The sequence below is a fragment of the Schistocerca nitens genome, chromosome 8, assembly GCF_023898315.1.
Source record: "Schistocerca nitens isolate TAMUIC-IGC-003100 chromosome 8, iqSchNite1.1, whole genome shotgun sequence".
Classification (NCBI taxonomy): domain Eukaryota; kingdom Metazoa; phylum Arthropoda; class Insecta; order Orthoptera; family Acrididae; genus Schistocerca; species Schistocerca nitens.
The window spans coordinates 217,646,617-217,718,705 of NC_064621.1; the positions used below are offsets into that span (position 1 = coordinate 217,646,617).

Below are 72,089 nucleotides of genomic sequence, written 5' to 3' on the forward strand. Positions count from 1 at the left end.
CATACTTAGCTGCCCATATTCTTCGCCTCATCAGCTACAGGGAATGTAAGATTCACTTCACCGTCATTTCTCATCAGTGCAAGTCTTAGAAAATAAATTTGCCATGAAAGGCAATAATCCACCACTGTAAAGAGACACATCTCCATAGAAATAATATTAGTGGCTACAGAATTGACTCATTGCAGTAGTTCCTTGTACTGAGCTGCCTTGTTCAGATTCCTCCTTTCCTCCTCTTCTCTTCCCATACCATTAGTCCCGTGAGTCAGCTGAGTCTTCACTGCTGAGACATGAGTGCAAGCCAGCTCGAACAAGCAGATCAGTGAACAGGCCTGGTATAGATGACCACATTCCTAAAGAAAATGGAATTCTGATTCTGGTACAACATGGTTTCCAAAAAGGAAAATGTATAGAAACCGCTATCTCAAGTGGACATGCAGCTTTACTGTATGATTAAATGATGATGGCGTCCTCTTGGGTAAAATATTCCGGAGGTAAAATAGTCCCCCCATTCGGATCTCCGGGCGGGGACTACTCAAGAGGACATGGTTATCAGGAGAAAGAAAAGTGGCATTCTACGGATCGGAGTGTGGGATGTCAGATCCCTTAATCGGGCAGGTAGGTTAGAAAATTTAAAAAGGGAAATGGATAGGTTAAAGTTAGATATAGTGGGAATTAGTGAAGTTCGGTGGCAGAAGGAACAAGACTTTTGGTCAGGTGATTACAGGGTTATAAATACAAAATCAAATAGGGGTAATGCAGGAGTAGGTTTAATAATGAGTAAAAAATAAGAGTGCGGGTTAGCTACTACAAACAGCATAGTGAACGCATTATTTTGGCCAAGATAGACACAAAGCCCATGCCTACTACAGTAGTACAAGTTTATATGCCAACTAGCTCTGCAGATGATGAAGAAATTGATGAAATGTATGACGAGATAAAAGAAATTATTCAGGTAGTGAAGGGAGACGAAAATTTAATAGTCATGGGTGACTGGAATTCGTCAGTAGGAAAAGGGAGAGAAGGGAACATAGTAGGTGAATATGGATTGGGGGGAAGAAATGAAAGAGGAAGCCGCCTTGTAGAATTTTGCACAGAGCATAACTTAATCATAGCTAACACTTGGTTCAAGAATCATAAAAGAAGGTTGTATACCTGGAAGAATCCTGGAGATACTAATAGGTATCAGATAGATTATATAATGGTAAGACAGAGATTTAGGAACCAGGTTTTAAATTGTAAGACATTTCCAGGGGCAGATGTGGATTCTGACCACAATCTATTGGTTATGAACTGCAGATTGAAACTGAAGAAACTGCAAAAAGGTGGGAATTTAAGGAGATGGGACCTGGATAAACTGAAAGAACCAGAGGTTGTAGAGAGTTTCAGGGAGAGCATAAGGGAACAATTGGCAGGAATGGGGGACAGAAATACAGTAGAAGAAGAATGGGTAGCTCTGAGGGGTGAAGTAGTGAAGGCAGCAGAGGATCAAGTAGGTAAAAAGACGAGGGCTAATAGAAATCGTTGGGTAACAGAAGAAATATTGAATTTAATTGATGAAAGGAGAAAATATAAAAATGCAGTAAATGAAGCAGGCAAAAGGGAATACAAACGTCTCAAAAATGAGATCCACAGAAAGTGCAAAATGGCTAAGCAGGGATGGCTAGAGGACAAATGTAAGGATGTAGAGTCTTGTCTCACTAGGGGTAAGATAGATACTGCCTACAGGAAAATGAAAGAGACCTTTGGAGAGAAGAGAACTACTCTTATGAATATCAAGAGCTCAGATGGCAACCCAGTTCTAAGCAAAGAAGGGAAGGCTGAAAGGTGGAAGGAGTATATAGACGGTTTATACAAGGGCGATGTACTTGAGGACAGTATTATGGAAATGGAAGAGGATGTAGATGAAGATGAAATGGGAGATAAGATACTGCGTGAAGAGTTTGACAGAGCACTGAAAGACCTGAGTCGAAACAAGGCCCCGGGAGTAGACAACATTCCATTAGAACTACTGATGGCCTTGGGAGAGCCAGTCATGACAAAACTCTACCATCTGGTGAGCAAGATGTATGAGACAGGCGAAATACCCACAGACTTCAAGAAGAATATAATAATTCCAATACCAAAGAAAGCAGGTGTTGACAGATGTGAAAATTACCGAACTATCAGTTTAATAAGTCACAGCTGCAAAATACTAACGCGAATTCTTTACAGACGAATGGAAAAACTGGTAGAAGCGGACCTCGGGGAAGATCAATTTGGATTCCATAGAAATGTTGGAACACGTGAGGCATTACTAACCTTACGACTTATCTTAGAAGAAAGATTAAGAAAAGGCAAACCTACGTTTCTAGCATTTGTAGACTTAGAGAAAGCTTTTGACAACGTTAACTGGAATACTCTCTTTCAAATTCTGAAGGTGGCAGGGGTAAAATACAGGGAGCGAAAGGCTATTTCCAATTTGTACAGAAACCAGATGGCAGTTATAAGAGTCGAGGGGCATGAAAGGGAAGCACTGGTTGGGAAAGGAGTGAGACAGGGTTGTAGCCTCTCCCCGATGTTATTCAATCTGTATATTGAGCAAGCAGTAAAGGAAACAAAAGAAAAATTCGGAGTAGGTATTAAAATTCATGGAGAAGAAGTAAAAACTTTGAGGTTCGCCGATGACATTGTAATTCTGTCAGAGACAGCAAAGGACGTGGAAGAGCAGTTGAACGGAATGGACAGTGTCTTGAAAGGAGGATATAAGATGAACATCAACAAAAGGAAAACTAGGATAATGGAATGTAGTCAAATTAAATCGGGTGATGCTGAGGGGATTAGATTAGGAAATGAGACACTTAAAGTAGTAAAGGAGTTTTGCTATTTAGGGAGTAAAATAACTGATGATGGTCGAAGTAGAGAGGATATAAAATGTAGACTGGCAACGGCAAGGAAATCGTTTCTGAAAAAGAGAAATTTGTTAACATCGAGTATAGATTTAAGTGTCAGGAAGTCGTTTCTGAAAGTATTTGTATGGAGTGTAGCCATGTATGGGAGTGAAACATGGACGATAACTAGTTTGGACAAGAAGAGAATAGAAGCTTTCGAAATGTGGTGCTCCAGAAGAATGCTGAAGATAAGGTGGGTAGATCACGTAACTAAAGACGAGGTATTGAATAGGATTGGGGAGAAGAGAATTTTGTGGCACAACTTGACTAGAAGAAGGGATCGGTTGGTAGGACATGTTTTGAGGCATCAAGGGATAACAAATTTAGCATTGGAGGGCAGCGTGGAGGGTAAAAATCGTAGAGGGAGACCAAGAGATCAATACACTAAGCATATTCAGAAGGATGTAGGTTGCAGTAGGTACTGGGAGATAAAGAAGCTTGCACAGGATAGAGTAGCATGGAGAGCTGCATCAAACCAGTCTCAGGACTGAAGACCACAACAACAACATCTCAAGTGTAACAGATTCTGTTCTAGATGCATTAGACAAAAGAAATTATGTATTTCTGGATTTGTCTAAGGCTTTTGATGCAATCACCTATGCTGCAATAATTAAATAACTCGAGAGATACTGCATACGTTGGGATGCAGCGTAGTGGGTAAAATCGTATGTCAGCAGTGTTCTTTTTTTTTTTTTTAAAAAAAGTTAGAAGCTACTACCATATTGGTATAGTGCAATGACAGTTACTGAAGTTTTTAATATAGCTGGTTATGTATTTAACTATAAAACTATTTTCTGATTAACATTATCTACCGTTATATCATCTTACAAAATGACATCAGTTCTGTAGTCTTCATGCCTTCTTACTTTACTCTTGGTATCAGTAGCAAGATGTCTCCCTTTCATAAACCGAAAGTGTTCATAACACGTAGGCTGAAACAACTGTGGTGGAGGACTAACGACTGTAGTGAACATCAGGCTGGTGATTGTAGAAAGATGGAATAAAACACTTGTGGGTGTGATAAGGAGATTCATTTGCAAAAGCCCACGTTGATATTCACTAGTAGATATGAGAACACAGTCCGCTGCATTGAAAATAAGAAGGAGGAATCCTGGAATTTTCCTCTCCATCAAATAATCCCGAAATTCTCAAAGTAAGGTTTTTATACTTGCCTCACCATATGTTATTCCAGGATTTTCAGACCAAGCCACTGAGTCCAACACTTCTATAATTCAGAGGTAACATATCCTCAGTCTGCAGAAGGTGTTACCCCATCTGCTGTTTTAGATAATCATAAAATATGCTGGGCTTAAAATGTCTGCTTTTTACTCTCCTTTCCAGTGTAATTCCTCTAAAGTTCAGCTCTTCTACTACTTCGAGAGCGTCACAGTATTGGGGACCATTGTTCAGTTTCCATTCTTCGAACACCAACAGCTGATTTCTGATCTTCAGTTGGGCAGAATATGGTGTGACATATCGTGACTATCGTTCAAGATTTAGTTCTAATAATTCTTGAAGGTTATCACACGTTACTGCTAAGTCAGGAATGAAATCAATTTTAATGATGCACTTCAATAAACTCTTGTACTTAAATACTCATATGTCAGTTGACTTGTTACTTTTATCGCCTTCCACAGCTGTGAAGTGAGCAACCAAAGCTTTAGAGTTTTTCCACAATGCTGACGAAACTATTAAGTTCGATGCTAAGTATCTCGTACCCAAGTTTCTTACTATTTTCAGAATTTAACTCTCGGGTGTTCTTCAGTGAATGGTGGTACATTGAATATACATTATCTAAGAAAGATCTATAGTAATTCACAGGTCATGGGAAGTCTCTTTTTATTACATCGCCAACTGACAATTAAGTGTGTAATTAGCACAATCAAGCCGAAACCTGTAGGAAATGCAGTTTCATTAATGTAACAATTTCTTTCGTCTTCCCACCAGCACTGCTGATTCATCTGTTGCAACTGAAATAAGATTTTCTTTCAGGGACTCATTAGAAAGTCTCATTGATTCCATACAATATTTAATAATGTGCTACAAATACCTTCTTCATCAGTAACATTATTTAGCTCAACTATACCAAGGAAAATATTTGTGGTCGCTCTCACGTCAGGGAGTTTGATTTGTAATGAAATTATTAAAGATGATAATTGGCTAATTGTTGTGCTCCTATCAATAGTTAATGATATTTTTATCTTATCTTGATAACTGTTTTAATCACTTGCGTTTTTCATTTCTTCTGCTATGTGATTAATAATGTTAGGTCACTCATTTCCAGCCTATATCGACTCCATTAAGTCTTGCAGGTCAAATTTGGTGTCAAAATCACTGACAGGTTCAGACTTTTCTCGTGACTATAAGAGCACTGCAAAATACACTCTCCAGTCACATTAATATGACCATGTGTCAAATGCCTCAGGCCATGTTTTGCGGCACGGACCATTCCGAGACATGCAGGATAAGAGGTTCTAGCGGGTACCAATAGGGACATGGAGCAATGCCGATTGCAGTGGTGTAGCCAGCTGTGCTAGGATTCTTGGTTGAGGATCCAGGGCCAGAACAGTCTGATCGAGGTGGTCTGAAAGACTGTCGATTGGATTTTAATTTGTGAAGTTTGGTGGTCTAGGGAGTATGGCAAACTCATCTTAGTGGTCTTCAAACCCTGCACAATCACCGTGAGCTGTGGGACACATTGCATCAACCTGCAGGTAGATGTCATCCTATCAAGGGAAAACAAACTACATTTAGGGGTAGACATGGTTCCCAAGGATAGATGCATACTTGTGTTGATCCCATGTGCCTTCCAGAATGATGAGAGCTCTGCATTAGAATAAATATTTTCCACAATTATACATAAAATTACTTTTGGAAATACTGTGCACCATAAAATAAAATGACAAAACATAGTGGCTGGGATTTAACTCTATCAAGCATAGGCCACTCTCAAGACACAAAGGACATACATTTCAAACCACATTATGAATGTGCACAATCTTGTGTCAGTAGGCATGCAACTCTTTTAGATAAGGTACAATCTTATCAGCAGTGGACTTAGCGAGTGGCAGCCTCAACTATGCAATTAGTTATTAAAGTAAATACCAAAATTACAATTAAGGAAAGATACAGGGAGGGAGGAGGCTAAAGTGCAAAAGACATCTAGGATGAAAATCATATTGTCAGGTGTGTTGCTTGAGGGTTTCCCGACGGACATGTTGTATATATGGTTCTCGGGCGAGACGTCGGATGTCATAGTGAAAACTCCACAATATTTCGTCAGCGCAACTGGCCGACATCTTCAGGTGCGATGAACACACTGCTAAGGCAGGACCAGGGCTCCCCATTTATGCCCGTTTTAGGCAGGAAGTGCGCATGCGTGGAGGCGCCAAATTCGATGGCCAATAGCGACGATATAAACTGGGGTTCAATGCTTATTTGAAATGTACAGGATATGATGTACAGGATTATAATATAAATACTATGAATACATTAAACTGAATAAAACAGTACACTATGGTAACTGCTATAAAACCTAATTCGTAAGCCACACTGAAGACTAGAAACATCATGATACTTGGAAAAAAACACCATCATCCCCCTATGCCCGCTCCCTCTTCCCCAACCTCTTTTTTTTTTTTTAAAAAAAAAAAAAAACTCCCCTCCTACGTCCTCTAAGCTGCTCGTTACCGTTGAAGTATTACTTTGTTTAACTACCTGCTGCTTGTTGAATCGGTTCTCGCTGAAAAGTCATCTGCTCTAAAAATAATTTGAGTTTAGAAGTAACTGAGATGATCTGAAACCTGTTACCATAGTGTGTTGTTTTATTCACAATGTATTCATTGTACATAGTTGTGCGTATCATTTGCTAAACTTCCTTTTGGTAAGATTATGTGCATGGACGCACAGCTATGGATAAATACCTGGACAACGCCGGGTTTCTCTGCTAGTAGCAGATAAATTGCTCGTGTGTCATTGGATTGTTGCTGCTATTGTTGCCAAGAACTTTCTTGTTGTTTACCTTTCACTTCCAGAGATTTACTTTGTATATAGTTTCCATAAGTGCAAAGTGGTGTTTCTTTGAAGACTGAACACACTGTTGGAATTTGAATCTGAGAAAGTGTGTGTTTTTTGTTTACAAAATTCGAAACTCGCTTGATGAGAAGGTTTTTATTTGTACTGTTGCGAATGACAGTATTTGCGATGGTAGAAATATGGAAGAATAGCTTTGTAGCATGCTACATAACATGACTATGGAACCAGGAATTATGTTTTTGTGTGGAGCTATCAATCACCCTTGAAAGTATATTTCGTACAAAATATTTACATTTGCCGCTTCAGCTGTCACTGAGTGGTTCGTACTATGTACATAATGAAAGCTTCACCTTGTAATTAAATGGATGAGAAAAATTACTTCGTTTATCTAGATATAACAGTCGGAGACGAAAAAGGTCTGTAATTTGTTTTAAAAATAATATTGCACACATGATAGTATCATATGTCAAGACCTTTTAGTAGCATTTTTATTTTTATTTTTTTTTTTTTTGTTCAATTATAGTGGGACGAGTAGTTCTAGAGCTCTTCAAGAAAACTGCTCCGAAGACTGCTGAAAATTTTAGGGCGTTATGTACGGGAGAGAGAGGAATTGGCAGCACAGGCAAACCCTTGTGCTACAAGAATACAGTATTCCACAAGGCCATTAGCTTATTCATGATACAGGGAGGTGACACCACAAATTTTGATGGCACTGGAGGAGAAAGCATATATGGCTACGTCTTTGAGGATGAAACATTTGAAAGGAAGGTAACTGTAATTGCACTCTTGTATCCTGAAGATAGTTATACCACTTTTTTAAGTTCACATATGCCATTGTCAAAATTAGTACATATTATCATACAGTCAACAACCTCATCAATGGATGTAGAACGATTTAAGATATATGTCTTAGTTGGTTTTTATAGCTATAATAAAATACATTACATGTTGCTATATATCCTAGATATAAGCTTTTACCCTCCCAAAAAAATATGAATATGTCCAGATGGAAGGTTTGTTTGAACAATGCAGTGCTATACTTGGCTTGGTGTGATTGGAGGAAATCGGCCTATTCCCTTGTTTTGCCCAACATTTGAAGTAATTTCCCCTGCTAGCCATAAAGGAACGGGAATCTACAATGTAATGTGGGTTCCGAACTATTGTGTATCTTGGCATTTTCCGTATAAGCTATACAAATCATTGTGAGGTGAAATAAGCCCAAAACAAAATCCAGCTTGAATTGAAACTCTAAAGTTTTTTATTTGAGTCACACATTACTGTTTAAATCCACCAGCGTTCTTATTCAAAAATTGCTTCCTTTCTGTGTCATGGCACATTAACAGCTCTTTGTGTGATTTGTTTATGATCTGGTTTCCTCTCTTCAGACAGATGATGGGGAACCTGACCCATTTCACAATTTCTTAACTGTTGTTTAAGAGTTCTAAAATTGTTATGTGATCTCAAATGCCAGATAGTACTGTGCTATTGAGACCCATTATCAAATCCACACTCTTTCAACTTCAACAAAAAGTTATTTTTAGGATACTGAAACTTTGTTGCTCAAAGATCAATCTTATTGCCAAAATCTTCATTCACAAGATAATATTGCATTGCAGTGTATTATTTATAAGTTTGTAACAGCCACAATCATTTGTTCTGTTCCCTCATCAACTACCAGTGACATTATCTTAAAGATGCTGCTTCATGGCATCTTGCACTAAAGCATTAGGATAGTAAATAGTTCACATTTTTTCATGAGCAACATTAACAATCAAGCCAAGCACTTGGGTTTCAGATCATCAAAATCAGCATTTTTACAGTATTACTGAAGGGAAATTCAATTGTGTGACCTCTTTGGTTTGCAAGACTATCAGGAAGACTGTTGCATTAAAACTTGTAATATAATTAAAAAAAAAAAGACTGCTAATAGCTACCACAAGTTCAAAACCCCAGGTTTCAATGGGTGGCATCAGTTTTGGAGTACCAGTGTTCGTACCAAATAGCTTACTTTATCTGACACTACATATTGAAGATGGCTTTGAAAACTGAATTCCACAGATGCTGTTTCCATCAACTGACGCTAGTATGTTGCTTTATCTTCTTATTTAATCTAAAATAAAAAAAATAATAAAATAAAAAACACACAAGTAATTCCCACCTGACTGATATAGTAAAGTGCCTCCTCAGTGTTCGATATTTTTTGTTCTTGAAAGATTGTGTAGTTGTCGGAGGAACCAGATTTTAATGGTATGTGTCAGTATATTGATTTGTTCTCAGTCCTTCTAAATACATGCACAAGTAACCATCTTTTTGTAGCTGGCAACAGAAACTTCATATTGCCTTCTTAAATGTCCTAGCACATTTCAGAATGTGGAGAGAAAAATTCAGCTGAAGCCCCAACTCCTTTAAAATTACAAATCAACACATTCCACCTAAAGATCAAGAAGATGACAAGGAAATTACAAGTGGCATGAAGGAGCCTTCTTTTGGATCACCATATAACACCAAAATGTTGAGTAGTAACTGTAGACAGAATTCTGACTTGTAAGAACCACCAAGTACAATGTGTTTGTAGGAAATTGTATTCACTGCAAGCCAACTGGCATGGGTTGTGGAACCTCAGAAAATCTGTTGTAGCCTATGATACACTGCAGCAGAATGTCCATATTCTTTTTTATATGAGGCGATGGATCATGCCATACTAAACAAGTCAACACTGAAAATGAATTCTTAGACGTTCAACATAGAGAGGGGATGTTGAGTTCCAAAGAGGCACAACAAAAAGACAGCTATACATTTGAGCTTTTGACCACAAGGACTTCTTCAAAAGCAGAAATCATTTACACAAGTGCAAGTCAAACACACGTGACTATTGTTTATGGCTGCTGATGTAGTGGTCATGTGTGTCCAAGTTGTGCTTGTGAATGTCTCTACTTTGGAAAAAGGCCTTGTGGCTGAAAATCAAATGTATAGCAGTCTTTTTGTTGTGCCTATCTGCAACTCAACGTCTCCTCTATATGATGAGTAGCAGTCTATCCTTTTCATAACATTGTTGTTATTCTGTCCAGAATTTTCCATTATTTGAGTAATTGTCTTTCCTTATGATGTAACCCTTGCATTCATTATATGTGATTTTAAAAATGTGCTGGGATTTGAAGCTGCACCTCTGCTTTTCAATGAGCAGTGTGCTATGAGTAGCAGTATCAGAGCATGCCTCTTGAGCAGATGGTTCAAAACATGAATTTGTCAAGGGCTTTCCAATTTTTCCTCAGCAATTACTGTAAGATAGAGGATAACACAAACTCTTTGTTGCATCCATTCTCTTGGAGATGCAAGTCACACAGCACCATGGGAGAGACTGCGGATTTGGAAGGGAGTGAGAAAGGGAAACCTATTGTAAGTTGAAGCTTCGACTCAGACTGTGAGGTGCGCTCGGATGTCACAGTTGCCAGTTGGCCTACACTGACCATTGTCGTATTACACCTCTCTTAGCTGCGATCTGAATTAATCCATTTAGCTTTACAATTTACAGGAGCTTTTGAATTTCTCATTATGTTGTAAATTGTAACTGATTACAAGTTTGCTCGTGCAATTATATTTCTGTCGATGCCTTGGTTTCATTTGTCATCAAATTGTGAAGAGGAAGATTCTGCTAAAGGAATGAGTTCATTATGGTTAGCATCCATATTGAGAACAAATCAGATGGCATTGTTTGCACTGAGAACAATTTGTTCAGAATTTGCAAGAAAATTGCAAAGAGATCAGTGAAGTCAAGTTAATGGAAAATTGTGGACTCACTGACATTATTTAGCACAACTATGTTATCAGCCTTCATAAGTTTCAGAAAAACAAAATCAGCTTACATCTGCCTCTTGGAAATGTAGAACAAACAAAACGGAGGAGCAGGAGCAAGCAGAAGAACAGAGGAAGCGTATATAAGCAGAAAGGAGAATTATGTGGTGGTGAGAGGCAGGAGACTGCTCCAGAGCTCTGTTATGCAGTCAGTTTTGTAGCGTAACATAGAGTTTCATAGACACAGCTTTAAGATCAGCAATTTGTGGCTGCGTAGTTCTTGTAAGCATTGCACGCACAGATGTTATGTGAGATGTGGCAGCTAGATTTGGGAGAGCTAAGGCAGAAATGTCAAGGGACACCCAGCTACATGGATATAAGCCTCCTCACTCAAGGCTCAAGTCCAGGAGAAGCACCCCATGTATGGCAGGGGTCTAGCAGAGCTTCTCCCACATGATTCGGGGTCCACATTGGGCGTTCATATCCGCTGCCATCTCAGAGATTAGCAAATTGGAATACCAGATGCTTATGTTTACAGTTCAGATTTGACCCTGGCTGTCTCCTGCCATACAATGAAAAAGCTTTGACAACATTAAAAACACTACATAGGCTTAGGCTTGGAGTTGAGAGATGTAAGTCAGACATCAAGAAACTTATTTTTCTTCTTAGCTTTACATTCTCTGATTGTGGAGATGTATCTTGTTGTGCAGTTGCAATTTTGGTTACCAAATTACCAATTTAATATAATTTATACATCTGTATGTGGTATTTTATCTGTTACCTTTATTTTTGTTTGTAAATTATGTATTATTGCAACAATATTTTTGTACATAAACAATGTTCCTGGTTTTAGATTTTCCCATCTTAGGAAGATTTTTTAATATTTCTAGCGTATCATCTGGGTGGCATCGTACAGGAGGTGCGATATTTATGCAAGCTGACTTCTTATCACCTTCAGGTCTTGCTATTGACAATTGTCTTTCGCTGGGTGCCACCACTATATCAACTCCCGCCCCTCCTACCCCCCACCCCACTCACCTGCGGCATCTAGCCAGTGTACCTGGTGCAGTGGTGGGGGAAGGGTGTCACCGATGTCTTCAGTCCTGCTACTGCCACTGCTAGATGTGGATCTCTGCTGGCACGGCGACAGTGCGGCCTTGTCCTCTTCAGTGGACGTGACGGGCAGATTTCCATGCAGATTGCTACTGTGATCTGACTATGGTCAACAATGAGTCTCAGGTCTTGTTTAATTGAAAACTAGTCATTATTTACTAGTTCCTTCTGTAGTTGGATTTATATAGCCTCTTTTAAAATACAATCCCTGAAGGTATTAGTGCTGTTGTAATTTATGATGTGTCTGTTAGAGATGCAGTGCAACTTTGTTGACTGTTTGTTGTTTGTGTGGCATTTATACTCTGTGCATCTCTCCTGTACAGTCTGGGTAGCCTACATACATTTTCTCATACAGTCAAGGGTTGCTGGAGGCTCCTGGTTTCTGGAGTCCTAGGTCATCTTTGATGATCCCAACAAGGCTTTCATCTTGGCTGGTGGGTGGGACATACACATGACATTATGTTTCCGGAATATTCTACCAATTTTTGTTGATATGTTCTCACATGTATGACAAAAAGACATGCTGCCTAGACTTTACAGACTAGCTAAAGTCCACAAGGAAGGAATGACATTGTGCCCAGTTGTTAGCAACATCAGCGCACAAATGTGAATTAGCAAAGCACCTGATACTGATGCTCAGACTCTTGGTGGGGAAATGGCAGCACAACAGAACTTCTGACTGGGCCAAGGCGACCTGATGGTGAGCTTTGGTGTTGTGTGTCTCTTTACAAGGGTACCTCGAAGAGGCTTCGTAAACTTCATAACACCAGCACATACTTTTTATTCAACAGAAATTGTAATGAAGAAACAGATGGAGTGGTGATGGGTTGCCCACCATCACAAGTGGTGGTCCACTATGAAGAACTAATGGAATGGTGATGGGCTGCCCACTATCACAAATGGTGGTAAGTATGTTTATGGAGGCATTTGAAGAATAAACACTGAAGTCAGCAGTCTGAGTCCATGTGCTTTTTTCGATATGTAATTGATACCTTCGTAACTTGGCCAAAAGCTCGTCATCACCTTTAACACTTCCTGCAACAATAATTTGCTGCACAAAAACATCAAATTCACATTGCGGGTAGAAGAAGATAATCGACTTCCATTTGTGGATGTGCTCATCAATTGTCCGACACATACAGATTTGTACCTGCGTGCCTCTAACTGCCATGTACCTTAACAACGAGGAGGTGCCCTAGGTACACTAGTTCACAGAGCAAGCATAATCTCAGACCAAGACAGTGTAGCATCTGAATTGTGGCACCTGTAGACCATGTTCCATATGAACAGTTACAGCAGCGCCAGATACATTGCGCAGTAATATCAAAGAAGCAGAGGCCACAGCCTGCTGAGGTTCAAGGGGAACTTCTTGCGATGGTGATTACACCATACATCGGTAACTCATCAGCAAAACTCAGAAGAATACTGTAGGTACATAACATCAGGTGCATGTTCCACCCACCAGCCAAGGCAGAAGCCTTGTTGGGATCAAACAAGGATGGCCTAGAACTCAATAAACTGAGAGTCTATCGCATCACTTGCCATTGTGAAAAAATGTATGTAGGCCTCACACTGTGGATGGTACAGGAGAGACACACAGAGCATATGAGGGTAAAAGCCACACAGACAATCAACAATGGACAAATGCTGCTGTGGCAGAGCACTGCATCTCTCTCAGACATTTTGTGAGTTATGGCAGCACCAAGTTTTTGCAACAGTCCATTTTCATTCAAGGAAGGCATGGGACCCAGCCTTGTGCATGGTCAAAGCATAACAGCAATCTGATGATATCAAATTATGAACTGACAACATACTTTCCCCACCAATGTACCAGGTCCATGCCTGTAAATAGCCGGTTCTAGAGTTGGAGGTGGAGGAAAGTAGTGGTTATAAAGCTAGCACCCAGTGAAAGGCAATCAGTCGTTCGGAACATCTGAAGATGCAAGAAGTTGGCTTGTTGAAATATTGCAGTTACTTGACAAAGCCACCCAGCTGAATAACTGAGAAATATTCAAAATATGTTGGTCCTGATAAGAGCAGGTAAGAAGCTCACAATCAACGTCAGTCATCCATACCCAAGAGTGTTACTGCCGATGAAAAATTGTTTCACTGTGTTGATGTAGAAAAGGGAAAGAATGAGTGAACCTTAACAGTGAAAAGTATATATACCCATCCACAAAATAACAGTGATAATAATAATAAGACTTAAGAGCATTGAAATTATGGGGCAATACCTATTGTTAGGGCACACCCTTGGCAGCAAATGCAAGTTTGAATGTGAACGCCTCAGCTGTCACTGTGCTAAGCGGTCTCTGCAGCAATGTTGTGTTCAGTCGCAACCAATGTCCGTCAATGAACAAACTTACATCTTCTTCTAAAGTGGTGGCCTAGCAGCATAACTGTGTATGAAACATCAACACATCTGGCATTGGTGGATGACATTTACAACCAACTTATTACTCAAGACATCTCTACAACTCCCTGAAGTTTGTCAGTGTCAATTTGTTACACTCTGTATGTATTACTTTCTGTGAATGCAACCACACCTGCTGGCGTATATTTCCAATAAGTAGAACAGCTTGAAGCCACAATTAAAGAAAACTCACCGAATAAGAATATCAAATCAAGTGCTGTTGGAACATGCATGTTTTCATAGCATCATTACAACAGAAGTTATCAGGAACTTAGTTGAGATGTGATTCCACATACTCTAGATATTATTGCACTACCGGACTTCCACCTTTTCTATTCTCTATCTAACATGTTTTGAAAGAACTGCTTCAGTTATGAAGATGCTTACTAAATTTTATTTGCCTACTACTACTTCATCATCATCCTCATCATCATGATTTTGACAAATGTCTTCAAACATGGACCTAAGAAACTATGCCAGCATTGCAAGAGAAACAGAGCTAATCGTGAAGAATATATTACTAATTATTTACTGAACATTATGAATTTGAAGTTAAATAATAATAAGAAATTTTGTGTCAACATACTAAATATACATAGTCCTCGAAGTTTCTTAACACCATTTAAAATTTGTCTTGCTTGGATCTCTATGGGTAATACTTTTCAAACAATGGAAAATCCAGGATGGAATGTAACACACACGCACACGGCTGCAGCCTCTGGCAGCTGAAACAACACTGCGAGCAACAGCAGCAGTGCATGATGGGAGGTGCAACTGGGTGGGGTAAAGTGGAGGCTGGGGCAGGGAGAAGGGGGATAGCAGGATAGGGGTAGGGGAGAGTGATATGGTGATTAGTGAAGAAGGAGAGAAGTAAAAAGATTGAGTATGTTGGTGGAATGAGGGCAAAAATGCAGGAACAGTATATGGAAATGGGTTCTGGCTGAGGATAAGGAAATTTTTCTGTACTGACACAGATGGAAGGAGGAAGAATCCATGATGATGGAAAAAATGTGAAAAATTACGCCCGAAAAAATACACCCAGAAACTTGGGAAAAATCACGAGATGGAAGAAATGGATGAAAACGGGGAAGGGGAAACAAGATGAAATCTGAGGGAGTCAGCGATAGTGAAAGGCAAATACTCACTAAAATTGATGTGAAGTCACAATGAGATCAAAGAAAATATATAAATAATAAAAAATGAAAACAGAACCCAGTCCACATACTGTTTCTGCATTGTTGCTTGGCTTATGGAATTCCCCCAAATCGCCCTGCCATCAATTTACCCATCTCCGGCTGCAATTTACCCATCTCTGGCTGCAATTTACCCAACTCCGGCTGCCACCCCTCCTTCCACAGTGACCTCAATCTGTTCATATTCCACCAATCCTTAGTTGTGACCAACGTAGTCCTGCAAAACCATATCAACTAAGCCCACCCTCCTTGCAATACCTCCTCTCCATCTGTAAAATTCTCCTGCTATACAATCTCAAATTTCTGGAACCCATAACACACATGACTCTTGCCCTTCAGGAACTAGAGCAACATGCACAACGCCACCTCAAAAAAAAAAAAAAAAAAAAAAAAAAAAAAAAAAAAAAAAAAACCTCTCCAGCCTCCTTCCTTACTTCCTACTCCCACTTTGGAGTGCCACTGTCCACCACCTCTACAACGGCCTCCAAACCTCCCCCACGTCCCCTCATAGCTGACAAACCCTGCTTTGCAGACCTACTACATTTACCTTGCCCTTCAAAACTTTCTCCCACCACCACACAGAATCCAGAACCTAAACAGACCCAAAACACAGTCACAAACCTTTCCTCCAGAAGCCTTAGCTCCGCAGAAATATCAGTCCTTTCCCAAGGCCTCTCCTTTGGCCCCACTCCCAAATTCAATCATGCAGGACTTGTGAAAGACCTTCTCTCCTTCTCCTGCTCCTACAGTGGAAACACTTTTTTGCCACCAACTCTACCAATCAGGCTCAACCAAAGACCAATGTTGAACCCTGCCTGACTCAGTTCACTCCTCCATCTAACCGTGATCAACCCCCCACTGCCCCCAAATCATCCCCTGTTAACTTTCCAGAATTTCTTAACCTCGAACCTTGCCTCACCATCATTCCCCAAATCCCTCAATGTGCAAACTAACCTTACATCTGCAGAAAGAACCACAGTCCACCATCTAAAAACTAAGCCCAACCTTATGATCCTACTTGCGGACAAAGGCTCTACCACTGTTGTTTTGAACTGCAAAGATTACCTGGCAGAAGGACTCCACCTGCTGTCAGATACATCCAGCTACAAACCTTGCCACAGTGTGACCCCATTCCAGAAATCCAGCAGGGTCTCCAGTCTCTCCCCAAATCCTTTCCCCACACTCCTACCTTTTACATGCTTCCTAAAGTCCATAAACCCAACCACCCAAGATGCCCCATTGCGTCCAGTTGCTGTGCCCCCACTGAGAGCATCTCTGCTCTTGTAGACTAACACCTTCAGCCTATTACTCGGAACCTACCCTCCTATATAAAAGATACCAACCATTTCCTCCACCGACTCTCCACAGTTCCTGTCCCTTTATCGCATGGTGCCCATGCCACCTCCCTTTACTTTAACATCCCTAATTCCCATGGCCTTACCGCTGTTGAACACTACCTTTCCCAGCGTCTGATGGATTCCAAACTAACAACCTCCTTCCTAGTCACCATGACCAACTATATTGTCACCCACAATTACTTCTCCATTTCAGGCATTACCTATAAACCAACCCGAGGTACAGCTATTGGCACCCACGTGGAACAATCCTATGCCAACCTACTCATGGACCATCTAGAGGAATCCTTTCTAAACACCCAGAATTCTGAACCCTCACCTGGTTCAGATTCATTGATGACATCTTTGCAATCTGGATCGAGGGGGAGGACTCCCTATCCACATTCATTCAGAACCTCAACAGCTTCTGCCCCATTTGCTTAATCTGGTCCTACTCTAACCAACAAACCATCTTCCTAGATGTTGACCTCCACCTGAAGGATGGCTACATCAGTACCTCTGTGCGTATCAAACCTACAAACCACATGCAATTCCTCTGCTTCGCCAGCTGCCACCCTTTCCGTACCAAAATGTCCCTTGCATACAGCCTAGCCACCCGTGGTTGTCGCATCTGCAGTGACGAGCAGTTCCTCTTGAACTATACTGAGGATCTCACTGAGGCTTTCACAGACCGTAACTATCCTCCCAACATTCTACAAAAACAAATCTCCTGTGCCTTATCTTTCCGGTCGCCCACAATCTCCCAAAGTCTCACCGTCCGGTCACAGAGGAACATTTTTTCATATTTCAGTACCACCCAGGACTGGAGCAACTGGATTATATTCTCCACCAGGGTTTCGACTAACTCTTGTTGTGCCCTGAAATGAGAAACGGCCTGCCCACTATTTTTCCCACAGTGGTATCCCGCCGTCTACTGAACCTACACAATATACGCATCCATCCCTTCACAGTCCCTGCTCCCAACATCTTACGTCATGGCTTATATCCCTGTAATAGACCTAGATGCAAGACCTGTCCCATACATCCTCCCACCACCACCTACTCCAGTCTGATCACAAACATAGTCTATCCCATCAAAAGCAGGGCTGGCTACCTGTGATATCAGTCATGTAATCTACAAGCTAAGCTGCAACCACTGCACTGCATTCTATGAGGTCTTGACAACCAACAAGCTGTCTGTCCTTATGACTGGCCACTGACAAACTGTGGCCAAGAAACAAGTGGACTACCCTGTTGCTGAGCATGCTGCCCAACATGACATCCTTCTTTTCAATGACTGCTTCACAGCCTGTGCCATATACCCGACATTCCCATAACTCTCCTGGCCTCAACCTTTGTCATTTTCCTCACCCATCCAGCCTCTTCCCTGTTTACGTTCTGGTAATACTTTTCAAAATTTTAAAAACAGTGGTTTTTAGGTCAGGCCTATCATGACCTTATAAAACAAAACTACAGAAAAGAAATAACATCGAAGTGATACAGCTACTGTAAATTATATCCATTACTACCTGAAGACATGGGCTTAAAAGTCAAAACATAGAGTACAGTACCAATGTTTCATTGTTTTTAATATTTTTTGTTAAAATCAATATCTCCAGTATTTGTATTTCCTGACATTTATTCATAAGTCATTTGCAGTGTATGTCAGCTTCATATTGGTGTTCAATAATAGTGATTATATTAATAGCAAAAATGCTGCACCAGCTACAAAGAATGTTGTCTCTTATTGATACCTGATCGAATGAAATATACATAAATAAAAATAATAAATGGGTGTCTAATGCCCTCAGTACAGTTGGCTAATAACAAGAATTTTATGGAACATGCCCAAATTCTTATTTGTACCAAGATAGTTTAGAGAAGGTTTTTAACAATGTATGATTTAATATTTTATTTTTGAATATAGATGGGTGGTATTTCTCTTTCAGGCACGACTGTAGTGGTGGTACACCTAAGAAGGCAGGTGGTTGGTTGATGGACAGCAGCAGGAGGCATGAAAATTGTTATTTCCATTAAAACTGTTCATCTAAAATTGGGGAAACACACATATTGGAAATAGTTTTCCTAATCCCTTTCTGATGCATTAGAAGTTAGCATACAGTTCAGTTTACAGAGATGACCTTGTAATACATATATCGTGGTAGCCCTGGTCTTCATACCGCATATGACAATGGTGCATGCATGAGAGACTTCTTGACAGTGTTTACGTTGCATCCATAGATTGCAAACATATACCATTCCATTATAATTAAAAAAAAAAAAAAAAAAAAAAAAAAAAAAAAAGAGATTGCTTCAGTATCTCAATGGGTCAGGACTTAAAGGGTATTAATAAAACAGCAAAACTGTGTGTTCCTTTGTGTACTGGTATTTATTAGAAATTATTGAACTTTTCACAAAATGAAAGGTGTAGCACATCTAACATGACTCATTTTGTACAGCAAAACATTTGCGAATAGTTCTCAAGCAGTAATGGTCGGGTTAGGACAGTGAAATTGCCCGCTTCGAAAGGAGTAGAGAAGATTATTGATTTGGGGACTTCCACAAGGGTATGATGCCCTATGACAAGGGGTTGAGATTGGGACTTGCATGGGGACAGACTGTGATGTTGTGGAGGTTTGGTGGGTGATGGAACACCACTTTAGGACAGATGGAAACAATTTTGGGTATTATCAGGGCATTATGATAGATAATTACAGCCCTGACAAAGGATCTGGTTCAGCTGTCCCAGTCCAGGGTGATATTAAGTCACAAGGGGGTCTGCTCCTTTGTAGCTGATTCTTGGGGGATTTGGGGGGGAGGGGGGGGGGGGAGCGGGAGATATGGCATGGGGAATCTGTTTGCAGACTATGTTTGGCTGGAAGTGCCTGTCTGTGAAGACCTTTGTGTTATTTCAGGGTACTGGGCAAGGGAGTTTCTTGTCACTGCAGATATGTCATCCACGGGTGGCCAGGCTGTATGGAATTTTGGTGTGTGGAGGGAATGGCAACTATCAGTATGCCGGTACTGCTGGTGGTTATGGATGTAATGTGGACAGAGGTGTGGATGGAGCCATCAGAGAGGTGGAGGTTTTTGTCCAGAAAGGTGGCACGTTGGGTTGAGGAGGACCAGGTGAAGTGAATGGGAGAGGTGTTGAGGTTGTGAAGGAATGAGGGTAGGATGTCTTGCCCTCGAGCCCAGCTCATGAGGATATTATATCAATGAACCTGAACCAGCAAGGGTTTGGATGTTTTTGGAAGCTAGAAAGGTTGCCTCTTGATGGCCCATAAAGAGATTGGTGTAGGAGGCTGCCATGCAAATGCCCATGGCTGTGCTGCAGATTTGTTTGAATACCTTCCCTTCAAAGGAAACATATATTTGACGCCATGGGAAGCCTATCACTATCTACCAACATTGGGTTCAACTGTCTGTAGCAGTGCATCGATGCGATGAACATTAGTTGTGGGGAGAAGTGGAACAAATGGATGGTGGATGAAACTGAACATGAATTCAAGCCAAAGGGAGCTATAAATGACCTACAATCAAACAAATTTGTCAGTGGATAAAACAGTCATGGTCTAGAGTAAGAGGATACATTATTGTTAAGTCTCTCAAGAAATTTGAGATAAGTAACGCTCTCGATGGTAATGAAGACTATCTTATGTATGCAGAGGACAACGATGATGACGAAGAAGGAGATGAAGAAGAAAGTGCAGATGACAATTTTCAGGACTTTCAAAGGTCAGTTCGGTTGTATAAACTAAGGACTTTTTTAATTTGGCTTTGCAATCTAACAATAAAAATGGTAAAATACTTAAAAATTAAGGTGTGTCTTGTAGTCTGTACCATCTTATAGTCCGTAAAATCCGGTATGTGTGAGGATATAGTTGGTAAGGTGAACAAGGAATGAGGTAGTGGGTTTGGAGTCTGAAGAATGTTGGTAATGGTAGTATTCGACAGCAGTGAAGCCGTGTGCACAAGGGATATTGGTGTAGAGGGAGGTGGTGTCAACAGTGACAAGTAGGTATTCTGGAGCTAAAGAGGTGGGGGTGGTGAACAGTCGGTGAAGGAAGTGGTTAGCATCTTTGATTAGTGGAGGCATTGGTCAACAACAACAGAAAGCCTTTCATGGGGAACAGAATAGACAGCTACAATGGAGTGTCCAGGATTGATAAGTTGGTGGATTTTGGGCAGCTTGTAGACAGTGGGTGTGGGGGATGTAATTGGGATGAGGAGGGAGATGGATTTGGGGGAAAAGGTGCTGGGAAGAGCCTTTGAGCAATAAATGGAGGTTATGTTGGTCTTCAGGGGTGGGATCACTATGGCAGAGCTTGTAGATGGAGGAATTGGACAGTTGGCAGAAGCCTTCTGCCAGAAGTCACTGCAGTCCATCACAATGGTGGAGCCTTTGTGTACTGGGAGGATGATTTAAGTCGGGATTTGTTTTGAGGCTGTGCATGGCTGTCCTTTCTTCTGCTGAAAGGCTAGTGTGCTTAGCAAGTTATCTGACCAAGGAGAATGAGGCCAAATCAGATGTAATTAATTCCTGGAAGGTTTCCATAGAGTGGTGAGATGGGAGGGTCATGGTTGGTTGGTGGTATGAACAGGGAGAGGCAAGGTTCAATGTTGGGATTATGTTACCTTTGGTTTGAGAGATTGGTGGCAAACAAGTTTTTCCTCCAGAGGAGGAGAGTAGGAATTTGACAAGTCCAACATGTCTAAACTTGGGTGTGTGGCTTTTGGATAGGACTGAAACTTCTGTGGAGCCGAGCTGTTTGGTTGAGAGGTTAACAACAGTTTTACAAATGTTTTGGGGTTCTGGATTTTGTGGGATGTTGGGAGGAAGTTTCGGATGATGAAGTAAGTTTAAAAAGTCAGATATGCGTGGTCTGGGTGCTACGAGGAGATGACAGTGGGTATCACTGTGAGCAGGATAGTTGTTGATGGATAGTGGTGACCCAAGGTGGCAATATGTGATCAATAGGCCGGACAGTTTGTAGAAGAAATACCTGGAATGCTCTCCCAATTATTGGAGTGCAAGGGTTTCAGTTTCAGGAATGTTTTGTATGTAGAAGGATTACACAGTAACAGTATCTCGCAGAGGGAGTAGGCATCCTAGAACCACTTCTACAGTGACAAGAAGTCACTTGCCCAATCCTCCTCCCACCTCCAAGGATCAGCTACAAAGGAGCCCCTCATTGTCAGCCGATATCACCCTGGATTGGAACAAGTGAACTATATCCTTCATCAGGGCTTTGATTATCTATCATCATGTCCTGAAATAAAGGACACCCTTCCCAAGATCCTTCCCTCCTAAAGTGGTGTTCCGTCACGCATCAAACATACACAACATCCTAGTCCATCCCTATGCCACAGGTCTCAGGTCCCTGAGGAAGACCATGGTGCAAGACATGTCCTATCCATTCACACAGCACTTCTTACTCCAGCCCTGCCACGGGCTTAACTCCACCCATCATTTCATATACCAACTCTGCTGCAAACACTGCATAGTTCTTTATGTTGGTATGACTAGCAACCAGTAGTCCACCAGAATGAATGGCCACTGCAAAGCATTCGCTAAGAACAAAGTTGAGCACCTAATGGCACAACCTGCAGCTGAGCATAACATGCTCAATTTCAGTGGCTGCTTTGTGACCCGGCTCCTCTGAACTACACAGATGGAAATTACCCTTACGACAAATGCTATGCTCCTGTAATCGTCCAGGCCTCAATCTCTGGTAACTCACCATCCCCACAACCTCCTCCCAACAGTTTCCCCTTCCTCTGTTGCTAGCAAATCAGCTGTCTCCCTCTGAGCCAAACGTGACTGACCCCCAACCTCCTCTCCTGCTCTGACCAGTCTCTGGCTCTACCCAACTCACCTGACACAACCCCCAACTCAACCTAGTCCATCTGCTGAACCGCAGCATCGGCATTGTGTGTCCAGTTGGCACCATTTAGATGCTTAGCCAAGTGCACGTGTGTGTGTGTGTGTGTGTGTGTGTGTGTGTGTGTGTGTGTATTTGTACTCTATCTCACAAATGGATTACTCCAAAAGCCAACAAGCTGTCTTTCTGTTTTTGTGTATGCCTGTTGATAACGCTTCTGCTTTTTCGTGAGTAGTCTCCTGTACTCTACGGTTTTTAATAACCATTTGAGGCCAGGTTCGTTCTTACCAAGTCTATGCAATTGATCCGTACAAGTCAATAATATAAGGCTGAGAATTGTCAATGAAACATGCAAATACATAGTCAAGAAAGAAATGACCACAATCAAAGTTCAGTAGTGAAAGTCAGTCTTATATACATCGTGTGCAGATATGATCCAATCACCAACACGAAAAGTAAATAGAGAAGTGTTAGAGAGCAGCAGTGCTGTCCCCTGTATGCTAGCTTCGGGTATTGGGTTGTGCCAATGTGACCAGCTTCGTGGGTTGTGGTCTCATCAGCCATCCACGCCGTGATGTTGATAACACTATCGTCGCTGACTGTATTGGGTCCATCTTCATGTTTTTAGAGGGCAGTTGTAGAATCACTCTGGATTGGATATAAGATACAGTACCATTAATAAAAGTGTGTCCTTTCATTTAGTGTCAGTAAAACAGAATCTATGAAGTTACAAATATTAATATTTTATTGATTTAGTGTACATGTGAAACTGAAACAAAGAAATTGGTAGTGAAAAAATGTTTTTCATTTATCGCATCACTCAGTGGAAATTGCACAGTGAGGATGGGTGCCATTGGAAAGCGAGATTTTTTCCCTCTGATTATAAATATTGGTAACATTGAATTGTCAGCGTCCAAAACTAAAGCTGTGGCCAAGCGGTTCTAGGCACTTCGGTCCAGAACTGCACTGCTGCTACGGTAGCAGGTTCGAATCCTGCCTCAGGTATGGTTAAATCTAGGGGACTTATGACCTCAGATGTTAAGTCCCATAGTGCTTAGAGCCAGCCCAAAACTAAACAAAAATATTATTTTGAGGATTTAAATTTCAATATTGTATTATCAGTGCTCAAAAAAATCATTTTGAACAATGATAATTCAGCAGTACCAAAATTTATAAACAGAGAAAATTTTCTAAGTTTGCAGCAGCACCTCTTCACATTGTACAATGTTGGTTGATTCATATCATAGTTTAAACACATTTTTCATCACAAATTTCATTGCTTAATGCCCGAGAAACATGTCATAAGCAGTCCTTTATGGAAAGATTATTCAGAGACTGCAACTTGTCACAGTTTTGTATTAATTGGCTTAAATTATTTAATATTGCAATACATTTTATGGTATAACTTCATCATCAGGATAAATAGCAATACAAAAACATTTAATTAATGGTGTGCTTCCAGGTGTTCTGCCGAGATTTGTTTCCATTTTATACATAACAATCATCCCGAGAAAATGCGAGAGATCAAAAAGATTTAATTTAAAGAGGTAGTTATCTTCTTTATTGGCATGTGCTGTGACGTGCTGTTTTTATCAGAGATGGCTGTTTTCGTGTAACATATTCACTTTCATCCATTGCTTTTACTGAATGAGTCTTGTCTTTGACTGTTTACAAACTGATAAAGGACACTTATATTGTTTAATATAGCAAACATGACTGTGCAGGAAAAACAGCCAGCATGGCTTTAAATTGTAATTAATCACTCCTGGTTTTGATAAATAGCTTTTCACTGACTCCATACTTATTCCCCATGACATTGTATTATTGTATTTCGCACCATTGTTTTCATAATTTCCATTTTCTCTACCTATGATGAGTGTAAAATAATGATATGAACATGATGTTATTAGTATTATTGTGTACTGAAGCTATTGTCACCATTTAGAAAAATCTTGATCATATCACCACAAAATATCTGTGACTTCATTCCATGGGTAAAATAGAACAGTTTGCAGACTTATTTTGTTATTTAGTATTTACACTGTTTGTGACCAGTGAGTAACACAGAATCTGCATAGTGATTGAGTTCTGTTGAGATACCTTTGTAGTCAGTTGATGAGTCAATTTGTATTTCCTGAAAGACTAGTACCCTTTTATAAAATTTGAGATAAGACAGTGAATCTAGATACAGATCCATCGCCATCCTTCCTACATTATCAGAAGTTTTTAAGACAGTAACTTATAAGAGGACATTGAACCACTTTTCTGACAAACTTTTAACAGTTGCTCAATCTGCCTGTTGTAAAGGGTTCTTGACAAACCTTAGTTCTTGCAGAACTCAACAAATAAAAAAAATGCAGTCACATTAATAAAATGATATCAGAGGAATAAAACTAAATTATCTAACATAATTTGCGTACTTTCACTGAATTTTGATGTATGGGGTAGTGTGAGTAAGGCATGTTTTTTTTTTTTTTTTACAGAACTGTGCGATAAAAATGATGTGTAAAGCCGATAACTGAACAACTTGCAGAAGCCTCTCCATTGAGTTTTGGATTCTTGCTCTCATATCCCAATACATTTACTCCGTATTTGTGGTTGACAAGAGTGAATTTTTATCAAACTGTGAAACTGACAACCACAATACTATAAGCAGAATTAATTTACATATTTGCAGTCTAGGGTTTATAATGCAGTTCTGGTGCAAAAGTCTGCAACACGTTCCTAGTATTCATTAGATGGGAAACAGGACAGGACATCCCAAGACATTTTAAAACAAAATAATGCCTTATTAGTCACTCCTCCTACACTTTTCAGAATATTTGGCCCCAGGAATTCAAATGTCATTTATAATGTTGTATGAACTAGTAGACAAAATAACAGCTCAGTAGTGTGAGATGAAGAGCAGTGACTCTTTATGAAAGTAGCTGCTTTTCTCCGTATACTGTACATCATATAATCTAGAAGTAATTGCAATAATTATCAATGTAAATAGATTATTAATAATCAGAATCAGTTGTCAGTATGCTTTACAGAAATATCCTGGAAGCTGAAGCAGGTTAATGTATAACTTGATTCTTTCCATGTCCAGAAAGTATACTTTCATGATGAGTCTTATAGAACGCAGTGTTTGAGTGAGTGAACTAAAAACCTTTAAATATCAGTACTTGATGAAAGACCTTAGTTGCGCAGAACATATTGTGCAGCTAACATTGTAATAAAGCAATGTCTGTTTTACTTTGTTGCAGCATTCGGGGCCAGGTGTATTGAGCATGGCAAATGCTGGTCCCAACACCAATGGGTCACAGTTTTTTATCACTGTTGTAGCTTGCCCACACCTTGATGAGAAAAATGTTGCTTTTGGTGAGGTCAGAGCAGGAATGGGTGTTGTTAAGTGTGTTGCTGAACAGCCCACTGATGAGAATGACCGTCCACTGAAGGTGGGATCATGTACATTCCCAGTTATTAAAATAATTTAACTGTGTGTGTGTGTGTTTCAATCAAACTGTGTTTCTATTGATGCATGACATATTCAAAAATTAATTTATTTTGAACTTTCTATTATTGATCCTACTCAATACTATATATTAGAAATATTTTAAGGTACTAAACTAATAATTATAATGATGCTGTTATGGGAAACAGACAATAGAAAATATGAAGATTTCAGTTCCATTTACTGTAGCAGGAAATTATGCTGTAGAAAAACAGAAGATGAGGGGCCACACACAAATTAGGGCAGTAACTCAAAGAACGTGGGTGACAGAACGACCATGGCCAAGAATGTATCTTTAAGTATAATACAATTACCTTAGAAATGACACAAGGTTAGAGAAGGGAAGACAGTTATTTGGGTAAAGGTCAATGTTAAAGCTAAGCAATGGAGTCACAGAGAAGAAAGCAATGAAGTATGAAAGTCACACTTTCCTAATCTTGAATATTAGACTCACCAAGTAAATCCACATAAACACTTTCCCTAACAGCAACATGTGCTCCTCTATGTTTTTTGCAAGGACAGTTATGGCATCTAAATACATAGTACATTGTCTAGATGTCATTCTCTGCAATACTCTGTCTCTGAGGAGCTAGAATGTGGTTGGTGTGTTTTTTAATCAAACTCCCATTGTTTAATGGTGGGTTACTATTCTCATCCCGTTTCCACCTATCGTGCCGCCTGCTAGAGCTGTCTGCAACCCCATTCCAGATGCCATACAGGCCCGCATTTCCTGCATTGCGTTTCACAGAATTCCCGCTGTATGAGGCCCATCCGTCCACAACTGTAACATCGAATTCCTGCGATAAACGTGCCCTTCCTGTCATGAACTTGGATCACCGGGTTTATCTCTTTTAATGCTGTCGCACTCAGCTGTGTTCTCTTTGCTTCACCTAAGTTCTTACAAAATGCTGCCAATACTTTTCTTGACAGGTCGCATGGTGATTCCCACAAAATTGCATCCCATCAGGGCAACACAATAGGGCATAAAATATTGCAGACACACTGTTGTGCTGTAAGGATTGCACAGATGACAACCAAAGATGTCCTGCCACGGAAAGAAATGGCACCCCAGACTATCACTCCTGGTGGTCGACAGTATGGCGTGTGGTATTCAGGCTGGTATCCCAGATCTGTCCAGGGCATGTCCATGCACGTCTTTGGCCTGGAATCTCATTGACTGTAGTAGAACTATCTTCAGCGATGAGTCCTGCTTTGAACTGAGCCCTGATGAGCAGCGAAGACACGTCTGGAGACACCCTGGACAGAGGTGGGTATCTTAGACTGTAGAAAGCTGTCGGCACATGAACCGTGCATCCGAGCGTTGAGCGTGCCGAGTTTCTGACGTCATAGCATGGAATAGCACGCTCGGGAGTCTTTCAGAACGTGCAGAGCAATATCTGGCATGTCAGATATTCTGAGCGTGCGTCTGAGCGTTGACCAATGAGATGGCACAACGCCACCTACGTCACAAGCACGCCGTCTCCCTTCAGTACAGAATTGTGATGCGCCATATTGGCATTCATTTCAAGCCTATATGTATATATGCCGTTTCTGAGCACCAGCAAATTGAGAATCGCTGGAAAACCTGTTGTTAACTGTGTGATTCGTTCCAATAAAATAATGATAAACATCATATTCGTGGCAAAAGAATTATTGTAACTTGCGTATTATGAGAGTAGGCAATTTGAAGGCAGCGACACACTGAAGATCCACCCAAAACTTATTGTTCTTGGTACAATTTGTTATAATTAAATTTGAATTAGTAACATATCTACAATTAAGGTTTCCAGTACGGGGTAAACGTACTATGATTACATGTAAGATGTGTGATGTTGGTTCAGCGTAAAGAGTACAGTCACTGTCCTGAAAAGAGTGGATAATTAGGGGCGGTGGTTCACGCCTTGGCACTGCCAATTTTTTTTTTCCTAACATTCGCGTTTTTATTAAGTTCTGATGCTTTATTATCAGTTTAATATAAATATATACTATAATACTTGATGTTATGTAAATATAAGTTCACCTTTTCTTGAGGGAGGACTTTGTTCGATTGGATTAATCTACAGGACAGCTTGCGCTACTTGAATAAAGATATTTTGCTCCTTTTTCTTTTACGCTTCGTAATTCACATGTTGCAAAGATTCTGCTACTGGGTAGGAACAGTGATCAAGTAAGACTGACCTTGGGGTTTTACTAAAATGTGAGAATGATGAAATAATGTTTATCTTATGTGGAGAAGTATTGCAAATTTGTAATGCTCTGTTTGTAATGGAACTTTTATAAGCCTGTGTCCTTATTGATTGGACATGTTACTATCCTTTACGTGGACGATGGAGGAAATGTGCGTTTTAATAGAGCTAGTGTGGGAATTTTACGTGTGCACGTTGAGTAAACAGTGTGATTTACGAACTAGAAACATCCCTCAACTGCCGCTGGAGTGCGTTGCGATCACATATGCCTCGTTGGGGCCCACGTACTGTATGCACAAGTCGCATCATTCCTGAGTTGACAGCAGCACGTTGAACTAGGCACGCTCAACGTTAACGTTCGACAGCACGGTCCGTGTGCCGACGGCTTAAGGAGTGTTCAAATGAAAAGGTTTGAAGCGACATAACAACCAACTGGTTGAAATTTTGAAATGCTGCTTTGGGATAACGTAGTGAGACGTGTAGGGACACAAATGTAGTGTCCGGCATGGATCTGTGTGTCAACACCTCTTTGTAAAAAAATTGAGAGCTGTGCCACCAGCAAGGAAGGTTATGCTCACAGTCTTTTTCAGTGTTTGAGATGGCTAGTGATCCTCATTGAATCAAATTCCTCACAAAAAACAATTAATAGTTATGTGTATTCTGAGACACACTGTAACTTATGCCAGTCCATCAAGAGTAAAGGGCCTGGGCCGCTCTTGGAGGGAGTGATTCTGCTACATGATAACATACGTCCACATGTCTGCAAGGTCAAACAAATGTAATGCAAAAGCTCAAGTGGAAGCAGCTTGATCATCCACCCCACACCCCTGGTTTGTCACACTGCAATTTCCGAGTGCCTGGTCCACTAAAAAAAAAAAAAATCTCAAAGGTAAGTGCTTCAGCTCGGATGATGAACTGAAGGACACATGGAGGACTGATTCCTGTCACAGCCACAGGAATTCTGGGAACAGGGAATCCTTTAGCACATGAAACAGTGGGATATTTATGACCAGACCTCTGGTGATTATTTTTTAATTAAATTTTCAGCTATATCCACAGTGTTGTTTCACACCTTTTTTTCTGAACACCCCTTATATTCCCTCTGGCCGAGTGTGTTATTACAGGAGACAGGCTTCCATCACATGCTTGGCTGTGGAAACAGCATTTTGCTACACTGTGTAGCAACCTGGTCTGCTACAGATGGCAGGACATCACATTGCAGGGTGCTGTAGCACTATTGCAGAGCCCTGCTGTAGAATTCTGTGGTTGTGAAGACCTGTGTAAAGGCCATGCTGCAACAGCAGGCCTCAGTTGCCACATACACTGCGGCCCGTTCCTCACACTCTTGTATGTTGGACATTGAATTAGACATTCCTAGGTCTTGGAAAGAAGTATGAAGAAATCGTTGCATTAAGCAACTGAGACAGCTGTATTAGTAGAATCTGTTCACACAGCTGCCACCTACTGAAACTTTACAGAGTAATCGCATGGCATCAGTTAAACAATTCGGATACCTTTGCTTGACATCTGCTTTGCAGATAGATATTGCAGTTTTTGCATGACAGAAAGACGCTCTTTTTTTCTGATAAGCCACAGATAGTTCCTATCACTATTCTTTCATTGTCCCTTATGAAATAACCTTAGTCATTTCGTAAATTGTTATTTCTCTGAGAAAAGACTGCAGTGTATTGTTCACGTACGAATCACAACTTAACGGTTGGCTGGTAAAAGATTATGTAAATGAGAGTTCAAGAAATGTAGCCATGCTTCATCAGAAAGAAAGAGCATTTAAGGATCCACCTTTCTATCGTGAAGAAACTGTAATAGTCGGTTACAGTACTGACATCGAGCAACAGTATCGGAATTGGACAGTTTATTTATTTTATTTAGCTTATGGCTACATCACAAAAAAGTATTTACAGTTGTATCAAATTACAGACTAACATAGAAGGCCACATATGTAATCTATTGATCCCTCCGTCACCACAATCAACTCTGTTGGTGACAGGGTAAGCTCTCAGAGGACATTCTTGAATTACATGGTGAAAGCATACTGTTCAGTACCACAGTCACAACTTGAAGAAGATAATTTATTCCACTTGCACGTAACATGCTGCCCATCAAATATAATTTGGCCATATATATATATTGCCTTTACATAGGCACCCTGTTTCTTCAAATTGTTTATACCACCGTTGAATGTTCTTTGGTGATGGTGGTTTAGCACGAAATTGAATATGAAATGCCCGCTGAACTGCGATCACTGATTGAGTACGACTAAATTCAATAACACAAAATGTCTGCTTGTGTCTGTGTATGTGCGGATGGATATGTGTGTGTGTGCGTGCGAGTGTATACCTGTCCTTTTTTCCCCCTAAGGTAAGTCTTTCCGCTCCCGGGATTGGAATGACTCCTTACCCTCTCCCTTAAAACCCACATCCTTTCATCTTTCCCTCTCCTTCCCTCTTTCCTGACGAAGCAACCATTGTTTGCGAAAGCTTGAATTTTGTGTGTATGTATGTGTTTGTTTCTGTATCTATCGACCTGCCAGCGCTTTCGTATGGTAAGTCACATCATCTTTGTTTTTAGATATATTTTTCCCGCGTGGAATGTTTCCCTCTATTATATATATATATGTGTCCCTTAGTTCTAATTTGGTCAAGAACTGACCATATCTTGTGTTGCAATTCAAAGCCAGGTTGATTCGCACAGCATCTTAGTTGTTCCATTGTAACATTGATCGGCCATGTATGTCTACAGTAGTTATTAATAATATTGAAGCCATTGTCAGCTAACATCCTTGCAGTTTCTAGAGTTGAGTGATGAGAGCGAAGCCTTCCTTTGCTAATGCTTTGAATGTCTGCGTGATCAGGGAGATGAGGATTTTTTTGTACAGGCTGTCCCAAAAAGAATGACCCGATTTTAAATAGAATTATTTATTAGAAAGAAGGGATTAACACCAACAAATTGCATACTAAATTACTCAGAAAATCCATCATAAATGTTCAATATGTCCTCCATTTTGGCTGCACGGACAACACCTAGCCGATAGCCGAATTCATCCCAAACAGAGCGTAAGGCGTCTTCTGTCGCTGAAGCTACAGCAGCTGATATTCTGGTTTTTAGTTCATCAATGTCACGAGGTAAGGGAGGAACATAAAAACATTGTTTAACATATCCCCACAGGAAGAAATCACATGGTGTTAAGTCAGGGGACTTAGGAGGCCAAGAGTGAAAAACCTGTTTCGCGGTCCTGTATGCCAACTTAACGTTGAGGCACGTTGGCATTGAGGAAACTGTGCACATTGTTGTGCCAGTGCAGTGGTGCTCCATCTTGCTGGCAGATGAAATTGTCAGAGTCAAGTTGTGGGAATAACCAGTTCCGTAGCATTGCAAGATATGGTTGTCCTGTTACGATTTCTTCCTCAAAAAAGTAGGGTCCATAAAACTTGATTTGCAAAACAGCACAAAAACATTCACTTTTGGTGAATCACATTCGTGTTCAATTGTTTCATGGGGATTTTTGAGCCCCCATGTACGCACATTGTGACGGTGAATCTTACTGCTAATATGGAAAGTTGCCTCATCCCTGAATATCAACCGTGACATAAAAGTGTCCTTTTCCATGTCCTCTAGAATAGCATTGCTAAAGTCCACTCGCTTCACTTTGTCAGTATCTCGAAGAGCTTGTACCAGTTGTAATCTGTATGGTGTGAGGGCTAAATGACGCCGTAACAGACGCCACACTGTCATGCGTGGTAACACAAGTTCTTGGCTAACTCAACACGTAGACTTGCAGGGCTCCAATCAAATGCTCGTCGGATTTGTTCCACTGTTTGTTCAGGAACGCGTGGCCAGCCAGGACTTTTGCCTTTACAGAGGCACTTTTGCCTTTACATAAGCACCCTGTTTCTTGAAATTGTTTATACCACCGTTGAATGTTCTTTGGTGATGGTGGTTTAGCACGAAATTGAATATGAAATGCCCGCTGAACTGCGATCACTGATTGAGTACGACTAAATTCAATAACACAATAAGCCTTCTGTTGCGCGGACTGGCTGCACGCTCCAGGTTAGTGCTCGTAGCGACATCTAGCGAATTTTTTTCTGAAACTCTAGTCCATGCCAATTACATCTAGCACTGTTTCAGTTACCTAGTGACACTTGTCTCAATATTATTACAACTTAAAATTGGGTCATTCTTTTTGGGACACCCTGTAGTTTGTACTCCGACTGTAGAGATGGAGGTGGTATCTGGATAAGCATGGGTAGTGAGCAAGTAGGTGTACATCTCATTGTGCCAGTTATAAGGTACATAGTATGGTTGAGCTGTGTGCCTAACAGTCCTATGCGAGTACTATTTATCCAAGCAGGGGAGAAATATTCTGCAACATTGTATACCAGTCTCAGAGTTGAAGTACAGTGTGTTGACACAGCGGAGCCCCATGACGTACTACAGAGCTTCTGGAAAATGTTATAGCAAGTTTTAATTTAGGCAGATGTAATTTGTAAAGTGAGAGTCCAATAAAGTGTGACCCATAGATATTTCATGTTCCTGTTATTACAGAGTAGCCTTCCTTCAAAGTAGGCTGTAAGCTCTTTGTTGGCCAACCTGTTGTTTAGGTGGACCACTGAGACTTCTGTTATAGTGATACTTGGCTGCAAGCTCCATTTGCAGGGACATACATCAGTAGTTGATAAACCATTGCTCAATACAGACTCGGTAACTTCTAAATCTCTGCTCTCATTGCAAGTGTTCACTCATCAGCATACATAAACTCTCTTGATGTGGCTTCAGGAGTATCTGTTATGAAAAACTGAACAGGAGAGCAACGAGTTAATTCACTAACATTACTTTGGAAGGTTCCAGTTTGAGTTTATGAAGAGATGCTGCTGACAATCAAATATTTTACATTATTAATAGTTGATAAATTAAATTATTTTATTAATATTATTATTTTAATATAATTAATTACTTTAATTGTAATTATATAAATTAAATTTATTAATATCTGTCTTGACGTGCTAAATGGTGCAACAGTTTATCTTGAACTTCATTGCAAAGCCACTACAACTTTCGTTTGGCTAAAACCAATGCACCATCTGCCAGAATCTGAGGAACCAGCTATAGCATATGCGGTAATTGGAGTCTATGTCTCCGGTATTGGTTCCCATGCAACATCAGGCACAGCACAAGATTTGTATGTGAAACGCCTTGTAATTCCAGCAGATGGCTCGATTACAAGTCAATACTGTCAGTGAATGCTATGAACCTTTTTTGGAGCACCAGACTGGTTCCTCTCATTATTGTCATATATATTTGTAAATAAACAGTTATCATTCTGTGTTGTTTACCTCAGAGATTTTGTTTTGTTTTTATGTAGGATTGTGTGGTATCTGGCTGTGGAGAGCTTTGTTATGGTGAAGACTGGGGGATTAATGAGAATGATGGCACAGAAGACATTTATCCACCATATCCTGAAGACTGGCAGTTTCATACCAAAGAGGTAGCCTGTTAAAAATGCATCTTTTTTGTTGTGCTCATCTATTGTTCTTTTTAGGACATCACACTTTCTCACAGCGTAAGACTTTTTAAGACATAGTGAACTGGCACTTCCTCAGTTGAGTGTGTGCGTGCAGAGTTTAGAGAAAAATGCGTAAAACCCTTTCTTTAAATGGTATTTGGTTAACATGACTCTGAAATAAGTAAACAAGATTCAAACACAGAAACTCTTGACTCACAGAACAGGTACATTACAGCCTCAGCTACCTGATAAGTTGAGTACGCCATTCAGTTTTACGTTGATTGTAGGATTAATCCTAAGACACTATCTTGTGCACAAAGCTAACATACTTTTCCCCTTGCTGAGTTTTTAATCAAGTGTTTACAACAAAAGTCTGCGAAACAACTGTGTTCATATAGATTCTAAGGACCTAAAATTAACTTAGCACATGGGACTTGACATACACGGAATTTCACTTTGAATTTCAGCTTATGATATAAAACTAGTAAATATCTAGAATATCAGATATTGTATATCTAAAAACACAGATGATGTGACTTACCGAACGCAAGTGCTGGCAGGTCGATAGACACACAAACAAACAAACACAAACATACACACGAAATTCAAGCTTTCGCAACAAACTGTTGCCTCATCAGAAAAGAGGGAAGGAGAGGGAAAGACGAAAGGATGTGGGTTTTAAGGGAGAGGGTAAGGAGTCATTCCAATCCCGGGAGCGGAAAGACTTTTACCTTAGGGGGAAAAAAGGACAGGTATACACTTGCGCACACACACACATATCCACCCGCACATACACAGACACAAGCAGACATTTTTCCTGATGAGGCAACAGTTTGTTGTGAAAGCTTGAATTTCGTGTGTATGTTTGTGTTTGTTTGTGTGTCTATCGACCTGCCAGCACTTTCGTTCGGTAAGTCACATCATCTGTGTTTTTAGATATATTTTTCCCACGTGGAATGTTTCCCTCTATTATATTCATATCAGATATTGTTGTAGATATAGATATAAAAGTGCCGAAAGAAAAGAATTCGATGATCAGGCTTTGTAGAGAATGCACAAGATTGAGTGCTGGTCATCCACTGCCTAAGATGTCATTGAACATTGCTACAGAGAGGTAAGTGGTCAGCACAATTCGTTCTCAAATGTAATTTTGCCTCTCACAAACAGTAGCCACCATCTTTCCTTCCAGTAGCTCTTCAGATGACGTCAACATTATGCCCAGTGCCATTCATTCCAGTCCTCCCATCAAGGAAAAAGTATTGAAAGTACTGGGAACTGAACTTGGGTCCCCTCCTTGGTAGCCTCAACCACTGTAAATGGCACTTCTATAATGAAAGCTATTTTTAATAATTTTGTGGAAAGGATGTAACCTTTTGTTGCCAAGGAGTATAAATTATAGCTATGACCAAACCACTAACAAAACACTTTCACAATTAATCTGTTAACGCAATTAAACCTGAATAAATTCTTCTCACCTATACAGGACTAATGGGTAGTGCATACACACACCTTTCTTCCCTAAATCCCTCTCCAGTGAATCCAACATCACCACTACAGAACACACAGCTGTCAATAACCTGAAAATCAATTCAGACCTTATTATCCTTCCCACAGACAAAGGATCAACCAAAGTGGTCATAAATTGCAGTGACTGTGTGGCTGAGGGTCTTCGCTAACTTTCTGATAGCTCTCCACCCTACCATGGTCTCATACCAGAAATCTAACATGACTTCCAGCCTCTCCTCAAGGCTTTATGTCCACCCCAAAACCTGACAACTGTACCCTTTTCCTCAACCCCCCCCCCTCAAAAAAAAAAAAAAAAAAAAAAAAAAACTCTCCTACTTTTTATGTATTCTCCAAATTCCACAATTGTGGCTAGGTTCAATGGTCCCACAGAACAAACCTCTGCCTTTGTTGACCAATACCTCATAACTATTGTCCATAACCTCTCATCCTGCATTCAATGCACTGCTCACTTCCCTCTCTACCTTTCCTCAGTTCCAGTTCCATTATCACGAAACTCCTTGTTGGTCACTTGGGTGTGACAAAACCCACCAACTCTTTCTAACTGTCCTTTCCAACTGCACCCAGACCCACAACTACTTTGCTTTCACAGGCCAAATCTATAAATAAATCTGTGATACTGCCATGTGTACTTGCATGGCACCATCCTATACCAACTTATTTATGGGTCATCTTGTCTGGTCCAGAGTCATTGGTAACATTTTCATGATTTGGACTTGTGGCACAGATAACCTTTGCTATTTCTTCTATAATCTGGATACCTACTATCAAATCAATTGCAGCTAGTCCTCAATTCAACAATCCGCCTTCCTAGATTTTGATCTTCATCTCTCTGATGGCTCTACAAGTACTTCTGGCCAAATTGAGCAAACCAGCAACCAATCTGCAGTTTGAGAACTGTTATCTGTTCCAAATCAAAAAGTCTCATACTGACAACCTTGCCGCCTGTGAACACCGCATCTGCAGTGAAGTGTAGGAGTTGTCAGAATATACTGATAACTTTACGAGAGCCTTTATTGACAGACAACATCCTGTCCCGTTCTTTCATAAACTAGTCTTCTAACTTGACACCAGTAAACCAGTTAATCAACCACTGATCACCACCCATCATCCAGTATCATACTGGCCTTTAAAAGCTCAACCTCATCTTTCACCTGAGCTTCGACTACCTCTCATTGTGTCCTGATAGGGGTATCCTATCTGCATCACCCAAAGTAATGTTCTGCTGCCCATCCAACCCACAGAATATCCCTGTCCCTTCCTGCTCCCAATCCTGTGCCCCATGGGTCATTCCCTTCTGGTTGGCCTAGGTGCAGGTCCTGTCCTGTACACCCAACCACCACCACCACCACCACCACCACCACCTACTACAGTCCAGTCACAGGTGTTTTCCACCCAGTAAAAGGCAGGAGTGTGTAAAAGCAGCCATACTATAAGGGTGTATTGTAATTAATGGTGTAAATGCATGCAGTTGAAAATACACAACACATGAAGCAAAAAAACTCTCAGTAAACATTGGCTCTAAAGTGTGTACTTTAGGAGCTACGAGCTCTTCTCCATAGTCGATACTGTGAAACAAATCTCTTCTACTGCAAGCTCTTTGTTTTCTATATTTTGAGAGGCAATACTGTGGACCAAAACAAGAAAACAAATGTCCAGTAAACATGGGCTCTAAAATGATAAAATTAAGAGCTATGAGCACTTGTTCAGTAGACGAGGTGTGTTTCACAGTACTGAAGACGAAGAAGTGTTCACAGCTTGAGGTGTAATATGGCATTCTTCGGACTAACGTGTCTCACATATATCGTCTTAGGCTGGCGAAAGATGTTCATGCTAACTTGAAACGTAGTTTAGCTGGTTTGTAAGTGTCAGGACATCCCGCTGTGAGAGATACTATTAACATATGTACAGATCAGGTGCAAAGGCTGCCAGCTCCATACTTCGACAACGTGCAATGGCGATTTTGCAGCGTTGTCTGCTGTCGAAGTTCGCTTGTTCTTTGTACATCATGGCTTGGTGGTGCCTTGGAGGACAGGGAGCAAACGGACACATGCAAAAATATAAATGATAAAACAACTAAATAACCATTGTTAGAACAGTCACTCTGTCGATTGCTAATGTCAAAGCAAGACGTATGCATGTTATAATAGTTTGTTGTGAGATAAAAATTAATAAAGAGATCTGTTCACCTAATGTTGTAATTGTTATGTGTAACAAAATACAGAAGAGTTATTTAAAAAGTGGTTACATAATTTCGTAGCTTGAATCATTTGAAGTTCTCTTCCAGTCCTAGAGTCTACCCGGGTGACAAAGTTATAAGGCAAGAATTGGTGGCACTGCATAGCACGTCTAGTACACCAAGAAAATTCAAGAAAAGTGATAGTACAAGAAAGTAATTACGGTAAGAAGTATCAGAGGCAATCTCACAGTGACAGATCATTTGGAAGGTACCATGTCATATTGGCTCAGTCCAGCTACAGAACAGCGACATTACCTTCCAAGCTCTTCATGTACTCACTCTAGAGCTCATGCTTACTGGGTATTTTTTTCATATTTTGATCCATACTGCCACTTCTCAAAATATGTAAAGCAGAGATTTTTCAAAATATTGAAGGTGAATAGCATTGGTTTGCATTTTTAGAGCCCATGTTAACTGAAACACGTTTATGGTATCACATACTTTCAACTCTGTGCATGTATGCACCCTGTGTATCAGCTATGCTGCAAGCACTGCACAGCATTCTCTGTGGGCTTCAAAAGTAACTCACTGTCTACTTGCTTGAATGGCCACCACAAACTGCGGTAAACTGCAGGCTTGACCATCTAGCCACCAAACAGGCTGCACACTACAACACAAATTATTTCAACAGCTTCGCCATGCAGGGCATTTGGATGATCCCTGCCAGCATAAGTTTCTCTGAACTATGCAGGTGGGAGTTCTCTCTCCAGCATACTCTATACGCTCACAATCCCTCTGGCCTAAACCTCTGCTAACTTGTGTAGCCCAGATTGTATGCTGCCTTGTCCAACCACTCCCCTCTCTCACACAGGCATATTCTCTCTCTCTCTCTCTCTCTCTCTCTCTCTCTCTCTCTCTCTCTCTCCTGACCCTCCTCTCCCCTCCATCCCCCCTCTTCCCCGCCTCCTTCCCCCTTTTTCCGCCCCTCTCGGTTTGTCTATCCACTACCTGCCTTCTCCATCGTCTCCAACTTCCTCCCCTTCTGCTCCCCTCCCCCTCTCCCTCTCTCTGTTTCTTTTATGTGTTCTACCCTCTCATTGTGCAGCTGCCGAGTCATCTAACAAAAGACCAGCCTCATATTATCCCAGTGTTCCTCCTTGTCTTGTGTGTCTGTCCATATCCCCTCCCCACATCCATCAGCCCAGGCAACAGTTCTCAATAATCAATAATCAGCTCCACCATGGTCTTGGGAACGTTGTTTGGATGTCTATGTGGTTGTTGTGTGACTTTTGCAAGAAATTACGAAGAGCTCAAAAGCTAGCATGAATATTGTTACCTGTTACGTATGTCTACATGCCACACATCAGTTCACTATAGGTGAGCAGTTGCCTTTCACTTATTGTACATATTGTTCCATTTAGGAATTTCCATTATTGTTATAAAATCTTCTCAGTTGACTCTATTCTTGTTACGTGACACTTCTCACCTCTGAACTTTGTTCTTCCATTCAAAGCTCTCAGTTCACATACATACCATCCGACATTGCCATTGTGCTAAAGTGTATATGTTCACTTGCAGTGTGGTGTGCGCATGTAATCCATTATGATACTCTCAGTAGCCCATTTAAATGTTAATGACCATAGCAGCGACTGTATTCTGCCTGTGTTGGCTGACCTCTCACTGTTGTCCGTGCCTTGAAAAAGGTGCAGTTGGTACCCAGTGTGGCATCACTGTAGTGTGACTTGGCAAACATCAAATACCATTAATTTTAATCAGAGTATAGAAATATTATATAAATGCATGGTGTCATTCATATAACTGATTCGCCTCAATGGGCAATGAATAAACAACATTCAGTGTGGATGCACAATTACATTCGATCTCCAGTGGGAAGCTCAAAGTAGTGAGAATAGAGGACACGCACTGTAACTGTGAATAGGTGGTGGTAGGTTGGAATGTAAATCAGCTGTGCAGCGTGCCAAGATAGTCTGCGCATTTGTGATAAGCACTGTGTCCTGACGGCACAGTGGTTAATGCAACTGCCTAGTAAGCAGGTGTTCCTGGGTTTGTGTCCCAGTCCAGCACATATTTTCACTTGTCGCCGCTGATTTCGCATAAAGTCCCGATGCAGCTGATATCATTAGTTTCTTCCCTTTCTTTTCTTCACCCTTCATCTTCAGTTTACATAACAATTTGTAGAAATATGTTTCCAGTATGTGCTTCAATTTTTTTTAAGCAAATCATCAATGACCTACCCTGGTAGGCTATATATGGGCTTCCGTTGTTAACGTATGTAAGTTGAATGAAAGAAATGTTACAGTGTAATTTTGTTGTGAGTGCTGAGAAATGCTCATAACATAAACACTATGTACAGAGAGACCGTTAGCATTATCTGGAGGCCAGTGGTTACTGGTAATTCCTGTGGTTGATCATGTCATTTACAGTAAGATTTTCATGTCGGAAGTAAACCAGAGCAACTTCATTTGTCTAAGAGAATTCAAGGAAGTTGCAGTGAACAGCTGTATTATTTTTAATATTTGTCGAAATAAAATGTGTCCTCATCATTTTTTATTTTCAGCAGTGCCTATGTTCTGGATGTGAAGGTGTCCACGCTGCCTTCTGCTAAATAACCTTTCCTTCCTGGCTTGGCAGAGTACAGTTTGACCATCACAAAGTTGTGTACATTATTGCAATTCCCTTAAAAAAAAAAAAATAAAATAAAAAAAAGAACTCCAGTGCTTCAAGAAATGAATAATAGATTCACCCAGAAATTTTCGAGAATGTGAGGGTTCTGTATTATTTTTCCAAGAAAGTCCCAGAATAGCAACAATCAAACTAGTCAACTGTTATAAATTTAGGCAACTGTTAGAAGTTGTGGAAGGGCATCCATTGTCAGGCTGCACATATTACTCATTCACTATCTATTGACTAGCCACCACATTTCTCTGGTTTAACATATGCAAACACAAAAGAATGACAAAGAGTCAGTCAGGATGCCTATCAGCATCCCATATTGAAGAAGTTCTACTTGAAAAGCAAGACTTCATTTTTATAAGCTTCACTCTCGATGGCCATCTTACTAGCTAACTTGTAGTCAGAAGCGCAGTGTTTACAGATATGTCAACAGATGCTTGATACACTAAATTAATTAATAACAGTGACTGCTTGTATTTACTCAAATAAAATTTGCACATTGTCTTAGTATTTTTCATATATCAAAACATTCTTCATTTTCGAACATCTGTGGCATATAATGATGGGAATCAAATGAAAATAAATCAACTGTTTAAGATTGTTTCATTTGATTATTGTGTTTCACTTAATATTATTGTGTCATCAACTTTTTTAATGAATAGTTTGATACAATGGCAATATTATGAAAAGGATAGATTGCTGATCACCATATAGTGGAAATGTTAAGTGCAGACAAGTACAACAAAAAGACTGCTAAAAAAAGTAAGCTTTTGACCAAAGAGCCTTCTTCTGAATCACACACACACACACACACACACACACACACACACACACACACGACCACGACCACGACCACTGCCTCTGGCTGACAAGGCCAGATTGCAAGCAACAGCGGATGATGGGAGAAACATTCTGGGTGATGGGGGTCATGAGTGAGGAGGCTGGAATGGGAGGGGAGAGATAGCAGGGTAGCATGGGGGACAGTAAAGTGCTTCTTGTGGGAGCATATGGGTTAGAGAAGGGGAAAGGGTAGGGCAGCTAAGTGCAGTTGATTTTTGGCTAAAATCTTGGGTGTTTAGCAGTCTTTTTGTTGTGACTGTCTGCGACTCAAAATCTCTATTATATGGTGAGTAGCTGTCTATCCTTTTCATATTATTATTGTTATTCTGTAATGGATTTTTCAATAGTTTGGTGTGTTGCTTTTATTATGTGTGTGTGTAATTTAATTTCAGTGCCCAAATGAGCTTTTTAATTATTTACTTGAAAAAGCCATCCACTAGGAAGTGACCATCTGTATGTATTTTAACCCCATAATTTGAGTGTTGTTTTGTGGTGAATTCAGTGTTAGGACTGTTTTTGAATGGTTCAAGTAGTAAAACAGAAGGAGTACACAGGATGTGAACTGCCATTCACCTGCAGGTGGTTGGTTATGTCTACTCATATTTGTATAGCATTAAAAAAAATAATTTTTTTTGTACAAATTAGAATATGATGATAGATGTATTGGTGGTATAAGAGGAAGGGAACACAAATAACCCCCAGGTGAAACATATAAAGGTTAGGTAAAGAGACTAAAAAGTACCAATGTACTTGAAGCCATGATTCAAACTCTAGAATGCCTGTGATGAGCCACAGCCACATAATACCACCACCACAACAACTATAACTCACTCTTCTCTTCTTTATTTTATCTATATTATTAATAAGCACATTTCTCATTGCTTTTACCATAGAATGTTCCTGAGAAATATTAAGTAACTTGATTACATTGTTCCCTTTCTAGATGAATTACATTGAAGATGCAATAGTGAAGATAAAGAACTCTGGAAACCATTACTTCAGGAAAGGAAACATGACGAATGCAGAATCTAAATATCAAAAAGCTCTCCGGTATATAGAATGGTAAGATCTGACATGTTTTCATAAATAAGATAAAAAAATGATGTAAGAAAGGAATTTAGTCCATGAAGCCACCACTCTAAGTCGATAATTATATAATTTAAAATTATGAGACAGAATTGCTGACCAGCACATAACTTCATGATGCAAAAATTTTAGTACTGTCAATAAACACCCACAAACATGAAAGTACACAAAACTATTGTAGTTCCCAGAACTACTAGCCCTTTCTTAGGAAGGAAAGAGGGTTAGGTTGGAGAAGGTTAAAAAGAAAGGGCAGATCTCTGAAACCCTGAGAGGAGAGAGTCTCATCTGTTTTGAGGATCAAACATGCTGCATTTACTGTCAAACCCACTATTTTTACTTCTGCGAAACACTACTGCCTTTGATAAAACATTGATTGTACACACCTGTTTTTCAGCAGCAGGTGTGAATGGAACTGAGAGCAATTGTTAGCTAATCAGTGTTGTTTTACAGAAAAGTGTTGTAAAGTAGTGAAGTTATTCTCTATTTAGCCATCAATCCATTTATGTGGATATTTATTCAGAAAAACTGCCATTTGTGATCATCTGTGGGCAACATGCCTTCTGCATGACTTACTATCCATAAATGTTGTCTCTAATTGCTGTTTCTTGTTGGTCTCAAATACAGTGGAAGATCCAGGATGGAATAATGACAATATTATGAAAAGGCTATCCTCTGTATAGCAGAGATGCTGAGTCACGGATAGGCACAACAGAAAGACTGTCAAACAAGTAAGCTTTTGGAGAGAGTTGTGTGTTGTCTAATCCCATTGAAAGCCTTTCAGCTGAGAACTTACTTGTTTGACAGTCTTTTTATTGTGCCTATCTGCGACTCAGCTCTCCACTATATGGTGAGTACCAGTCCATCATTCTTACAATTTTGGTATCAAATACAATATTTACAGTGTTGACTGACACCTAGATTAATTTTCTATATTTAGGTACTTTGTGTCAGTTTACTATCCTCACTTCCCATATGTTTCTGTATATGCACCAAAATTTATATTTTTCTGCTGTGTGATGAATTCCAGAATACTACGTACAGTAGTCTCCATTGTCAAGATTCTTTTAACATATTTAGGACTATACTTTCTGAAAACATTGTTTAATATTACTACTTTTCTCTTGTGGCCATCATCACATCAGTAGAACCACCATAGCATTTACGGTATGTTTTGATTCCCCCCCCCCCCCCCTCTCTTTCTTTCTCTCTCAAACAAACACAGAATTTGCTGAGTACTTCCATCCCAAAAATTTTACTCATGCCCTAAAAGCAACTCTGAATATATGAAGGTTGACCTTCGTAACTCTTCAACAGTTGGCAGCATTGGTATGCAGCAGTTACTGGCTTGTTCCGTAGCCTCTTCTCTACAGCTCCAGTTGGCAGGAAGCCGTAGCATTGAATGGTTGTGTTGTTATAGTGTATAATATGGAATCCTGCGCTGACGGTCGGTCAATGCGATTTAAGCAATGTGCAGTCATTGAATTCTTGACAGCAGAAGGTGTCACCCTAAAGGGGGTTCATCAGAGAATGAAAGCAGTTTATGAGGATTGTGTTGATGTGAGTACTGTGCATCTTCATTATCGTAACGCGAGAGGAGTTCCTGACAACTTTCAAGTCTGTGCGTTTTCATTTCAGGAGTCAACATCCGGGGTACCCATCTTTCGATAGCCAAGCAAAGCAATAATGTGACCCACACATTCTTGTGAAATGCCGATTGTTCTTGCAATTTCTCTCTGAGTGATACGACGATCGTCCTGAATCAATCTGTCAACATTTTGCTTGTGAAACTCGGTGGTTGCTGTCACAGGACGTCCAACTCTTTGTCTATCATGCAGGTCAGATGTTCCTGCCTCAACATCTTTAAACTTACTTGCCCAAAGATGCACAGCATTCAGATCAACACAATCACCATAAACTGCTTTCATTCTCTGATGGATCTCCTTTGGGGTGACACCTTCTGCTGTCGAGAATTCAATGTGCCTGCACATTGCCTACATCGCATTGACTGACTGTCTGCGCAGGGTTCCATACTTTACACTGTAACAACACAACTGTTCAATGCTAAGTGCCAACTGGAGCTGTAGAGAAAAGGCTATGGAACAAACCAGTACCTGCTGCATACCAATGCTGCCAACTTTTGAAGAGTTATGTAGGTGGAGGCATTACTTTTCAGTCAACCCTCATACTTTGAGAGGATGATAATTTTATTCATCCCTATTCTAACACAAGGAGTACAGACACTGAAAGATACATTCTGGAAACAATCCTTAGGCTGAACTTAGGAGTTTGTCTGTTGTATCCTTCCTCCCACAGAGCTACTCCAGTGAAGTATGCAGGAGATACTCAATTGAACATGCAGAACACAAGAGCTTTATTTTCAGTATTTTGGGACAGACTGTGGGGCATGCCAGGATAACTCCATTGATAAGAGCAATGGTCACAAAATGCAAGGGTGTCATGACCTGAATTGAAACTGTTAACAGTCATTTCCTATTTCCAGTGTATAGACTTCAATGCAGTAAATACAGCATGCCATGCTCTTCTCATAATGCTATTGAGGTTACACCTATGACCTACTCACTTTACATCAATACAATGCACACTTCTATAAATGAGTAAACGTTACATAGAAATAATTTCTCCCTACTGCCAATAACTGATTACATTTCTCATTTGTGTTAATTAATACAGTAAAGTATTATTCTGTGTTCACTCTAGTTTAAAATAAAATCTTGCTACTTGGTGATATTCTTGCCAACAGGCTGCGCTCTCAACCAGAATGTATCAACGCTGCAGCAACCACAGAACTAGCATGTCTGCAAAATCTGGCTGCAACAAAGTTACGTCAGAATGTTTACCGTGAGGCTCTAATGTACTGCAACCGTGCTCTGGCACTGGATGCACAGAGTGTGAAAGCACTGTACAGGCGTGGTCAGGCTTGGCACAGGCTCGGGGATTACCAGGCTGCCCAACGTGACCTCGGTATAGCATTGACATTGCGGCCAGATGATACTCTTATTAAGGGTGAACTCAAATCTGTCCAGCAGGATGCTGTCCATTACTATAAATCTGAGAAACGTCTCTTCAAGATGATGTTTCAGTGAGTGTTTGAGCTGCAAACTTGCAAAGTGACTATTTCAGGGGTGACAGGTACAAAAGGTAAAGTGCAATGTTATACATTTACTGGTAGACCATACCAGCTGAAGAAAGTGGTATAAGTTTAGGTAAAACTCAGGTGATTGTTACCAAATACAGATGTGCTAATTCTGAAATGGGTTTATCTTCAATCTGCAAGACAACAGTGTTATTAATAGGTATCCCATGACTACAACAGTGTTAATTATAACTTCCCAAACTAAAAGCTTTGGATATTTTTCAGAAAGGATTTTTATATACATGAAAATAAAATTACCAAATGTTATGTTATGTTGCAGGATGACTGACATCACCCTACCACAGGTAGGTATGAAACTTTAAGCTAGTTTGCAGTCTCACCACCAACAACAGTATTAATCTCTGGACACTAAAAAAATTGAATCATTATCTACATACAGAATGTTTGGAACTTCTTGCGTGAGACAGCTCATCCGTTCAGCCTGGAAATTAACTAGGGATTCTACCACATGCATGCTAGTAGGCTAGAGAAAATAGGAAAGATAGAGATGCGGTAGTGGGAAGGCACTCGACTTGCATTTGGGAGAGCTGCAGTTCAGATCACCATCCACCCATCCATCCAGATGTAAGTAAATTGCTTATGTCTTGTATCAATTTCATTGCAGGTCACAGAGCAGTTTTACTAGAGATACGTGGTATACATAAATGTCTCTGTAAAGAGTCAAACTTGTTTGTCAATTTCGGTGTTTCCTGCCAAGCAGGTGTGCAGTACCAACCAAATTGGTCAAACTTATTTCACTTTTGAAGAAGATGTCACATTGTGTGTAATTGTGTCATGAAGTATTTAATCACCGGAGAGTAGTGTACGATGTGCAGTGCAGGATACAAAACTTTAAATCTGTGCCATTTGCCAGGTATCTCAAAATTACAGATAATAGTCCAGCAATTAGTTGGTTCTTGTTTGATAAATGCATATGTAAGCCGTCAAATTTGTTTGTAAATCAAAATTTCTGTCAGTCTGTTTTACAAAAACATCAAGGAACACTTGAAATTTGACACATAGTTTGATCTTCTATGGGTCCAAAAGTTTCAGGACGTATAACTTCTCATGCTTCACTAAGGCACCAAAGAATTCCAAATTAAACGTGCCGACTGCTCCATCTGTATTTTGATCAGAGCACTGATATATTTATTAAAAATTATTTTCAGAAACATGTACGAATAAAAATGCAGACACAGAGAAAAATATTTATAATCTGTTGCTGTATCTTAGGAAATTGTGGGGATAAAATTGGAAACGTGGGCTTAGTCAACTAGAATGGTGTTGGCGGACTGCTTATGCACGATCACAGATTAATTTAAAACATAAGTTATAAAATTCTGTCAGATGTGTAAAAAGAAATATATGGTGAAGTGATAGGCATGGAAGTAAATGAACTAATGTGAACTATGAAATATTTCCACTTTATGGACTTCAAAGTTGTAAATACAGCATCTCACAATGCGATAAGATTACATCTGTGACCTAATCACTTTACATCAATACAATGCACACATCCATAAACAAGTAAATGTTATATTGAAAATAATTTCCCGCTACTATTAGTAAATGAGTACAGTTCCCATAATGTGTAATTAATACAGTAGAATATTATTCTTTGTTAACATAGATTTAAAATAGTAATATAAAAATCTTGCTATTTGGTGATATTCTTGCCAGCAGGCTGTGCTCTCAACAGAGTGTATCAGTGCTGCAGCAAGCACAGAACTAGTGTGCCTGCTAAATCTGGTTGTAACAAAGTTACACTTCAGTGTCTACTGTGAGGCTTGGATGTACTGCAGCCATGCACTGGAACTGGATGCACAAAGTGTGAAAGCATTGTACAAGCTTGGCGCAGGCTCGGTGGTTACCAGTGTGGCCTCAGTATAGCAGTGGCACTGCAGCCGGATGATACTCTTATTGAGGGTGAACTCAAATCTGTCCAGTAGGATGCTCTCCATTATTATAAATCCAAGAAGCCTCACTGAATATTTTTAAAAAAAGAGCACTCTCTCCTGTAATTGGAAAAGTAATAAACCTACTCACACAAAGAAAAGAATTTTTAAAGCCATCAGGATAAAATGGTAATATATGATCTGTTCAAAGAATTCCATACTTGGTCCACAAAATTTTTCTGCATTTATCTTTTACTTATTGTATATGGTCTCCTTCAAAATACTCTCCTTCACAATTGACACAGCACTCCAAGTGCCTCTTCCACTTCCGGAAGCAGTCTTGGTATGCCTCTTACTGGATCGAGCAAACCGTCTATGAATCGTTGGAAATCTTTGTCGTTTATATGGGGTTTTCAACTTTGGAAATAAAAAAAAGTCCGCAGGGGCCAGATCTGGAGAGTATGGATGATGAGGCAGCACAGTGATTATGTCTTTTGTGCAGTAGTCATACACCAACAGGATGAATGTGTGGGTGCATTATCATGCTGCAAGAGCCATGAATTACCTCACCACATTTCAAACTGTTCTTATTATTATTATTTTTGAGCTTTTCCTCATTACAGAGGCTTATCTCCAACATAATAATTTACTTGGAAATTAAAATACAAACAATAAACGTTCTTAAACTATACTCTCAAAATATTTCTCCAGGTGTTTCGATCTTGCGTGTCCTCTTCCTCTGTGCCCATTCTCCTCATTGTGTGCTGTACATTTTGGAGCCAGGTGGTCACAGGTCGTCCTCTTCTTCTTCTCCCCTCCGGTTCCCACTCCAGTATCAATGTTGGTATTCTGGCTTCCTCCATTCGTCGTACATGCCCGTACCACTGTAATTTCTTCCTATCCATTACGTCATATATTCTTTCTTTTATTTCCATTCTCCTTATTACTTCGGTGTTCCTTATCTTTTCTTTCCTGGAGATTCTTGCCGATCTTCTCCAAAAGTCCATCTGTAGAGCTTGTAATTTTCTAATGTGCTTCATGTTAATTGTCCAGGTCTCCGTTCCATACAGAACCACACTCTCTAATATGGATTTGTATATTAATTTTTTAGTTCTGCTCATTACATTCCTGCTCCATAAGACTGAGTTAAGCATCACAATGACCCTCCGTCCGCTACTAATTCTTTTATTGATTTCTAACTCTGATTTTCCCTCGATTTCTAAAATGGATCCCAAATAACAGAAACTGTTCTCTTCTCACATTTCCTCACAGGTGTCACAACACTTCCTGATAGTACCATCGATTAGCATTTTGTCCCTGTGGCACAAATTCATGATGGACTAATTCTTCAAAGTCAAAGAAAACTATCAGCATGGCATTGATATTTGACCTGACTTGATGAGTTGTTTTGTGTGTGTGTGTGTGTGTGTGTGTGTGTGTGTGTGTGTGTGTGTGTGTGTGCATGCTTGAAATGTTACATTCTTGAGCAATCTCTCGGACAGTCAATCTCTGGTTGGTATGCACCATTTCCTTGACATTCCTGACATGAGTGTTGTCTGTAGTTGTCAAAGTGTGTGCTGAACGAGGATTATCTGTAACTTCCGTCTGGCCATTTTTAAACTGTGTGAATCATTCGTAACATCAAATGCAGCTTAAGCACTCATCACTGTAGGCTTCCTGCATCATTTGGTGTGTCTCTGTAAAGTTTTTCGTGAGTTTCATGCAAAATTTAATGGAGATATGTTGCTTCTTTAACTCTCCTATCTTGAAATTTGCAAACTGCGTGACACAGCATTCTACTCAATACAGCACTGAACAATAACTAGCAGACATACTATGATGAAACTTACGACAGTTACATATTAATCAGAGGCGTGTGCAGGTATACAAACTGCATTTTGCTCCAACACACCACTGGCGAAACATTATGAATGTCCCAGAATTTTTTGAACAGACCTCATATTGTCACACACAGGGTAGCCTTAGTCTTATGTTGTCTTAATATTTCAGTACAGTAGTGGGTTTCCACTTGGATGTTTTAAAGATCATGCAGATATTGGGTTTTACGTTAAGAATGGCTGAACCCCTATAAACATTACTACTAACTGTAAAGATGACCTGTTGAGTTGCAGGCAGATGTGACAAAAAGAATGTTGCACATTATAGCTTTCAGCTAAGTCTTCTTCAGCAAAGAAAGCATGTAATTGGAATCTGGAGTAGAGCAGGAAACAGGGAGGGATACTGGAGTATTTGTGGAAGGAGAGAAGAGCACTGTCTGGTGGGACATGTAGGGACTAGATGGCGGCCTGACAAGACTGCAAGGCACAGGTTTGGGACATGGGGTGTGGGGGAAAGAATAAGGAAATGAGAGAGGAGCAGTAAAGGAGAGAGGACGTGCAGGTGCATTGCCGGAGGGTAGCACACAATGAGTGAAGGGCCATGGAAAGTTGGATCCCCCCCCTGCAACACTAGCGTTTCTGAACTGCACAGATGGGAGTTATCTCCTTTCCCAAAATTATCCCAGCCTCACAGTAACCTACAGTCCCTTCTGTCCTATCACCTCCTCCCTTTTCACAGCCCCTCACTCTCATTTTGTGCTGCCCTCTGCCAATGCAGCTGCTCATCCTTTCCCCTCCCCTTCTCCTCTCCATTTCCACTCCCCATTTTTACCCCCGCACCCCGCTGTCCAGTGGTGTGCCCACTAACCGATGGGATGCCTGGCAGTCTTGTCAGGCCACCATCTAGTCCCTGCACATCCTGCCGGACAGTGCCCTTATCCCCACCCATACCCTGCTATCCCTTCCCCTTCCCTGCCACACTCCAGATTCCCATTCATGTGACAGTCACATTCCGGTGAGAGCTGGTGGTGATAGGCATCATGTGTATGTGAGGTGTGCTTGCCTGTGTGAATGTGTAACATCTTTTTTGTTGTGCCTGTCTACAACTCAACAGGTCATCTTTATGGTGAGTAGCAAACTATCCTTTTCCTAATACTGCTGATATACTAACCTGGAGTTCCCATTGTTTGACCATCTGTAAAAATTGCATATACCATATCATTGGGAAAGGTACACACACTGGTTTAATACACTGACTGCCACACACTCAGCAATGGGTGTTTCACCGCTATGCCACACTCACTGCGTCAGGCATGTGGCCGCAGAGTAGTTGATGTGTGAAAGCAATGTGGATGCGCTACGTTCTCCAATATGCATGTCCACTACTATAGTAATAAATCTGGTAAGAATGTTTTCATAAGTGATTTACCCACATCATCTGACAATATTACAATGTTCAGCAGAGAGTATGTGAGATTAAACTAAGCGTTTCTTAAACTATGCACTTTGGGCAATACGAAGGTTGGCTAGTTTCACAGTGAGCTCTTTATGTGATGTTTGGAGACTTCGCAGTGCCAACACAGTGTTCAGTTTCCTACATATTATATCATTATCGCTCCCCACCTTGTCCTGAGAAGTGTTTGACATGCTGTTGTGGTCTATGAACATCACACAAACAACTACAACTGTAGTGTAGCAGTACAAATTGCAGATTAATAAATACAATTTTAAAGGATTTTTCTTGCATCCCATAGACTTTTCAATGCAATAGCCTTGCAGTAGTCATTCTTAAATGATGTTTTACTAATATTAAAATGTGCCAATTTCACAGTTTTTCTATATCCACAATGCGATTAGAATTTCTGAATTTGAACATTATCAAAGTGCCTTTATTTAGGCTTGGTACTAGATAAAATAGTCAGTATGGGCGTAAAAAGTCACACTTTTGTATAGGCCATATGGCTAGAAATTAAGAAATTTAGTGTTTTTAATTAATCCAGTTTAGTAGCATCAGCTGTCTCATCCATAACAGCCAACCATGAAACTGCTTCAACCTAATCGGTGCACCAAGCACAACTGCAGCACACCTAAGCACCAGAAAATGGAGTGGAGACTATCACTGTCATCATAGTGATTCATTGTGTATTATGACAGAGAATATTTTCTGTGTTGATCATCAGTTACATTGAAAACTTGGCACTTTTCTCATTTATTATGCCCGATTTTGAAATATTTCATTCTGCAAGCAACATCTCTTTTTGATATAGTACCTAATGCCATATACTCACAACACCGATTTTGCACATACATTATTCATTGTGAATAAGGGAGACCACTGTTCAGGATATATGAGTGTATGGCATTGGTGGCCAGGAGACCCCTCGGGGGGCGGTTCGGCCGCCGCTCCACAAGTTCATTAACACCACTGTGGCAACTTGCGAATGAATGAGGATGAAATGATGATGAAAGACACACAACACCCAGTCATCTCGAGGCAGAGAAAATCCCTGACCCTGCCGGGAATCGAACCCAGGACCCCGTGTGCAGGAAGCGAGAACGCTACCGCAAGATCGTGAGCCGCGGACACTGTTCACGATAAGCCGACGGTATTGCACAAGATGTCAAAACTTATTACACTTTGGTTTAAGTAGCTTAGTATTAATTTATCCATTTTACTAGTTGTTGAGCTCTGTGGTTGTGGATCATATTACTTTAAGAAATACAGCAACCAGCCTTGATCATTTATTAAAGTAATAATTTAGTGGTTATCAGTTTGGTGATTGGAGTCAGATGTCAGCTAGCAACAGTTCTTTCTTGGCCCCCACATGCTCACTCTGTTTTGACAGAATATACAGAGCCTTATCAGGCAGGACAGGTTACACAGGATCGAGGGAGAGGAGCCAAACGAGGAGTGATCTGTGCAACACCAGCTGGCAACATTGTAAGAGACCGCTGTCAGTTAAAGTTACCTTTCTTCCAGCTGTAACTGACAAGAACGCTCTCATCTTTCCCCTTCCCCTTATTTTAGAAATATTGAACGATTTTTAGTTTCAGACTTAACGATTAGATTTTATTGACGAATCATCGAGAAACATCCGAGTGGAAAGTGCACGCATTTCAGCTGAGAATCGTGGAAGTGCACGTGGTATTGTGAAGAAGAAGGCAAGAACAGCAAACAAAGGCAAGGTGGCTCGAGGAAATGTGGCGACGTGATTTGACAATGTAATCTGCAGAATGAGCTGAACCCCTCCGAAATACCCAAGAGCAACTTTGCGGCAATTTACAGACTGAGCAGGGAGGCAGTCTGTAATTTGGTTTAAGAACTACAGCCGTACATGAGGGCCCGTCGAAAAGCTACAGCCATCCCTTTGTACTTTCAGGTACATTTGTTTAGCAAATCCTGGAATGACTAAATCAGTTGAACAATTCTTATTAGTCTTCAAATTCAATGGTTATATTTTTCTTCAAGGTTTTGACAACTATCAATCTCTCAGGACACGGGTATAATCAAAAGCAGTAGGGGCTGACAACTCAGTTGCCACGAGTCAGCCAAGCGTCTCAGGGGGCATTGACGAAGCTGTGAGGATTCTCACTGTGGCTGCAATCGATAACAGTAGTGGCGAGAGTGTGTCTAGTAGTTGTGTTGGCTGGCTGCTTTGGGTATGGGGCACTGCAGTGTGCTGTGCGTAGTGAGCGTGCCCACAGCTTTTACCATTTGTCTTTGATTGGCTTGCTTAAGGAGAGACAGCAACGTGGTACAGGCCCACCTCGGTTCCTCGGGAGCCACACCGACTTGCTACCGAACGGCTTACGGAATTGCACAGAGGCTCATTTGCAGTAAACCTGCCGCTCAGTGCGCTCGCCTACCGAACCGACCGGCAGAGCGAGCAAATGATACAGAATAGTGCTAAAGGCACTATACGTACTTACAAAACAGGCAACACAGCAAGCACGTGGCACTCGAGAAAGAACTGGGATTAAATGGCTGTCTCCTACCACTCGACTCACTGAAACATCAATCAGAAAGTAATTTTAATCGAAATATAGTGAGAAGACACCAGCTTATTTAACAAGTATTTTCATCTTGAGATTCATCCACCAAAACCAATAAATGAAGTTGTGCTCTACTGTCCATTGTTAACACACTAATCGGCGCACCTGTGTATAAAGTGCACCTACTACTATATGTGCAAGAAAGTGACCCAATTACAAGCTAGCAGCACAATCTCAAAATGAGGCAGTTGGCTGGGACCTAATGCAACTGTGCTGTTTGATGCTTCAAGTGGGTGATTACTGAGTGGTAACACCTTCATCTGACAACTCGAGTGTGACAGTGAAGTTAACTGGTCGTATATAACAGGTGCAGGTGAAACCAAGTTCATTGTTGAAATATATCTAAAAACAAAGATGATGTGACTTACCGAACGAAAGCGCTGGCAGGTCGATAGACACACAAACAAACACAAACACAGACACACAAAATTCAAGCTTTCGCAACAAACTGTTGCCTCATCAGGAAAGAGGGAAGGAGAGGGAAAGACGAAAGGATGTGGGTTTTAGGGGAGAGGGTAAGGAGTCATTCCAATCCCGGGAGCGGAAAGACTTACCTTAGGGGGAAAAAAGGACGGGTATACACTCGCACACACACACATATCCATCCACACATATATGTGTGTGGATGGATATGTGTGTGTGTGCGAATGTATACCCGTCCTTTTTTCCCCCTAAGGTAAGTCTTTCCGCTCCCGGGATTGGAATGACTCCTTACCCTCTCCCCTAAAACCCACATCCTTTCGTCTTTCCCTCTCCTTCCCTCTTTCCTGATGAGGCAACAGTTTGTTGCGAAAGCTTGAATTTTGTGTGTGTGTTTGTGTTTGTTTGTGTGTCTATCGACCTGCCAGCGCTTTCGTTCGGTAAGTCACATCATCTTTGTTTTTAGATATATTTTTCCCATGTGGAATGTTTCCCTCTATTATATTGATATCAAGTTCATTGTTGGATGTTTTTACTGGCCACCCGATTCCACTGTGACAGTTCTAATGTCATTCAAAGAAAGTCTACTGTCAGTAGCGTGTAAATACCACGATCGTGCAATACTAGCTGGAGACGACTTCCTACCGAGCATAGATTGCAATGTTTTATGAAAGTTAATAAATCAGTCAAGAAGACTAGGAGAGTGTTTCTGTTAGGTAGAGCAGGTACACAGTTATTAGCATCTCACTCAGACAGTAAACTAACATCTCTTAGTTTCAGTAAGATAGATGTAGAGGAATTATGGGAAAAGTTTAAGCAAATTGTAAATCATGGTCTGGAGAGTTATGTGCCGGGTAAGTAGATAAAGGATGGAAAGGATCCATCATGGTTTAATAACGAATTTCAGAAGATGCTGAGGAAGCAAAGGCTGTTGCACTCGTGATTCAAAAGAGAATGCACAAATGACAAGCAAAGGTTAGTAGAGATTTGTGTGTCTGTGGAAAGATCTATGTGTGAAGCAGACAACAACTACCACCGTCACACCTTTGCAAAAGATCTGACAGAGAACACGAGAAAATTCTGGTGCTGTGTAAAATCACTAGTGGGTCTCAGGCTTCCATTCAGTCCCTTGTTGCCAGTCTGGTGCAGCAGTTGAAAAAAGCAAAACAAAAGCCAAAGTTGTAAATTTCACTTACAAGAAATCATTCACGCAGGACAATCGTGCAAACATACCATCATTTGACCATCAACAACCTCCTGTATGGTAAACATAGTAATAAGCGTCCTTGAAGTAGAGAAACAGCAGAAAGATGTGAAACCAAATCAGTCACCATGTCTGGATGGAATCTCAGTTCGGTTGAGTGCTCCACAGCACTGGCTCCTTACCTGGCCTGCATATATCACGTATATCTCGCCCAGCACAAAGTCCTAAGTGACTGTAAAAAGTGCAGGCGACTCCCATATGTAAGAAGAGTAAAAGAATGGACCCGCAAAATTGCAGACCAATATCCCCAATTTTGGTTTGCTGCACAATCCTTGAATATGTTCTCAGTCTGAATATATAAACAGTGCTTTAACTCATATAATGTAAGTTCACTTTATTTTTGTTTAATTAAACTGGATTTTACTCATACATGTTTACCTTGGTAACGCAGACAGCTATTCTTTAAACATGTGCAAAGTACACCATGTGCGCGCTCATGTTATGAAAAACTGCATGTACACTTGAGGATTAAAAGTAACTGGTGCATGACTCATTTGGCAGTTTGCTGGAAAACTGCCAAGTAAGCTTACATCTGCCTCAGAGGATTGTTACAGTTGCCTACATATTTGTCATACAATTTAACCTAAATTCAAGTTCTTAGTCATCCTGGTACTAGGCTACAGTTTTCAAATACTAACAGTTTTCGTCCTCTGATCAAAGACTTAGTCTGGCTTATCGGTTTGTCTGAGTAATTTAAAGACATTTGAAGGCTTAAAGTAAATAGGGTTCTAAATGCCTTTTGTTTTTTAACTGAAAATGTGATCTATGGCCCAATGCCAACAATGTAAAAGGAGATTTAAGAGCCAAGACAGTACCTATTAGATACAACAATCGATAATTGAACATTCTGGGTGTATGTGCCAGGTGGCCAGCATATACGAGGGTGAGTCAAATGAGAACTTTAAATATTTTTTAAATATTATTTATTGTGCAGAATTGGTACAAAGCTGTATCACTTTTCAACATAATGTCCCCCACATTCAACGCAAGTCCTCCAGCACTTACAAAGCACATAAATTCCTTTAGAAAAAAATTATCTTGGTAGTCCGTGCAACCACTCATACACCGCGTGGCGTACCTCTTCATCAGAACGGAACTTCTTTCATTCCATTGCGTCTTTGAATGGTTCGAACATATGGGAATCACTTGATGAGTAATGGCGCCATTCCTTGCTCGCTCTCTTCGTTTCCGGTTGGTGGAAGTGAACCCAGGTTTTTGTCCCCAGTAACAATTCTTGCAAGAAAGCTATCACCTTCTCGTTCAAAGCACCGAAGAAGTTCTTCACAAGCATCAACATGTCAGTCTCTCATTTTAGAAGTCAGCTGCCATGGCATCCATCTTGCAGACACTGGAGCACATCATGAACAATGTGGTGTGCTGACCCATGACTAATGTGTAAACATGCTGCAATGTCATTCAGTGTCACTCGGTGATTTTTCTTCACTATGGCTTCAACTGCTGCAATGTTCTGTGGAGTTACAACTCGTTGTGCCTGACCTGGACGAGGAGCATCTTCCACTGAAATCACACCATTTGCGAACTTCCTACTCCATTCGTAGACTTGCTGCTGTGGCAAACATGCATCACTGTTCTGAACCTTCGTTCGTCGATGAATTTCAGTAGGTTTCACACCTTCACTACACAAAAACTGAATAACAGAATGCTGTTTTTCCCCGGTGCAAGTCGCAACTGTGGTGGCCTCTTTATACTGATACTGCGACGGTATGTGTGCATCTGCACTATGCTGCCATCTACAGGCCATTCTGCACGCTGTTTGTAGCACACTTACCAACTTACAGGATAACGGTGTGAAATTTTGATTTGTTATTACAAATTTAAGGTCTCCATTTGACTCGCCCTCGTATAAAGGGATCAACTACTGATGTGCCAGCACCATGCTTCGTGTTTGTCACTCGTCTTTGTTAGGTTATGTTGCAGCCTATTTTTGCAGTGTGTTGTGAACGACTTGGCCTACAGTGAAAAGGCTTATCATCGTTGTTCAGTGTAAACTATGGCAGATGAGGGCCTTAAGAAGTGAAGGAAGAAAGGAGAAGGAAGATTATCTGAAGGAAATACAAAGTTGAGAAATGCTAGCAAGGTCTACGTTACAGCTAAAACATGTACCTTATGACCAAAAACGTTCACTCTTTGATGATTTTTACAAGTTAGATCATTGTAAACAACAAAACAGTCTTCTAGGCCCAATGCAAGTTAAGCATGTTGTAAGACACAGGTGCGGTACATATTGAGGTGCTTAAGAAAATAGATGTCAAACAATCATGATGTATACTGTTCCAAATGTCAAAGGGGAAATTGTAGAAGTTTGTAAGAATATTTTCTGCAAAATTTTTGTTGCATCCAGTGAAAGGTGTCAGCTGTTAGTAAAAATTAAGAATAGTGCTAACCCAGTCTATGAAAATTTACTCATGACAATGCTCTTGTTCATGAGCATATACAATCATTTCCATGGGATGTAAGCCACTGTGGGAGGCAGGATTCTGGGACAGAATATCTTTTGCAGGATTTGTATGCGGCTTTTAAGAAACAGTATCCTGACAGCACTCTGTAGTACTGTTTCTGTTATCTAATGTATAATAAGCATTTTAAAAGTAAACTATCCTTTAAGCAACTAAGAAGAGACATGTACACAGCATGTGATTTGTTAGCTTGTCAAATCGCAGCATCGTCTGGAACAGCTAAAACAGAATTCAGAAATAAACTAAAACTTCATCATTTGAAATCTAGGGGAAAAAAATCAAATTCCTAGTACCTCTAGAGTAGTACTTGATTTAGAAAAGGTGCTCTCTTTACCAACCTTAACTCATACTAATATGTACTACCAAAGTCAGGTTTCGAATCCATTTCCAGGATAACACCAGTGCGATGAATATGTGGCATGAAGGAATATCAGGATGGGGAAGTTATGAAGTTGCAGCATGGAGTGATAGAACAAAATACAAATAAAATGATATTTTTGTGGGTATATTTAACTTCCATTAAAATGTACACAGAAATAAACCATAAATTCTTAGTTAGGGGACACATTTCTAAATTATGACAATGAATTTGCCACTACTGGAAAGCTTAAAAGATTAAATTCAGTGCTCCAGAACACACACAATTCATTACAGATGTTAAATTTAAAAAAAAAGCAGCAAACATTTCTTGACAGCGAAAGTTAACATTACAAAACTTTAATGGATAAAAGTTACTTCTAGTAAACCAGGCAAAATCCTGACTAAGAGGACCTTCAATGAATTTTAGATGATGGACTGAAATCAATGTTTTTAACAAAGGTGTGACCAAAAAGGAAGTATCAGAGGTAGCAATACCTACACTGTGTGACCAAAAGTATCCATACAGTCCCAAAAACATACGTTTTTGTGCATTGTGCTGCCACCTACTGCCATGTACTCCATATCAGCGACCTCAGTAGCCCTTAGACTTCGTGAGAGAGCAGAATGGGGCACTCTGCGGAGCTCATGGACTTCGAACACGGTCAGGTGACTGGGTGTCACTTGTGTCATGCGGATGTACAAAGGTTTCCACATACCTAAACATACATAGGTACTGTTTCCAATGTGATAGTGAAGTGGAAACATGAAGGGACACGTACAACACAATAGTGTACAGGCCGACCTTGTCTGCTGACTGTTGAATAGGCATATAATGTGTAACAGGCATACAGCTATCCAGACCATCTCACAGGAATTCTAAATTGCATCAGGATCCACTGTGAGAGTTAGGCGGGAAGTGAGAAAACTTGGATTTCATGCTTGAGCAGCTGCTCATAAGCCACACATCACGCAAGTAAATGCCAAATAACGCCTCGCTTGGTGTAAGGAGCATAAACGTTGGGCAATTGAACAGTGGAAAAACGTTGTGTGGAGTGACAAATCACAGTACACCATTTAGCGATCCGGTGGCAGGGTGTGGGTATGGCAAATGAACGGTGAACATCATCTGTCAGCGTGTGTAGTGCCAACAGTTAAATTCAGAGGCGGTGGTGTTATGCTGTGGTCGTGTTTTTCATGAATGGGGCTTGCACCTCTTGTTGTTTTGCATGGCACTATCACAGCAAAGGCCTAAATTGATGTTTTAAGCATCTTCTTGCTTCCCACTGTTGAACAGCAATTCGGGGATGGTGACTGCATGTTTCAAAACGATCAAGCAGCTGTTCATAACGCATGGCCTGTAGCGGAGTGGTTACACGACAATAATATCCCTGTAATGGACTGACCTGCACAGAGTCCGGACCCAAATCGTACAGAACTCTTTTGGGATGTTTTGGAAAGCTGACTTCATGCCAGGCCTCACCGACCGACATCGATGCCTCTTCTCAGTGCAGCACTCCGTGAGGAATAGGCTGCCATTCCGCAAAAAATCTTCCAGCACCTGATTAAACGTATGCTCATGAGAGTGGAAGCTGTCATCGAGGCTAAGGGTGGGTCACCGCCATATTCCTGGCATTACTCATGGAGGACGCCACGAACTTGTAAGTCATTTTCAGACAAGTGCCCAGATACTTCTGATCACATAGTGTATGTCGTCATGCAAATCACACTCATGTGATCTCATTCTCATAAGAAGGCCAATGTACAAACTACAGTATAACCCCGCTTTTATGCTTCCGGAACTAACGTTTTCCCGCCGTTTATGACTTCCTTTCAAATTTCCTATGATCACAATGTTAATTCGCACCTGTTTTTACATTAACTTATTGGTAATTTTCCCGCGATTTAAGTTTTATGAAATAATGTTCGTGGAGAAAAAAACTGGCGTGATTGACATAAAATGACGCAGGCACTGCGTTTGTCTTCAAGTAGTGTTTACATAGGTTACACAGTTCACTTTCTTGACACCAGGGTGCTCCACTCAGCAAATCTTTAAGTCGGAACAAATCGTGATTTCAACCCTGCTGCTGCCAACCACAACCTCGGCGTGGTGACTGATGGGTGTAACTGTTTCAATAGAAGCTGGGAGAACGTGCAACTTCTGAGGAACATTCACAGGGTATATACCACAGTCTAACATAACAGTCGCGACACTTCGCCTCGATTTTATTGCCTACTGCGCCAAGCGGCCAGTAATTTAAACTTGAGTTCGACACGAAAGCAAATAGTAGTTGTTTATTTTCGTTTGTACAATAGTTCTTACAATGGAAGCGTAGCGTAGTGCAATGAATTCCAGCAAAACCAAGAAGACATCACATCTTTTTTGTAGGTTCCCTAAGGACCCTGAGGGCTATACCGGGTGTTACAAAAAGGTACGGCCAAACTTTCAGGAAACATTCCTCACACACAAATAAAGAAAAGTTGTCATGTGGGCATGTGTCCAGAAACGCTTAATTTCCATGTTAGAGCTCATTTTAGTTTCGTCAGTATGTACTGTACTTCCTCGATTCACCGCCAGTTGGCCCAATTGAAGGAAGGTAATGTTGACTTCGGTGCTTGTGTTGACATGCGACTCATTGCTCTACAGTACTAGCATCAAACACATCAGTACGTAGCATCAACAGGTTAGTGTTCATCACGAACGTGGTTTTGCAGTCAGTGCAGTGTTTACAAATGCGGAGTTGGCAGATGCCCATTTGATGTATGGATTAGCCCAGGGCAATAGCCGTGGCGCAGTACGTTTGTATCGAGACAGATTTCCAGAACGAAGGTGTCCCAACAGGAAGACGTTCGAAGCAATTGATCAGCGTCTTAGGGAGCACGAAACAGTCCAGCCTATGACTCGCGACTGGGAAAGACCTAGAACGACGAGGACACCTGCAATAGACTAGGCAGTTGACGATAACCCTCATGTCGGCGTCAGAGAAGTTGCTGCTGTACAAGGTAACGTTGACCACGTCACTGTATGGGGAGTGCTACGGGAGAACCAGTTGTTTCCGTACCACGTACAGCGTGTGCAGGCACTATCAGCAGCTGATTGGCCTCCATGGGTACACTTCTGCGAATGGTTCATCCAACAATGTGTCAATCCTCATTTCAGTGCAAAGGTTCTCTTTACGGATGAGGCTTCATTCCAACGTGATCAAATTGTAAATTTTCACAATCAACATGGGTGGGCAGACGAGAATCCACACGCAATTGTGCAATGAAGTCATCAACACAGATTTTCTGTGAACGTTTGGGTAGGCATTGTTGGTGATGTCTTGATTGGGCCCCATGTTCTTCCACCTACGCTCAGTGGAGCACGTTACCATGATTTCATACGGGATACTCTACCTGTGCTGCTAGAACATGTGCCTTTACAAGTACGACACAACATGTGGTTCATGCACGATGGAGCTCCTGCACATTTCAGTCGAAGCGTTCGTACGCTTCTCAACAACAGATTCGGTGACCGATGGATTGGTAGAGGCGGACCAATTCCATGGCCTCCACGCTCTCCTGACCTCAACCCTCTTGACTTTCTTTTATGGGGGCATTTGAAAGCTCTTGTCTATGCAACCCCGGTACCAAATGTAGAGACTTTTCGTGCTCGTATTGTGGACGGCTGTGATACAATACGCCATTCTCCAGGACTGCATCAGCGCATCAGGGATTCCATGCGACAGAAGGTGGATGCATGTATCCTCGCTAACGGAGGACATTTTGAACATTTCCTGTAACAAAGTGTTTGAAGTCATGCTGGTACGTTCTGTTGCTGTGTGTTTCCATTCCATGATTAATGTGATTTGAAGAGAAGTAATAAAATGAGCTCTAACATGGAAAGTAAGCGTTTCCGGACACATGTCCACATAACATATTTTCTTTCTTTGTGTGTGAGGAATGTTTCCTGAAAGTTTGGCCGTAGCTTTTTGTAACACCCTGTATAGACTAACTGTATCATCAGGATTCACTTGCAAATTACATGAATATTGATGGTTAATGTTTCGTTTTAGGGGCATGAAATGACTGTGAATAGCAGACAAGAAGCTCTTATGAAAAAATACCCTGTTCACCTTCATAATATCTTAAGTTTTGTCCGCTACACATCGAATAACCTGTTGTAAGAGGCGACTAAATGGAGTCTCAATTGTTTCGGCCTTTAATGTGATGGTCCCCTAAGGGGTTTGACCACCCCATTTCAAAATTTTCCGTTAGTGTGAACCATTTGGGGAAGGACGCCTTATGTGATGCATTCTATATCCATCTTGCCTTAAGATCTGGCGCATTCGTTATTGTCATGGAGTTGGACTTACGCTGATCTTCCGGCCACATCGGCTGCAGTGTGTTCCGGGTAGCATACCTTCCCTCCATTGTGCATTTCCATCTTTGCTCCCTATACAGGGTGAGTCACCTAACGTTACCGCTGTATATATTTCGTAAACCACATCAAATACTGACGAACCGATTCCACAGACCGAACGTGAGGAGAGGGGCTAGTGTAATTATTTAATACAAACCATACAAAAATGCACGGAAGTATGTTTTTTAACATAAACCTACGTTTTTTTTAAATGGAACCACGTTAGTTTTGTTATCACATCTGAACATATAAACAAATACGTAATCAGTGCCGTTTGTTGCATTGTAAAATGTTAATTACATCCGGAGATATTGTAACCTAAAGTTGACGCTTGAAACCTCCGACGTTCAGTTGCATGTTGTAACAAACATGGGCCACGGTCGGCGAGCACCGTCTGCAGGGACATGTTTACGATGACGACCGTGTTTACGAGTGTGGCTGTAGTGCACTGTTGTGGTTTGGTCTAGCTGTCGCAGTGTCCGCATGTAGCGCTTGCTGCTGTTGTTACTCTGCATTCGTCTCCGCATGCAGACCAACTGTAGTACACCGTGTTACCAGACGTATGTGATAGTGTAGTGTTGTAGGAACTGTGACCATGGTGTATTCGAACTCTGAAAAGGTGGAGATGATACTCATCTATGGTGAGTGTCGACGAAATGCAGCTGAAGCCTGCAGGGTGTATGCAGAACGGTACCCGGACAGAGAGCATCCAACGTGCTGCACATTGCAAAACATATACCGCCAACTGTATGCAACAGGTATGGTCGTAGCACGCAAACGGCTCTGTAACAGGCCCAGTACACGGGACATTGCGAGACCCAGTGGACTGAGTCAAAGTAGTGTCATGCGCATACTGCATCGTCACTGCTTTCACCAGTTTCATGTGTCGCTACATCAGCAATTACATGGTGATGACTTTAATCATCGAGAGCAATTCTGCCAATGGGCATTAACACAGAATGCGTTGCAGTTCTACCCGTTGACCGATGAAGCGGGTTTCACAAACCACGGGGCAGTGAATGTACGGAACATGCATTACTGGTCCGTGGACAATCCTCACTGGCTCAGACAGATAGAGCGACAGCGACCGTGGACTGTAAATGTATGGTGCGGAATCATTGGCGACCACCTCATTGGTCCTCACTTCATTGCAGGGGCCCCAACAGCTGCAACATACATCGCGTTTCTACAGAATGACCTGCCAACGTTGCTCGAAAATGTCCCACTGGAAACGCGTCGACGTATGTGGTATCAGCATGATGGTGCACCTGCATATTCCGCAATTAACACTAGGCTGACCCTTGACAGGATGTTCGACGGGCGTTTTATAGGACGTGGAGGACGCATAAATTGGCCAGCCCATTCTCCTGATCTTACACCTTTGGACTTCTTTCTGTGGGGTACGTTAAAGGAGAATGTGTACCGTGATGTGCCTATAATCCCAGAGGATATGAAACAACGTATTGTGGCAGCCTGCGGCGACATTACACCAGATGTACTGCGGCGTGTACGACATTCATTACGCCAGAGATTGCAATTGTGTGCATCAAATGATGGCCACCACATTGAACATCTATTGGCCTGACATGTCGGGACACGCTCTATTCCACTCCGTAATTGAAAACGGAAACCACGTGTGTACGTGTACCTCACCCCTCATGGTACATGTGCGTCAGTGAAAAAGACCAATAAAAAGATGTTAGCATGTGAACGTAATGTGCTGTTCCAGTCTCTTCTGTACCTAAGGTCCATCACCGTTCCCTTTGGATCCCTACGTAATTCGGTGCTCTCCGATACACACAACCGAACAGCGGAGGAGTGGTACTCAAACGTCAACTTTAGGTTACAATATCTCCGGATGTAATTAACATTTTACAATGCAACAAACGGCACTGATTACGTATTTGTTTATATGTTCAGATGCGCTAACAAAACTAACGGGGTTCCATTTAAAAAAACGTAGGTTTGTGTTAAAAAACATACTTCCGTGCCTTTTTTTATGCTTTGTATTAACCAGTTACACTAGCCCCTCTCCTCACGTTCGGTCTATGGAATCGATTCGTCAGTATTTGATGTGGTTTACGAAATACATCCAGCGGTAATGTTAGGTGACTCACCCTGTATACATGGATATTCGACACCTAACATTCAGCACGGTAGCCAGTCTGTTGTGGTGGGATCGTCATGTACACTCTTGGTGGTAGCCCCCTGACTACACAGGGATCGCACTGCTGATGCCTGAGTTGCTACATCCCCACGTATGCCGAGGAGTAGATGCCTATCCCTCTGGGGCATCAGGTCTCCCGGCAAAGGCCATCCTGCCAGGTAGTCTTTGCTGTGGCTGGGTGGCGCCCGCGGGGAGAGCCCCTGGTCGGAGTGGGTGGCATCAGGGCAGATGACCCGAAATGAAGCGTGGTACATGATCTCTCGCTGGTGGACCTCCACCAGCAGTCTCTAAGCGATCGAGGTCTAACCTCAACGGGAAGAAATATGATCTGGGATCATTTCCCTCCCTGGCCACTCCATGGGAGGAACGTATGGCTAAAGAAGGTAGTGGAGATTATTCACCCGGTACCTCATCTGTACGCAAGTTGATGGTGAATCATTTCTGTCAACCAAGCCCCAGTTTTTTGTGGAGCATTTAGAGGACAAGTTCGGGGAGGTGGAGGGCTTGTCCAAAATGCGCTCTGGGTCAGTTCTAATCAATACAGCATCCTCTGCCCAGTCACGGAAGTTGCTCCCTTGCGATAAGTTCGGGGATGTTTCCGTTACCATCACGCCGCATAAAAGTTTAATCCACAGGGATCTTCTTCTGCAGTCGGACGATGAACTGTGCGCCAACCTAGAACAATGAGGTGTTCACTTCATCCGGCGCATCCATCGGGGTCCGAGGGATAATCAGGTAGCCATCAGTGGCTTCATCTTGGCCTTCGAGGGTGACATCTTACCTCGAAAAGGTCAAGGTGTTGGTTTACCGCTGTGATGTGAAACCATATATCCCTCCTCCGATGCGGTGTTTTAAATGCTGGAAGTTAGGCATATGTCATCCCGCTGTACCTCCGGCATCACGTGTCGAGATTGTGGACGTCCTTCGCATCCCAATACTCCATGTCCCCCGCCTCCCATCTGTGTTAACTGCAGAGAGCACCATTCCCCTTGCTCGCCGGACTGTAGCATATTCCAGAAAGAAAGGAAGATAATGGAATATAAGACCCTGGACTGCCTGATCTACACCGAGGCAAGGTGGAAATATGAGCGGCTACATCCTGTGCCAATGCCATGAACCTATGCCGCTGCTGCAACACCGGTTCGATCCTCTACCGTGTCATCACATGCAGTTGGCTCTCAGCTATGTCCGAATTCACCGGCCCCCTTGATTGTGGGGGGCACTTCAATCCCTGTTGCTCCTGCTCCATCTACTTCAGGAACAACAACACCCCAACCATCGGGGACATTAGTTCCCATTTCCCAGCCGGAGAAGCATGAGACTTCTTTGGATAATCTCGCCAGGAAGGGGTCTCTTAGGACCCTCCCATCCCAGGCTTTGCCCAGTGCCAAAGTGGACACCCGCAAATTTCTGAAGCAACCACTGGTCGCTGGTCATAGGGCCCCACGGTCGTCGTCCGTCCCTGAGACTGACCCAGTGAGGCCCTCCCAGGCAGACCCACGAAAGGCACAGCGTGCAAAGCAGACGAAGAAAAAGGCTCCCAAGCATCCTGACATTGTGGTGGCACCCGTCCCATCGCAAACTTCCAACTCTGCGTCTGAGAATGAGGTGGAGATTCTGGCGTCCGCTAAGGACCTGGATCTCGCCAATCCCTCAGAAGCGATGGATAGCTGTTGCACAGGTAGTGAATCGGTGGCAGCAGGGGCCCAGGAGGCGTAATCTGCCTCCCCAGTCCCTTCCCGCCTTTCTCAGCTATGGACAATGTCATTCTCCAGTGGAACTGCGGCAGTTTGTTCCACCATCTTGCTGAGCTCCGACAACTTCTCAGCCGTCACCCTTTCTTCTGCATTGCTCTTCAAGAAACTTGGTTTCCGGCAATGGGAACCCCCGCCCTCCGTGGCTATCGGGGTTGTTATAAGAACCGGGCAGCTTATGAACGGGTGTCTGGTGGCGTCTGCATCTATGTCCTTCACTCTCTTCACAGCGAGTCTGTCCCTCTACAAACACCTTTAGAGGCTGTCGCTGTTTGGGTGTGGACACCACAGGCTGTTACTGTCTGCAGTCTCTATCTTCCACCGGCTGATGATGTCCCACAGCATGTCCTGGCGGCGCTGATAGCCCAATTGCCGCCACCTTTCCTATTACTGGGCGACTTCAACGCCCATAGCCCTCTATGGGGTGGGTCAGTGGCAACAGGTCGAGACGCCACCGTAGAGAACGTATGCCCTTGCAGGTGGGCTATAAATAAGGCTGACTAGGACTTTTTCTCCTCCACTGCCGCTATTGAACCTGTTTCTCATGAAGCCATTGATGTGGTGGTTCACTCAGTCACCACCAGCATCATTACTGCTGCAAAGTCTGCCATTCTCAGTTCTTCTGGGTGCCCTTGGCAGAGGACTGTGCCTTGGTGGTCGCCAGTGATCGCTGAGGCGATTAAAGATCGCAGGCGGGCGCTCCATCGTCAAAAGCGGCATCCATTGTTCGAAAACCTCGTCGCCTTTAAACGGCTCCGTGCGCGGGCCAGCCGCATGATTCGCCAAAACAAGCAGGAGTGCTGGGAACGGTATGTTTCCACGATTGGCCTCCATGTCTCTCCATCGCAGGTCTGGGCAAAGATTAGACGCCTCTATGGCTATCAGACCCCTGTCAGCATCCCTGCGCTCTCACTAAATGGGGCAATTTGTACTGACTCCGACATAGTTGCCAACCTCTTAGCAGATCATTTAGCTCTTAGTTCCGCATCTGTGAATTACCCACTGGCTTTCCGCTCCATTAAAGAGCAGTTGGAACATCGGAGCCTTTCATTTCACATGTGCCATCGTGAATCCTACAATGTCCCATTCACTGAGTGGGAATTCCACAATGCCCTAGCCGCTTGCCCTGATACAGCTCCCGAGCCAGATCGCATCCACTGTCAGGTGCTGAAACACCTCTCAGTGGACTGCCAGCGACGCCTACTCGACCTTTACAACCGTATTTGGGTCGAGGGGGAGTTACCATCGCAATGGCGGGAAAGTATTGTTATCCTCGTTTTGAAACCTGGCAAGAACTCATTGGAGGTGGACAGCTACCGCCCCCTTAGCCTCACCAACGTTCTGTGCAAGTTGCTCGAATGCATGGTGAACTGGCGGTTGAGTTGGGTACTCGAGTCTCGGGGCCTTCTAGCTCCGTCTCAGGGTGGGTTCCGTAAAGGCCGCTCTGCTGCCGACAATCTGGTGAGCCTGGAGTCAGCCATCCGTATGGCCTTTGCCCGCCGTCAGCACCTCGTCGCTGTCTTTTTCGACATGTGGAAGGCGTACGATACGACATGGCTCCATCACATCCTCTCTACGCTTCATGGTTGGGGTCTTCGGGGTCCACTGCCGATTTTCATCGGAAATTTTCTGTTGTGTCGAACCTTTCGTGTCCAAGTCATGGCCTCCCATAGTTCCTCTCGAGTTCAGGAGAACGGGGTGCCACAGGGATCTGTTTTAAGTGTCTGCCTGTTTTTAATTGCAATTAACGGGCTCGCTGCGGCGGTAGGAACGTCTGTCTCAGCGTCCTTGTATGCTAACGACTTCTGCCTCTACTATAGCTCCATTGGCATTGCAGCTGCTGAACGTCAGCTGCAGGGTGCTATCCGCAAGGCGCAGTCTTGGGCTGTCGCGCATGGCTTCCAGTTTTCGGCTGCCAAGACCTGCGTTATGCATTTCTGCCGGCGACGAACAGTTCACCCTGAGCCGCAGCTTTATCTTGCCAGCGAGGTTCTTGCTTTGGTGGAGACACGTCGCTTTTTGGGTGTGGTTTTTGATACCCAGTTGACTTGGCTCCCACATATTCGGCAGCTTAAGCAGATGTGTTGGCGACATCTTAATGCTCTGCGATGCTTGAGCCACACCAGGTGGGGCGCCAACCACTCTACCCTCTTACGGCTCTACCAGGTGTTAATCCAGTCTGGATTATGGGAGCCTGGCTTATGGTTCAGCATCCCCATCTGCGTTGCGGGTGCTGGACCCAATTCTTCACAGCGGGATCTGACTTGCCACTGGTGCTTTCCGGACCAGCCCTGTGGACAGCATACCTGTGGAGGCAGGTGTCCCTCCACTGCGGTTACAGCGCCAATGTTTACTGGCCGCTTATGCTATGCATGTTTGTAGCTTGCCCGGGCATCCTATCTATCATCTTCTGTTCTCACAATCAGTCGTCCATCTCCCAGAACGTCGGGCCCTGGTCAGGTTGTACGATTGCAGTCCGCATCATAGAGCTTCTCTCCGGGCTTGCGGTTTTCCCTCTTCCACCTCCTTTCCGGGCCCCTCTGTGTACACCCCCGTGGTGTGTGCCCCACCCTTGCCTTCGGCTCGAATTGGCACAGGGCCCGAAGGACTCAGTCCCTCCGGAGGCCTTCCGCCGCCGCTTTTATTCCATCCTAGCCACGTATCAGGGCTCTGGCGTGTTTTACACTGACGGTTTGATGGTTGCTGGTCGTGTCGGTTATGCTCTAACTCTAGAAGACCATTACGAACAACGATCCTTACCAGCGTGCTGCAGCGTTTTCATTGCTGAGCTGGTCGCCATCTTTCGTGCCCAAGAGTATATCCACTCCTGCTCAGGTGAGACCTTCGTTATCTGTAGCGACTCCCTGAGCAGTTTACGAGCTATCGACTAGTGTTTCCCTCGCTCTCGTCTGGTGATGGCTGTCCAGGTGTCCCTCAATGCTTGCCCATTGCGGCCGCTCTGTGGTCTTTGTGTGGACCCCAGGCCATGTTGGGATACCCGGCAATGAACATGTAGACTGCCTGGCGAAAGACGCCACCAGTAAACCATCTCTGGACATTGGTCTCCCAGCAACTGATTTGCGGGCAATCTTACGCCGCAAAATTTTCGAACTGTGGGACACTGAATGGCGCAACCTGACCACACAAACAATCTCCGTCCTATTAAAGAGACGACGGATGTGTGGCGGTCGTCCATGCGAGCCACTCGCGAGGGACTCAGAAGTCCTTTGTCGACTCCGCATTGGCCATACCCACTTGACACACAGCCATTTACTGCGCCATGCGGACCCGCCTCTATGTCGCTGCGGGTCGGCTTTGACGGAGGTCCACATTTTGTTGGTCTGTCCACTTTTAACTGTGATCAGGCAGACGTTTGCGCTACCTGATACACTCCCTGCCATTTTAACTGATGACTCTGCTATGGCAGGCTTAGTTTTGCGTTTTCTTCGGGCAGGGGACTTTTATCATTTGCTCTAACTGTTTATCTTTATTTAGTGTTGAGTCTGGGTTTTGGCCTACGGTTTTAGACTGAGATTTTAATGTTTCTCGGTGGTTGGCTTTTCCTTTTTTTCTCTCTGGTCAGCCAACCACCGTCACACTGTGTGTGATTTTAATTCGTTTTGTCTGGTCTTTGTCTAAGTTTCTCTTGTCCTGTGTTGTCTGTCATCTTTTTCTTGTTCGCTTTTATTTTGTGTGGGTGTTTTTAAGTTTTGGAAAAAGGGACCAACATCGAATAAAACCAGTTCACGAACGCAGACAATAATAGACTCATGTGGAATGCAGTTAACCACATTGTTTGACATTCCAAATGGCCTCCTCAACTGACGATGGGGAGGAAAGTGCCACAAAGGTTCGACAATCCGTCTAAAGCTGTAAAACACTCCTATGGTACAGAAGCAGCCACTTCAACTCTCCATATGTCAGTGTCAGATTCATCTGAATCGTCAACACAGACCTGCTTTGACTATGAAGTTGTAAAATTAATTGTAGTTATTCGTACCTAGAAACAGTGTGAGGAGTATCAGAATGTGCAGGTCGCTAGACTTCATGCAAAATTGTAATGGGACAAGGTCAAGTACAGACAGCAACAGAAACTGTATCATAAGGACCAAGTGAAGAAGGGCAAACAAATTTTGAAGACTGTAGGATCCCCTCTACTCAAAAAGAATTCCCTTGACTTGTTGTCAAGAAGGAAAGAAGAAAATAAGCTGTTTGCTCTAGATTTATTATATTACAGCACTCAGGCAAACAAGTTCTGTCAAATTGTTTTATGTTTCCATCAGTGTGTACATTACAGAGGTATGTGGAAGGCATAGAAATAAAATGTGGGTTGAGTGACAATATGTTCCACCTTTTAATGCAGAAGTTCTTCGATACTGATAAACTAGTGCATATATCATTGGACGAAACGTCTCTAATGGCAAATTTAACATAGGACAGTACTTTTAACAGTGTTATTGGCTTTGAGGACTTGGGGGTTTACACTCATATTTCCCGCACTATGTGGTAGTTGCTTGTTCTACTTAGAGTAATATAAAGATGAAGGTCGTGCTTGGGGCAACAGGCGACAAAAACTGACTAAAACAGAGTAGCCCTATGGAAAGACAAATGGAGTGTCGATCCCTTTTGCATTTAGAGATGTCTGTGCTTCTTATGTGTGAATCTATGTGTTTATATTTCGTTGTTATCAACACGGTAAGCTACAGTTCTATTCTGTGTCACAAGTGTTTCTTCATGAATGTGTTATAACTTGCCATTGGATTCATGATTTTTTCCCTACTTGTGTTTACTTTAGAATCATTTTGAGAAACATCTGTATTTTCTGATATTGCACAAACTCTTGGAGATAAAAAAATAATTCAAATATTTCGTAAATCACGTAGGAAAGGGATATATGCTTGCTTGCGACACATCTGAAGTTCTCCTTTCTCGCCGCTTGGAACGCTAGTGTCACTCCAGTTGTCAAACGGTAACAACTTTTACAGCAGTGAGTGTTGCGACTGTTACATTAGACTGTGGTGTATACGTGGACCAGGAAAGAACTTCCCAGTTAAAAATACACTTTTTTCATTTTAATTGACAGTATACTTTCCCTCTAAAAATGATAAAAACATAAAATAATAAGAACCAAATTCAAACAACAAAGGAAAATATAAAGTATTAGAAAAATCATAAACCCTAAATAAAACTAGCAATAAAGGTAATCTAGCAACTAAAGTATAAAAAAATTAAATAAACACCAGCCTGGAACTGAAAAATTTTGTCAATCCTTTGAATGATTATGGTTTTATACAGTGGGGTAGAATTTCCTGGTACTTTACAAAACGAAACTCGGGGAAAAACACGATTTGGAAATATCTTTGATGTACAGCAACATGTACTGTGCATATTTTCGTATTACGAAAGTATAAATTCTAATTCCACCAAACACCGCATGTTACTTTCCGAAGCATTGAAATCGAGATTGTGATGCGCTTTTGTAAGCCAGTCATAGCTCATGTCACGTGATCTCGCCAGCTGATGACAGTGGAAGGTCAGATCATAAGACTGTTGATGTAGTTGACCAATAGCAACATCACTGTTAAGCAGTGCGAACACAAAAACAGGAAAAGCTAATGGTTTAAATTAATATGCATACTTTTGCTACAAGAAAAGTAAAGCTTTCATATATTATATTTGTCTCTAAGATTAATAAGTTACAAGAGAAGCTAAGCTCCCGCATATAATGCCTAACTTTTTTTTAAAAAAAGAAATGGCTCTGAGCACTATGGGACTTAACATCTATGGTCATCAGTCCCCTAGAACTTAGAACTACTTAAACCTAGCTAACCTAAGGACATCACACAACACCCAGTCATCACGAGGCAGGGAAAATCCCTGACCCCACCGGGAATCGAACCCGGGCGCGGGAAGCGAAAACGCTACTGCACAACCACGAGCTGCGGAAAATTTTTTTTATTTTTCACGTGTTACACTTTAAGCTACATCACAGAAATGTGCCAGTAAAAATTTTAGTAACGACATAAATGTCTGATCTGGGGTCAAAATTCCAAATTTCTTAAATCACAGAGCGTTTGACTTTCGTTT

General features: G+C 41.7%; 1 protein-coding gene across 2 annotated transcripts; it reads left to right on the top strand.

The window, feature by feature from the left end:
• The first annotated feature begins 7,009 nt into the window (after window positions 1–7,009).
• Window positions 7,010–46,796, top strand: LOC126199023 (peptidyl-prolyl cis-trans isomerase D). 2 transcript variants are annotated; one of them, XM_049935719.1, is made up of 6 exons: window positions 7,010–7,378; window positions 7,486–7,730; window positions 25,941–26,132; window positions 33,758–33,880; window positions 42,079–42,197; window positions 44,983–46,790. In XM_049935719.1, the coding sequence occupies exons 1-6, from the start codon at window positions 7,324–7,326 to the stop codon at window positions 45,323–45,325; spliced, it is 1,077 nt and encodes a 358-aa protein (XP_049791676.1). In that variant the 5' UTR covers window positions 7,010–7,323; the 3' UTR covers window positions 45,326–46,790. The 2 variants fall into 2 exon arrangements, with proteins under 2 accessions (XP_049791676.1, XP_049791677.1); XM_049935720.1 differs by lacking the exons at window positions 7,010–7,378; window positions 7,486–7,730 and adding an exon at window positions 12,657–12,772 and having other exon boundaries at window positions 44,983–46,796.
• Window positions 46,797–72,089: the final 25,293 nt, after the last annotated feature.

Coding starts and splice junctions, on each gene's coding strand:
- LOC126199023 (XM_049935719.1), top strand. CDS start 7,324: ATGGATGAGAAAAATTACTTCGTTTATCTAGATATAACAGTCGGAGAC. Junction 7,731..25,940: donor ATGAAACATTTGAAAGGAAG/GTAACTGTAATT, acceptor ACTTTGTTGCAG/CATTCGGGGCCAGGTGTATT. Junction 42,198..44,982: donor GCTCTCCGGTATATAGAATG/GTAAGATCTGAC, acceptor TCTTGCCAACAG/GCTGCGCTCTCAACCAGAAT.